The sequence below is a fragment of the Martes martes genome, assembly GCF_963455335.1.
Source record: "Martes martes genome assembly, chromosome: 17".
Classification (NCBI taxonomy): domain Eukaryota; kingdom Metazoa; phylum Chordata; class Mammalia; order Carnivora; family Mustelidae; genus Martes; species Martes martes.
In genome coordinates, this window is record NC_137905.1 from 43,611,715 (window position 1) to 43,682,124 (window position 70,410).

The 70,410-nt window shown below is 39.5% G+C and overlaps 1 protein-coding gene across 1 annotated transcript; it reads left to right on the forward strand.

Annotated features, from left to right (window-relative positions):
- Nucleotides 1-14,111: 14,111 nt before the first annotated feature.
- On the forward strand, nt 14,112-36,257 carry LOC308358357 (uncharacterized protein; the record flags this gene model as incomplete). The annotated part of the gene is made up of 4 exons (XM_080828542.1): nt 14,112-14,231; nt 15,121-15,375; nt 25,188-25,314; nt 33,538-36,257. The coding sequence occupies 4 exons, from the start codon at nt 14,112-14,114 to the stop codon at nt 35,226-35,228; spliced, it is 2,193 nt and encodes a 730-aa protein (XP_080684668.1). The 3' UTR covers nt 35,229-36,257.
- Between the last annotated feature and the right edge of the window lie 34,153 nt (nt 36,258-70,410).

Below are 70,410 nucleotides of genomic sequence, written 5' to 3' on the forward strand. Positions count from 1 at the left end.
CAGTAAGACGGAAATTGGTACCTGAGGTGGGGTGTTAATGTAACAAATATCTAGAAATGTGAAAGTGGCTTTGGAACTGAATTATAGGTAAGGGCTGGGAGAGTTTTTAGATGCATGCAAAAAATAAGGACATAAGTGCCAATTTTGGTGATAATCAGAAAAGAGAAAGAGCTGAAAAGAAAACTTCAATCTTAGAGAATACATTATTGACAGAATGTGGATGGTAAAGGCAAGTACTAATGAGGTTTGGGTTGGAAGTGAGGAACATGTTACTGGAAACTGAGGAAAGGCATTTCTTTTTATAAAGTGACAACTTGGCAAAATTCTGTCTAATGTTTTGTGGGAAGTAGAACTGAGTAATGAAAATGAAGGTGTGGCTTGGCTCCTTGGCTCCCTGGCTGATTAAAATGCTAGAAGAAAGAACAGATACTTGGAAAATTCTTAGCTGAATAATTAAGTGGTGTTAAAATGCTATTAAAGTGAAGGCATTGATTGGGAAAGAATGGAATCCTATAAGACGGCGTGGGGACAAGTGGAAGGCTCTGATGTAGCTGGGATATTGAGCTCCTAAATTCTGAGTCTTCTTTACCAGTGGAAGCAGCCTCATCAGCAGATGTGGCCTTTCCACTCCTAGTGACAGTGGAATCCCCACCCACAGTGGCATCAGTCTTTACATTCCCATCTTACAGAATTAACTATTCATTGCCTGAAGAAACTGTAATGACGTCCCTTTGAGACAGTGGCCATGCAAGGCAATAGAAGCCCCCACATCCATCCCCTTTTGTTTGCAGACTAATCGCCAGACTCAAGTCCCAACAGGCTCCTAGAAGTGCAGTGTGAAGTGTGACCCATGAGGAGGAGTGCTGTAGTCCAAAAGAACTACTTGAGTTTCCTAACTTATACAGACAAATCCAGGAACATGGGTGGGAATGGATATAGTGTATGGTATTATAGTGGAAGGAACATAATTGGAAATTTCAGCAATAAAATCTGGGGAAGAGATAGGGGGATAGACCTCTGAATCAGGGCAAAAAAATTGAAGATATCTGTGTCCCATATAAATAAGTGACCTCAGCAAAGGAGGATTTTAATAAGTAGATGGAATGGACTCTTCTGTAGCTAACAGCTTTTTCCCCCAGCCACCCCTGTCATTGTCCAATGGACTTGTGAACAAAGTGCTCATGGTGGCAGGGATAGAGATTATGCATGTGATCAGCAGCATGGACTTCCAGTCACCAAGGGTGACCTGGCTATGGCCTTTGCTGAGTGTTCAATCTGCCAGTAACAGAGACAGACACTGAGCTCCCCAGTATAGCACCATTCCCTGGAGTGTGCAGCCAGCTACTTGGAAGCAGGTTGATTACATTGGACCATCAAGGAAGAGACAGCGTTTTGACCTTACTAGAATAGAAACTTACTTGGGATGTGGATCTACTTTCCCTACATGCAAAGTTTCTCGTAAAACTACCATCCATGGACTTATAGAATGCCTTATCCACTGTCATGGTATTCCTCACGGCATTAATTCTGGTCAGGGAACTCACTTCAGGGCAAAATAAGTACTGCAGTGGGTCCATGCTGATGGAATTCACTGATCATTTTATGTTTCCCAACAATCTGAAACAGTTGGCTTGATAGAATGACGGAATGACACTTAAAAGATGCAGTTATAGCACCAGCTGGGTGTCAAAATCTTGCAGTCCATATATGTTCTGAATCAGCATCTGATATATGGTTGTTTCTCCAATATTCAGAATTCATGGATATGCGGGTCAAGGAGTAGTGTGAGATAATAGAAAATATATATATTGGTCTTTGCTCCTGGTTCCTGGCACAGAGCTTCTAAAACTTGTAATTTCCTAAGTAATAATGATATGAGCATCTCTTGTTCTAATATTTGGTCTTTCACATGGTTGCTGACACAGGGCTCTTAAAACCTTTGTGATTTCCTAGGTGATGGTGGTGTCTTTTGTTCTAATGAGGCTACTCTGGGTGGGCTACTGGATGACTTCCAGATGAGGACTGGTCCTGGAAGAGACCAAACCATGATTAGAAGCTTGGAATTTTCAGCTCTATCCCTTTTCCCTTGCAAAGTAGATGGCTGGAAATGGGGTTAATGATCCATTATGCCTAAATGATGAAGCCTCCATAAAAATACCCAAACTATAGGGTTCAGAGGGCTTCTAGGTTGCAAACATACCCCACCAAAAGTGTGATGCATCCCAACTCCATGGTGACAGAAGTTCTTGTGCTTGGAGTACTTTAAGCCTTTACCCTATGTGTCCTCTTCATCTCGCTTTTCATCTGTATTCTTTATCATATCCTTTGATAAACTGGTAAATGTGTTTTCCTTGGTTCCATGAGCTACTCTAGCTCATGAATTGAAACAGAGGAGGTCATAGGAACCTTCAATTTGTAGCCAAATTGGACAGAAGTTGTGGGTAATTTGGACACCTACTACTAGCAATCGGCATCTGAAAGGATGAGCAGTATTGTGGGACTGAACATTTAGCCCAATCTCCAAGCAGATAGTGTTAGACTTGAGTTAAATTGTAGTACATCCACTTGTTGTTGTGGAGAATTACTTGGGGGAAAAGACTCACCCATGGTGATCTGAAGTGTCAGAAGTGAGTGTTCTACATGAGTAGTAAAGGAGACAAAAAGAGAAGAAACACACAGTAGGGGAAAACTGTAGGTTTTCCTTTACAGAGGAAAATGGGAATAGCATCACTCACTGCTACCCCTTAGTGACCCACTAGCAAAATTTTTGCTTTCTGTTCCCATGACTGGATGCCCTGCTGGCCTCGTGGTCTTAGTTCCAGAATGGGCACTGCTTCCATCAGGAGGCACAACAATAATTCCAGTGAACTAGAAGTTAAGACTGCGACCCAGCCACTTTGGCTTCCTCATACGTCTGAATCAACAGGCAAAGAATAGAGTTACAGTGTTGGCTGGGGCCATTACTCCTGACTACTAAGGAGAGATTGGACTACTCCACAGTAGAGGTAAGGAAAGAGTATGTCTGGAATACGAAGATCCCTTAGGGCATCTGTTAGTATTACCATAGCCCTGTGATTAAGGTCAGTGGCAAACAACAACCTGTTCCAGTCACGACTACTAATGATCCAGACCCTTGAGGAATGAAAGTTTATGTCACTCTACCAGGTGAAAAAACCATGGTCATGTGACCAGTTACAGAAATGAAGAATGTTATTGTCATGAGTATTCCTTATTTTGTTATGAACGTGTGGGTGCTTAGCCTTGTATTCTTCCCTTTCTTATTACCTTATCATGTAACTTTATATCATAGTATTCAAGCATTGGGCTTATATAATAGCGTTTATGTTTAAGTATTATTTTTCATCATAGTATTTAAGTTACAGGGTATCTTGGAAAAGAGTAAAGATCACCCCCAAATATGCATCCTCTTCTGGGGAAGGGGTTAGTAAGTTTTTGGTTGTAGATAGGATGGTTGTATCATGGTAGGTGAAATTATGACCTTGTTAGTGTTTTTATTTGGAGATCAATTATGGGTTAAAGAGAGCAGTATGAGTGCCAAGTTGATAAGAGGTGATAGTTAAATTTATGTGTCAACTTGACTGGATTAGGGGATGCCCAGATACCTGGTTAAAGATTATTTCTAGACATGCCTCTGGGGATGTTTCTGGATGAGATAAGCATCTGAATCAGTGGACTCAGTAAAGTAGGTTTGGGTCTAGTGTGTGGACATCATCTAATCTATTGAGGGCCTGAATAGAAAAAAAAAAGGTGGAGAAAGGAGGAGTTCTCCCTTTGTTTTCTGCCATATTGCTTAAGCTAGGACATCTTGTCTAATCTGCCTTCAGAATGAAATTTACATCACTGGCTCCTCTGATTCTCTGTCCTTCAGACTCAGACTGAATTACACCACTGGCTTTCCTGGGTCTCCTCCAGCTTGCAGATGGAAGATCATGGGATTTCTCAGCCTCCAAAATCACCTGAGCCAATTCCTCATAATGAATCTCCTTTTGTATCCTATGGGTTCTGTTTTTCTGGAGAACCTTAATACAGGCCTAGAGATTTCTTCTGAAGATTATAAACTATGGATTTAATTACTTTTGCAATTATCAGACTATTCATCTTAGATGAGCTTTGGTAGTTTAAAATTCAGGTAGGGCAATCCCAGTATGTATGTCACCTTCCATTGGGTGTCTGTTGATTGTGTTTTATCACTTGCTTTGTTATTTTTTCTGGTTCTTGATATGTATTTTTTGTAATCCTGGTACTTTGGATTTTATTTTATGAGTCTCTGATTCCCATTTATGTTTTTAAAGATTTTATTTCTTTATTTGAGAGAGAGAGAGCATGGGGAGGAGAGGCAGAGGGAGAGGGAGAAGCAGGCTCCCCACTGAGCCAGGACTGCAATGCGGGACTTGATCCCATGTCCCTGGGATCATGACCTGAGCTGAAGGCAGACACTTAAACAACTGAGCCACCCATGTGCCTCTCTGATTTCCATTTAAATCAAGTTCCTGGGCGGGGGGGCCTAGGTGGCTGTCGGTTAAGCATCTGACTCTTGATTTCAGCTCAGATCGTGATCTCAGGGTGGTGAGATAGAGCCCACATAGGGTTGTGTGCTGAGCATGGAGCCTGCTTAAGATTCTCCCTCTGCCTCTTCCCCTCCCATCACAACAATCCTACCTGCAACCCCCTCCTCCCTGATGGCATGTGTGCTCTCTCTCTCTCTTAAAAAATCAATTAATGAATCAAGTTTCTTATTCAAATTTAGGTGGTAGAGAGGCTCCATGCACACACAACATCTGAAGTTCCCCACCAGCTGGGAGGAAAACAGGTTATTCCCTCTGTGGGACAGAGGGTTCTATTCAAACCACATAGTCTCAGCAGATTCCCTCCAACGTGGTGGAGCTGCCTTATTATTGCTGGGGCAGGATGATGACCATTTTAGCTCTCTGGCACGGCCTCCATAAATGCTAGCATCTATTCATATCATAGAAAGTGCAAAAGGTCTTTATCTTTTATACTGTGATTCTTTTGGTTAAGGATGGAGACTGAGAATTTTTTTTTAATTTTTAAATTTTTTTTTGATTTTTTATTTTTTTCATTAACATATAATGTATTTTTAGCCCCAGGGGTATAGGTCTGTGAATCGCCAGGTTTACACATTTCACAGCACTCACCATAGCACATACCTTCCCCAATATCCATAACCCCACCAGCCTCTCCCTACCCCCCTTCCCCCGGCAACCCTCAGTTTGTTTTGTGAGATTAAGAGTCTCTTATGATTTGTCTCCCTCCGGATCTCATCTTGTTTCATTTATTCTTTACCTACCCCCCAAAACCCCCACATTGCATCTCCACTTCCTCATATCAGGGAGATCATATGATAGTTGTCTTTCTCCGATTGACTTATTTCGCTTATACACTCTAGTTCCATCCACGTCGTTGCAAATGGCAAGATTTCATTTCTTTTGATGGCTGCATAGTATTCCATTATAGATATACACACACACACATACATATACATATCTATGTATATACATATACACACACACATATGTGGCAAGAGTTCATTTCTTTTTTTTTTTTGAGGATAATGGCATCTTTATTATAATAAGGATTCCAATTTATGAACAAGATATAACTTCCATTTATTTAGTTACTTGTGAAATTTTCTCAGTGAAGTTTTAATGTTTCTTTCTTAGGGGGACTGTGCATCTTTTAAGATGTTATGTTTTATTCCCCTGTATTTGGTATTTTGTATACAATTATATGTTTTACACATATATTTTTTTTAATTTTTTATTTATTTTCAGCGTAACAGTATTCATTGTTTTTTCACCACACCCAGTGCTCCATGCAATCTGTGCCCTCCCTAATACCCACCACCTGGTTCCCCCACCCTCCCACCCCGCCCCTTCAAAACCCTCAGGTTGTTTTTCAGAGTCCATAGTCTCTCATGGTTCACCTCCCCTTCCAATTTCCCTCAACTCCCTTCTCCTCTCCATCTACCCTTGTCCTCTATATTATTTGTTATGCTCCACCAATAAGTGAAACCATATGATACTTGACTTTCTCTGTTTGACTTATTTCACTCAGCATAATCTCTTCCAGTCCTGTCCATGTTGCTACAAAAGTTGGGTATTCGTCCTTTCTGATGGAGGCATAATACTCCATAGTGTATATGGACCACATCTTCCTTATCCATTCATCCGTTGAAGGGCATCTTGGTTCTTTCCACAGTTTGGCGACCGTGGCCATTGCTGCTATAAACATTGGGGTACAGATGGCCCTTCTTTTCACTACATCTGTATCTTTGGGGTAAATACCCAGCAGTGCAATTGCAGGGTCATAGGGAAGATCTATTTTTAATTTCCTGAGGAATCTCCACACTGTTCTCCAAAGTGGCTGCACCAGTTTGCATTCCCACCAACAGTGTAAGAGGGTTCCCCTTTCTCCACATCCTCTCCAACACACGTTGTTTCCTGTCTTGCTAATTTTGGCCATTCTAACTGGTGTAAGGTGGTATCTCAATGTGGTTTTGATTTGAATCTCCCTGATGGCTAGTGATGATGAACATTTTTTCATGTGTCTGGTAGCCATTTGTATGTCTTCCTTGGAGAAGTGTCTGTTCATATCTTCTGCCCATTTTTTAATATGATTATCTGTTTTGTGTGTGTTGAGTTTGAGGAGTTCTTTATAGATCCTGGATATCAACCTTTTATCTGTACTGTCATTTGCAAATATCTTCTCCCATTCCGTGGGTTGCCTCTTTGTTTTGATGACTGTTTCTTTTGCTGTGCAGAAGCTTTTTATCTTGATGAAGTCCCAGAAGTTCATCTTTGCCTTTGTTTCCTTCGCCTTTGGAGACATATCTTGAAAGAAGTTGCTGTGGCTGATATCAAAGAGGTTACTCCCTATGTTCTCCTCGAGGATTCTGATGGATTCCTGTCTCACGTTGAGGTCTTTTATCCATTTCGAGTTTATCTTTGTGTACGGTGTAAGAGAATGGTCAAGTTTCATTCTTCTACATATAGCTGTCCAGTTTTCCCAGCACCATTTATTGAAGAGACTGTCTTTTTTCCACTGGATATTTTTTCCTGTTTTGTCAAAGATTATTTGACCATAGAGTTGAGGGTCCATATCTGGGCTCTCTACTCTGTTCCACTGGTCCATGTGTCTGTTTTTATGCCAATACCATGCTGTATATATACATACGTATATATGTATGTATATATACGTACGTATATATACATATACGTATATGTATATGCATATATGTGTGTATACATATGTATGTACATATGCATATGCATATACATATATGTGTGTATGTGTATATATGTGTATATATACATATACATATACATATACACATATATACACACATGCACACATATATACATACATGTATGTGTGTATACATATACATATATACATACATATATACATACATATATATACACATATACACACACACGTATATATATATATAAACCACATCTTCTTTATCCATTCATCTGTTCATGGACATCTAGGTTCTTTCCTAGTTTGGCTATTGTGGACATTGCTGCTATAAACATTCGGGTGCACATGCCACTTCAGATCACTACATTTGTATCTTTAGGGTAAATACCCAGCAGTGCTATTGCTGGGTCGCAGGGTAGCTCTATTTTCAACTTTTTGAGGAACCTCCATACTGTTTTCCAGAGTGGCTATAACAGCTTGCATTCCCACCAACAGTGTAGGAGGGTTCCCCTTTCTCCACATCCTCGCCAGCATCTGTCATTTCCTGATTTGTTAATTTTAGCCATTCTGACTGGTGTGAGGTGGTATCTCATTGTGGTTTTGATTTGTATTTCCCTGATGCCGAGTGATGTGGAGCACTTTTTCATGTGTCTGTTGGCCATCTGGATGTCTTCTTTGCAGAAATGTCTGTTCATGTCCCCTGCCCATTTCTTGATTGGATTATTTGTTCTTTGGGTGTTGAGTTTGATAAGTTCTTTATAGATTTTGGATGCTAGCCCTTTATCTGATATGTCGTTTGCAAATGTCTTCTCCCATCCTGTCAGTTGAGACTGAGAATTTCAATCAGTATTGTGAAATTACAGTCAGTCAAGCAAACTCATTTCAAGAATAAGTGCCAACACCATTTCTTTGAAAGTGGTTTTTACCTAGTATAGAATTCTAGTTTAACATTTTTCTTTCAGTATGTTGAAGATCTCATTTAGTTGCTGTGGCTTTAGTTTGTTGTTTTGGAGATATCGACTGCCTTATCTTTACTACTCTTTAAAAATTTTATTTATTTATTTATTTATTTATTTATTTATTTATTTGAGACAGAGAGAGTGCGCATGTGCCAGCAGCAGTTGGGGGGAGAGGCAGACAGAGTTCCAAGCTAACTGCGGAGACTGACATGGGACTTGATCCCAGAACCCTGAGATCATGACCTGAGCTAGAATCAAGAATCAGACAGTCAGCTGAGCCACCTGGGCACCCCACTACTCAATACTTGTAAAATGTTCTTCTTCTTCTTCTTTTTTTTTAATCTTCAGCAGAGTTTTCTTTGTATTTATTCTTCTTGGGCTTTTGAGAACTTGGAACTATAGCCTGATGGGTTTTAGCTTGGGAAATTTTCCATCTACTTTCTAAAATACTCTTCTGTCCCATTCTTTTTCTTTTCTCCTTCTGTCTCTTCAATTGCATGTGTTTAAAACCTGTTCATTTTATTTTAAATGACATGTAACTCTAAATTATTATCTCCACTTTAAAGTAAGATGATGAAACTGGACCCCGAAACATAAGTTGTCCAGGGAGATGTCACCATCTCAGGCACATGGTGAGTTTTTATAAGAGCTGAGATTCACATCTGAGAAGTTTTACAATAAAGCCCACTTTAAAAGTTGTGAAGGAGGGAGGGAGAGAAAAAATTATGACTGAATATCACCTGCCAATTTCATGCATTCAGTGCTTTACATCTTAGTAATTCATCAGAAATACTGTTCTTCAACAGTTCTGTAGAATATATACCATCATTATTGGTTTATGGCATAATATATTAGTTAACTGGTGACCATAATTTGTTTAACTTTTATTAGGTATGTTTATTTCTAACTTATATGTTATTCTCTGATGCATCCTGAGGTATGTATCATTATGCATTTTATAGCTCTTTCCCAATGATACTTTCCTAGAAGTTGAATTTCTGAATAATTGTTATACATTTAATAATTGCTCACAATATACCAGACTGTATGCTGGTGTATAGGAGATACCAGAATTAAAGATGTAGTTGCTATCCTTTGGATATTCATAATTGAGCGAGAAAGATGTAATCTTCATAGGGATAAATCTGAAGTAGGGTGTGATAAAGGCCTCCAGAAAAATTAGATGGTATACCTCTGAAGATGTGAATGAAAGACTTTCTGGCAAGCTGCAACTTAATTTAAATCCATAGGCTCTCTAGAGGTGAATGGATTTATGCAGAAAGCTACATGCCTTACACCTCTTATTAAAATGACATTAGATGCAAAGGGAGATTATTAGGATAAGATGTTTGAAGAACATTTTGAAGAACATTATGTCTAGAAGGTATTTGGAAGAAAATAAACCCATTTCAGGAAGAAATGGGAAAAGACAGCAATGAATCCTTTATCGATACATACATCACTCAGGAACTTCTAGACATAATTTCCTATGTGGTAATCCAACATACATCTCAGTCTGGGTGGTGGTCACCCTCGTATACACACAGGTGAAAAATAAGCTGTATACTCAGTGTGCTTTATACACTTTTGGGGGTTGGTTTTATTGTTGTGGTTTCTCAGGCATTGACTGTGTACTCCTGTAGCTGGTACAGCTGCTACTTCTGCTGCGCTGCTGCTTGGTCTTCAGGTTCTTCTGGTCATTCAGCAGGTACGTGTCTTCTTTTTTTTTTTTAATTAAGGTTTTTATTTATTTATTTGACAGACAGAGATCACAAGTGAGCAGAGAGGCAGGCGGGGGGGGGGGAGCAGGCTCCCCGCTGAGCAGAGAACCCGATGTGGGGCTCGATCCCAGGACCCTGGGATCATGACCTGAGCCGAAGGCAGAGGCTTTAACCCACTGAGCCACCCAGGCGCCTCAAAGCACATGTCTTCTTGAGCCACAGATCCAGGGGTTTGTACTTTCCCTTGTAGAATTTCCTGAGGTTCTCTTTCTGTGTCTGGTTGATGACAGTGAGAACACAGGGTTGGATATGGAGACAACTTAGATCTTGGAGAGCTTGGAAGCTGTGCTGCCTGTCACCTTGGTGCTGTTTATTAGGGACAGCTCCACCTTCAGCTTCAGCTTCAGCTTCAGCTGTTTAAGCAGCTTCTTCTTGCCACAAAGGTCTTCAACCTTAATCTTGGCCATGTCTGCACAATCCACTGCTGCCACTGAGGGAAAGATGAGGCCCTCTGTGCACTTTATTGTGTGTGTATGATACCTAAATTTAAATAATCAAGTGGAAGAAGAATGAGACCGTATGGCAGTTGCCTCTTTATGTCTCTTTTAAGTATAACCTAATGCATATGTGTTATGGGCACCTGGTCCTTCAACAAGGTCTGGTAACCTATGGTATGGTTTTTTTTTTTTGGTATGTTTTTTTGGGTTTGTTTGTTTGTTTGTTTGTTTAAGTAATCTCTATGGCTTGACCTCAGACTTGGAGATCGAAAGTCTACCAACTATGCCAGCTAGGTACTTCACACTGTTCTTAATCTCATAGCAGGGTGTGATAGCTTAGGGCTTTGACCAGCAAAAGGGAAAAAAAAAGGACAAAAAGTATTTATTTTTGTCTAGAGATACTGGCCATGATTTCATTCTCTGAATACTAAATGAGATTGGTGAGCCGTGAGAGCTCTGGAAGTTGTAATCCTGGCTAGGAAAAGGGCTGCACATGGGTAACGTGTAGTTTAGCCACTGCCAGGTGTGGTCTGTGCAGTTTCCTTAGTTCATATGTGGAAAACAGGCAGTTTTCCAAAGCCTTAAAGGAGCTTCTACATGGATGGTATGGTCCCTCCTAAAGCCTGGAAAAGGAAGTCTGAACATCTGGTCACAAGTGCAGCTCAGCATTCCAGAACAGAAGACTTCTGGAAATCCTGTTAAAGTGCTGACTTTTGCCTTGGTGCAGGAGAACCTCTGCTAGAGTCCATCTGTTTTATATCAGAGTTCTCTGGAGTTTGAGGAAAGTGTAGAGATCTCTAAATTCCTGCTAATCTTCCCAGTGTATATATGAAGGTGGGGGTTTGGTTTGGAAAAAAAGAAAACTGGATGTTTTACTAACTCCATGGCAAATCTGGTCTCATTTTTTCCTCCTTAGGGATATGGCTTCCCTGGATTCTAGGCTTCTCAAGTAGATAAATTCCAAGAGGCACTGTTTGGTTCTTGCAATTCTAAAACTATGGCTCAAGTAAGTTGGTTTTCAATGTTGAATTCTGGTTATGTGAAGAGTTTAATTTTTTACTCTGAAACTTCTTTATGTCCCAGAACTGCTCCCCAGTTCCTCCCATTTTTAGAGGGATGTCATTCAGGTCCCTCCTATGTGCCCTAGTTTTCTTAAACTTCTCTTCATATGTGTACTAAAAAATCAGCATATCCTCTATACACAGTCTTTGGCCTAGAGCAGAGATGGAACAAAATGAAGTCCCTTCAGAGAGATACTTGACCATCTCTTGTCAGATCTCCATTTGATGATAAGGAAAGGATGATCTCAATTGATTGCCCACGGAAAAGTTGACTGGCTTCAGTTTAAGTATGTGGTAAAATCTCAGGCTTTGTGAGTCCTTTAATGGTGGGTGTGGAAATGATTGGAGCCTGCTTACAGATTGGTAAAGGGATCTTTCCTGGGGATCCTGAGAGATGAAAACCTATAGCAGTGTTCATTTTTTTATCTGAAGAGGTACAGATTTCAGGGTCATGTTCATGACTGGAATAACCTATAATAGTATTCTCTAGCTCAGGCATGAGAAATTTGGGGAGAAATGGAAAATGGAGTAGCAAGTAAGAATATATGGTAGGATGCTTCTAAAACAGCTTCCAGGAATCATTCCTGCCTCCAAATATTCACACCCTTTTGTAATTTCTTTCTTTTAATGTGGGTTAGATTTAGTGGCTTGCTTCTAATGAATAGAACATGGCAAGAGTGATGGGATTTCACTTTTGATACTAGGTTATTAAAGTCTGTAACTTCTGTCTTGCTCACACATTCTGGTTCTTTGTGCTTTCTTGCTCTGATGAAGTAAGCCCCTTCCTGTGAGCTAAGGACAATCTCTGGCTGACAGCCAATGAGGAACCGAGGCTCACATTCCAATAGCTATGAAGACTGAATTCTATCAATAACTGTAACAGAGAATTTTGAAGCAGATCCTTCCCCATGTGAGCTTTGGCATGACTGTGGCCTCAGCTGACACCTTGATTGCAGTCTGTGAGAGATCCTGAAGATGAGCCCCAAGCTCAACTGCAAACAGATTTCTGACCCAAACTGATTTGTTGTTATTTGAAGGCATTAAGCTTTGGGACCATTTATTACATACCAATAGGTAACAGAGAAGATCATCCAGATAATTACAGCAATAACACCAGAGGACAAATGTCCTGGGGCCATTTTAGAACTCTGCCTACCTACCACACTATACACATCACACAGAGGTTATCATCCAGTTTCAATTTCTTTAAGTTAGAACAACCTAAAGGAATTTCTGAAGCAATCTGAGGGAGAAGTCATTCTTGATTTCTATGTTTCCACCAACATTCTATTGTTGTCCTATATACACATGATTTGATAGCAATGTTTTTTAGCAACTGTAATTATAACTAGGATTTCCAAAAGATTTTAGCTTGCTTTATTTAGGTTGAGCCAATTGTCTTTTCACACTCATAATTGTTAATAATTATTTTTAAAAAGATTTTATTTATTTATTTATTTATTTGACAGACAGAGATTGCAAGTAGCCAGAGAGGCAAGCAGAGAGAGGGAAGCAGGCTCCCTGCTGAGCAGAAAGCCCGATGCGGGGCTCGATCCCAGGACTCTGGGATCATGACCTGGGCTGAAGGCAGAGGCTTTAACCCACTGAGCCACCCAGGCGCCCCAAGTTTCTACATTTTTAAGTGGGTGAAAAAAAATAAAAATAAGAGTATTTTGCAATATGTAAAAATTATATGAAATTCAAATTTCAGTGTCCATAAATAAAGTTTTATTGGAATACAGCCATACTCACTTGTTTACATATTGTCTATGGCTGCTTTCATGCTAGAATAGCAGAGTTGAGTAGGTGGGACAGAGAACATCTGGCACACAAAACCTAAAATATTTTCTAGCTGGCGAAATAAATTTTTGCTACATTCAACCATAAGGACTCATCTTGGAGACTTAATGTTGACAAAAACATGCCAGACACATATCATTACACTGACTGCATTCAGATGAAGTTTAAGAATACACAAAAGCAATCTATGGTGTTAGAAGTCCAAATAATGGTCACTTCTAAGTGGAATCAATGTTTACAAGTGAACATTCTGGCATCTTGGAAATAAATATTCCCCATCTTAACCTGTGTGTGGCGATTACCTGTGCCTGCAAAAATCATGGAGATGTATGTGTAATATTTGTGGAGTTCCTCTAAATTATTCCTCTAAAAAAAGACTAAGACGGAATTTGCATTTTCTCTCTTTTTTATAAAGATTTTATTGATTTACTTATTTGAAAGAGAGAGAGCAAGAGCACAAGCAGGGCAGAGGCAGAGTCAGAGGGAGTGGGAGAAGCAGACTCCCCGCTGGGCAGGAAGCCCCATAAGGGCTGGATCCCAGGATCCTGAGATCATGACCTGAACCGGTTAGACACTTAACCAACTGAGCCACCCAAGCGCCCCTATCCCTCTTCATTTCAATATAAAACTCATTTTTTCTAATTATTTGCTAGATGAAATTATTTAAGTTTCCCCCCTCTAAATCTTGAAAGGAAATTGATGCTGCAGGCTGCTCTGTCCAAGTTAGGTAGCCAATTATAACTGCTTAAATTTAAATTTATTAAAATTAAGTAAAATTAAAAATTCATTCCTCGAACTAGCCATATTTAAGAGGCTCAACAGCCATATATGGCTAGTGGCTACTGTTCTGGACAGTGCAGACACAGAACACAGAACCGAGTTTTACAGAAAGTTCAATTGGACGGCGGTGCTCCAAAACATTACTTAAATGTTAACCGCATTTTACAGGTGAGGAAACAGAAGCTTAGAGATACCACTATTACACAGTGCTGCATGCACTTCTTTCCCCACATTCACTGCTACAGGTGAACTCTGTGTATCATTCATTTAACAAGTTTGTAATTACATAGGAATCTATTCTAAATTCATAACCATGCAAACAAAGAAAAAGCATTTTCTTTGTTAAAAGTTATAAAAATACTTAGTTGCAGACTGTCTGATTAATCCCAGACAGCAGCCTTAGAGTCAATCACACCGTCCCCGAGACGCGCGCACATAATCGCGAATGGATCCCACGCTTATTCACAAACATCCCTCTCACAGTTGCAAACACCATCTGACACATGGCACACTCCCCACAGTCCCCGCATCCCTGGCAGAGGACACTTGGATATAAACACGCTTCCGTGAAGTAAGCGTCAAACCCCCAATGCCTCTTGAGCAGAAACCTGTAGTCATAACTACTGCGTTTGAGCCAGAGCTCTGGTCTGAGAAACCCAGACCCTACCTACTGGCCTTGCGCAGCTTTTCAGATCCCGACTGCATTTCTCTGAAGGCATCACTACAAGACCCAATTTCTGGGAACCTCCATGGGATTTTCTGGGGTCATTTGAGTAAAAGGAAATAGGTCGGCTCACACCTGAGTAGCGCGAGATCCCCCACTGGAGCACGGGAAACTCAGGGTGCGCCCGATTCAGGGCAGAATGTGGCCACTGCCTCTGCATTTTCTGGGATCGAGCGGGGGGGTCACACTTTTGACTACATTTCCCGGAGGCCACCGCGTCCCTGCGCCATTTCGTCCACTTATTCCGTTACGTCTTGATGCAAGGATCCAGTCTGCAGCGGCCAGGTGAGTGGACCGCCTCACTGGGACCCACACGCTGCATTTGGTTCGTAGCACCCAGAAAAAAGTTGCCGCGTGGTGCTGGGAATACTGGTATGCCGGCAGGGGCTCGGTGCTGACAGGACCCGGGACGACCCTGGCTCTGGACTACATTTCTCCCGAGTCGTAGCGCTCCAGGTTAATTCCTTACGGAAGTCGGCCTTACGGTTGCGGGGTGCCTGTGCCCTTCTCCGCCGGCAATATCCGCGCGGTCACTTCTGTTCCGAGCGGCAGGGGCGGGGCGTTATTAAGTTTCGTTCCTTTGCCCGGGTGATAGTGGAGTGCACCTGGCACCCCTCTCCGCTGGCAAACTCAGCACCGTGACTTTCGTTCCGGGAGGAGGGAATCAGGAATATGTTACCCTTAACGCTCCACCGCGCGGGATGTGTGTGTGTCCCCATCAGTGGCGGCACGATGGGCTCACCTGTCATCTTCTAATGCTTTTGGCGGCTGGGATCCTTCGCACCTGTGTACTTAACCCTCTTCTGTGACAGGGACAGAGTCCTTTGAGAATCTCGCGGTTCCAGCTGCTGTAATTCCTTCGCCTTACTGTGCAGAGAGAACGTGCCTATTTTGAAGCTGCCGCTATAATGAGGATTTACACCTGGAGGTGCCCTAAGAAGGGAGATCACCGTAACAGGACGCCCCATTCTACTTGGAGAGTCCTGTGGGGAAAACCAACCCCTTTCTCTGGCTTGAAGTTGTGGGAGATGATCCTAAATTGTTTTGTTGGCTCTGTTTTCTCCGTTCTTTTAACAACAGGGCCACACAGGAAAGGAAAAATAATCTTGCACGTCTAAAAAGCTTGCCTGAAATAACTTGTCATTTTCTTTCTTCCCTCAAGTTTCTTACTTTTCAGGATATTGCTACCTCCATCAACAAACATCCTAAGGAGGAACCAGCCTTTCAGTGACTGGTCATTAGGCTTAGCTGTCCCCATAAACGATGACGCTGCAGGGATGAGCTCACAAAGCTAACTCCATTCTCCAACCACACTACTCCTCTCCTTTCCACCCAATGACAGATCAGCCCTTTCTGGCCTGATTTTTGATGAGAGAGAACTAGACCCTCTGGAGGAAATATGAAGATTTTTATTTTAATTTAAAATTTTAATTAAAAAATTAAAATTTATTTTAATTTGATTATGGAAATTTTCGAACATAGAAGAAAATAGTATGAACCACAATGTGCTCAACACTCAGCTATAATTTAAAACATTTGCAGATATCCTTATATCTATCCTCTCTCCTTTTTTCTGTAGCATTTCAAGAATTACATAATTTTATCCATGTGTGTGCATATGTAACCAAAAACAATATCGTTTTTAGATCATATCCATGATGTTATCCCAACTTTAAAAACTAACATTATTTCCATTATAGCATATACACAGTACATATCCAGGTTTCTCCAGTTCTTTCAAAGATAGGTTTTTACAATTGGTTTGTTCAAATCATGGTCCAGGTAAGGTCTACACAGTGCATTCAGTTGCCAAGCCTCTTAAATTTCTTTAATCTACAACAGTTTCCCTTCCATTTTTTGCTTTTGTTGTATTTTAATTGATATCACTGTTTTGTTAAAAAAAAAAACTTGGTTGTTCATAGAATATTCTACATTTTGCTTTTGGCTAATTACTAACTTGTGGTGTCATATAATTTGTTTCCCATTGCCCCATATTTCTGAAAACAAGTAGTTAGATCTAGGGGCTTGCTCAAATTCAGATCATATTTTGCGTAAGCCACATATTTGGGCAAAAATAATTCATAGTTGGTGCTGTGTACTTCCTATTCGTTACATCCTGCGGCTTTTAGAGTCTGGTGTCCCACTTCTGGTGATGCTATATTGATCAGTGTTCAAGTGCTGTCCACTTAATCCTATATAATGTTCTCCCTTCCTTTTATGCCTATTAATAGAAGAAGGTATTCCGCCCCCCTCCCGGCGACCAAGGGGCTAAAACTTGGTCCTTAGCAGGGAAGGGTACAATGGTTTGTGGCCCTTGAGGCCACAGAGTACGCAAACACATAAATACAGTATATTTGTAGTATTAAAATTTCATAGTTGGTGATAGGGGAAAAAAAGGTGTCAAAAAGGCTCTTTGGGAACTAATAATGAAAAATAAGGTTAAGAAACACTGATCTAAAGGTTATAACATCCATTTATGATTGATGGTGAAATCTGTTATTCCATTAAGGATTACATATAGTGATATTTATTTGTTTGTTTATTTGCTTGTTTATTTATTTATTTATAAAGGAAATGGAAGTTTATTGGATATACCACAAGGGGATGGTGGGCAAGACAGCAAAGCAGAGGCTGTCTGCCTTTTAGTGATTTTTTAAAATTCTCTCACTTCCTTCTGGATTTCTTAGTTGGGGTTCTATAAATAAGAACTTTTCTTTGTCAGCCATTTGGTTATCTTAAAATTTAGTTCACATAGACAAAAATCTATTTGATTCTTTCCCTTTATGTATTAGCTTTCAGAGAAATTAGTTGGTGTCCTACGACCTCCTAAAGAGTCCCAAAAGTAAGTGAGTCTGTTTATTTTGAGTAGCACCTGACTCCTGCTTTTGTTTTTTTAAAGATTTTATTAATTTACTGAAGAGGGAACACAAGCAGGGGGAGTGGAAGAGGGAGAAGCAGGCTTCCCACTGAGCAGAGAGCCAGATGCAGGGGTCAATCCCTGGACCCTGAGATCATGACCTGAGGGGAAGGCAGAGGCTTAACCGGTTGAGTCACCCAGGTGCCCCTGTTTTGTCCTTTTTAATAATGATTTTAAATTTTTCTCTTGATTTTTAAAATGAAGCTCTTTTTGTCTTAGGAAGAGTCACTCTTTTTTTTTTTTTTTTTTTTTTAGGTTGCAGATATCTTCTCCCAGTTTGTTGTCTGTGTTTGTATTATTTTCTCTAGGCAATTTTTAAATATAGTAAAATGTATTCATTTGACTGTAAGAAATAGAAAAACTTTTCACCCTAAAAGGAACTCAACCATTTTTTTCCCTTACCATGCCTGTGTACTGAATGTATGACCCTTCCCAAAAAACTCATATGTTGAAATCCTAATGCCCAGAATGATAGTGTTTGGAGGTGGAGCCTTTGGGAGGTAATGAGATCATGAGAGTAAATTCCTCATGAATGAGATTAGTGCCTTTATAAAAGAAGCCCAGTGAGGATACAAGAAGAGGGCTCTCATTTGGCCAAGCTGACTCCCTGATCTTGGACTTCAGCCTCCAGAACTGTGAGAAATAAATTTCTGTTGTTTGTAAGCTGCCTGGTCTGTGGTATTTTGTTATAGAAGCCCAAATGAAGTAAGACTGGTATTTTTATTATTTCAGTTTTTAATACTTAGATCTCTTAAATATTTGGAGTTAATCCCAGGATGTGGTATAAAATGTGGGTCCAATTATACTTTTTTCAATAACATTAAATAATCTGTCTTTCCCTAGAGATCAAAGGTTCTACAATTCCATTAATCTGAATATCTATTCGGGTGCCAGTAGCCAGTATTTTAGTGATAGAGATTTTTTAGTATCTTTAAAATCTTCGTTCTCTTCCCTGTTTTGGCATTTTCGGGCTATTCTTGCTTTTTTATTTTCTTGCTTAATGAATTTAAATTTAAGGTGTCTATCGCCATACTTGTTAATATATTTTTTTAAGTTTTTATTTATTTATTTGACAGAGATCACAAGTAGGCAGAGAGGCAGGCAGAGAGGCAGGCAGAGGGAGAGGAAGGGAAGCAGGCTTCCTGCTGAGCAGAGAGACCGATGTGGGGCTCGATCCCAGGACCCTGGGATCATGACCTCAGCCAAAGGCAGAGGCTTTAACCCACTGAGCCACCCAGGCGCCCATACTTGTTAGTATTTTTATTTGGAGCATATCTAATTTACAGTTTAACTTATATATCAAATATCCCATCCATGTTCAGAGAATTAACCTCTTTATAATAAATCATTTTAGCCCCTGTGTTCTCAATAAGGGTGATACTGCTTCCCAGGGGATGAAAACTGGTGTTGGGTGGGGATGGAGTGAGGAAATCTTAGATACAGTAATGGTTTGTGGCTCTCCAAAATGCAGTTTAGCCAACAAAATCTTATTCCTCATTATTTACTCTCTTACTGGTGTTTCTTGGGTATCATATGAACAGCACCGACATTGAGGTCGTAGAATATATATGTATGCAAGATAAATGCTACCAAAAAAGATCAGTGCTCCAAACTGTGGCAAATAGGTGTCTGGAAATGGAGAACTTTCTTTCAAATGATGGCTCAATCTTGAAGTTGTATCACAAGAGGAGGCCTTGCATGGGCCCACTGGCTGCCTTTGATCATGCTTCTGTGTTTGACTTGGGATTTGAGGATTAAATAAAAAGAATGTTTTATTATCTATAAAGTTATTCAATATGTCTCATAAGAGACAAATTTGGACTTAACTAAGGAATGACTTTATTCCAAGGATCACTGCAGTGAGGGGATGAAGACTTGTAATTGGGAGAACGTTCCACCCCTAAGATCTGCAAGCATTTAAAAGATCAGGCAGAAAATAATTTTATAAGGAAGGTAAACAAGGCCAGAAAGAAGTGGATGTGGCAGTGTGGGATGAGTGGGTGGTCAGTTGTGTCGATTGTGTTCTTTGCAGTCAGCTGCACAGCGGTTTGAGTCATCGTTAAGAGGGTTGTTTGCATCCTGTGCTGACTCTCTGAGTCAAGGGCCTGGGAGAAGGAGAGAAATCTGACCAAAGTTTGGTCAGGTGAAGTAATCAGGCATTTTGTCCAGATTAGTCGGTGGCGTCCAACATTCAGCTAGTCATTTATGAGACAAAGAATAACCATTTGGAGGCTCTGCCTGGCCTTGTTGTAGTTTGGAAAACAGGGGAGGGGTCATCCTCCAGTCATATCTAAGTTATGTGGGGAAAGAAGATTCATTTGTTTCCTAATCCACAAAGATTGAGTGGGTATCTCTCATCACGGCTATTTTTCAGGGTCATAGATCTTGGGTAAATTTTAACATTGTGAAATCCATCAATTATGTCAAGCACTGAGAAGTTAAAATGTTGACAATATGGGAAGGAAGATCAAGTAACTAGTTGAAGGATTCTTCTATCTAGTAAAAGTTAAGTTCACTAAAAATTTTAAGAAATTAATTTTTCAATTGTTTTACTTTTTTTCTGGAAAAGAATGGTTTGAATGATATGTTAAAAATTTGGTTACATTGTTTATATTATATACTTACATAAGTACATATATTACAGTATACCTGTCCTATTAAAATTTCATGGTGGAGGGGGACAGTTAGGAAAAAAAGTGTCTAAAATGGCTCTTCAGAGGGGCAATGATGGAAAAAGTTGTTGAGAAATGCTGTTCAAACCATTTGCTCAAATCTATTTTTAGGTCTTTCAGGGATGGTTCAAGTTTTTCTTTCTTTTTTTTTAAATGTTTTTTAAAAAAGATTTTATTTGCTTATTTGACAGACAGAGATGACAAGTAGGCAGAGAGGGAGAGAGGGTAGCAGGCTCAGTGCCAAACAGAGAGCCCAATGCAGGTCTCAATCCCAGGACCCTGAGATCATGACCTGAGCTGAAGACAGAGGCTTAACCAACTGAGCCACCCAGTGCCCCTCTTTCTTTCTCTCTCTCTCTCTCTCTCTCTCTTTTTTAAAGATTTTATTTATTATTTGACAGAGAGAGAGAGATCACAAGTCAGCAGAGAGGCAGGCAGTGAGAGAGGGGGGAAGCAGGCTCCCCGCCGAGGGGAGGACTCTGAGATCATGACCTGAGCCGAAGGTAGAGGCTTTAACCCACTGAGCCACCCAAGAGCTCCTCAAGTTTTTCTTCTTGCACGTTTTATGCATTTCTTGTCAAGCTTGGGCCTAGGTATTTCATCCTTTTTTTGTGGCTTTTGTTTATTATATTTTCTGTGTGATTATTGTTTTTTATATAAAGGTCATTTATTTTCATGCTAATTTTATATCCTGCTAATTTACTGAGTTCTCTTTTTATTTGTTGTCGCTTTTTCTTTCATCGCACTCCTGGGATTTTAGGCATGCTGTCATATCTCATAGAGGGAGTTTTGCTTTTTTTCTATTCTTGTTGTCTTGTTGATTTCTCTTGCCTCTTTATATTGGCTAATATAGCTAATACAGGGATAAATGACAGTGAGAATAGTGGGTATTCCTGCCTTGTTTCTACTCTTAACCTGGAAATAGTGTGCTTCAGTGAAAGGCAAACAAGCATTTATTAGGATAAAAAAAATTTCAATTCAGGGAGCACAGACTCAGGCAGAAACCAAATAATGTCCCACTTGGAGAGCGAAAGCAAGGATTTTTTTCCCTACATTAGTTAAGAGGAAAAAAGAAAAGGCTAAGCTACTCTTGGTTATACACTGATTGACTACTGATGATTTCTTTAGAAAGTCCATAACCATCAGGCTTATGATCGGAATCTGTTTTCCTGCTGACATTTCAAGCAGTTGCCTGAAACAATTGCTGTTTTGCTCAGTCTGCAGGTTTTGGCCCAGTTCAAAACGAGAGGCATAAGACAGTTTCTGTCAAGTGGTCCATCTGGTTTCATTTTAAAAGGCTTCATTCATGTCAATTTTTCCAGCTATCATAAAAATAGTCATCAATTGCTACTTCTTATTGTGTTCTTATCAGGAATGGATCATGAATTTGGGGAAATTGTTTTGGGCATTTATGAAGATAGTATGATTTTCTTCCATACCATGATTAATATCATGGATTATGTTAGGGAACATTGTAATATCAAACCATTTTTTTTATTACAGAGAAAGTCCCACTTAATTATGATAGTTTTTTAAATGTGCTGTTGGGTTTTTGTTTGCTGGTATGTCAAATTTTGTGGTAGTATTTGTGATATAATAATATATTTGGGGTTTTTTTAAAAGATTTTATTTATTTATTTGACACAGAGACAGAGATCACAAGTAGGCAGAGAGGCAGGCGGAGAAGGGAGGGGAGAAGCAGGCTCCCTGCTGAGCAGAGAGCCTGATGCGGGCTCGATCCCAGGACCTTGTTATCATGACCTGAGCTGAGGGCAGAGGCTTAACCCACTGAGCCACTCAGGTGCCCCATATATTTGGTTTTTATCCCTAGTTCTTGGCACAGAGCTCCTAACACCCTTGGAGTTTTCTGATAGGGGTATCTTTCATTTTTCATAACAAGCCCTGAATTTATGCTAATGAAGTGGCTAGGGGTGGGCCCCTAGATCGTCTCAGAATGGAGTTGGGTTCACCAAAAAGACTAAGTGATTAGAGGATTGGAAACTTCCAACCCATCCACTGACCTCCAGGAAAGGGATGGTTGGCACTGGAGGTTACGGGCCATAAAAACTCTTGCACTAGGATATTTGATGAGCTTCTGGATTGGTGAACACACTGAGCTGTTGTGAGGGTGGCATTCCCGGAGAGGGCATGGAGAGCTCCAAGCATTCCCCCTGCCAATACCTTGTCCTATGCATCTTTTCCATTTGACTGTTCCAGAGTTGTATCCTTTATAATAAATTCATAAATGTAAGTAGAATACCTTCCTGAGTTATGTGAGCTATCCTAGCAAAGTATAAAACTTAGGAGGAGATTGTGGGAGCCCCCAGTCTATAGCTGGTCGGTCAGAAGTACTGATGACTAGGGATTTCAGTTTGGCTTCTGGAGTTAGGCACAGCCTTGTGGGATTGAGCCCTTAAGCTGTGGGAGCAAAGCATCTCACTTCATCCTTGTATATATGTGTGCAGGGGTGGGGGGGGGGGAAGATACCTGGGGCAGCTGTGCTCCCCAGGGCTTCCTAGGTATGCCCCTACATTAGGATGTGAGATACCCTAGAAAACTAGCACCCTCTGAAGTCCTGTTCAGCATCATGGGGATTAAGGAAAAGTCTGGCCTGAATTCCTTGTGCCACACATGTATTCCATTGGATTTGAAGGAAGGCTAAGATTTTTCCAAACTCCCTCAAAGAGGTGAAATAAAGTTAGTCCCAAAGTGCTCATTTTGTAGGCGCTGAGGCAAGCCTGACCTCATGGCTTTTTTTTCCCCTCTCCAGCCCTGCCTTCTCTGGACTCTGCTCATCTCCAGAAGAAGAACCCAGAAAACCGAACAGTCCTGACAGTTCTAAGAAAACATGCCCCATGTGAGTTGCTACTTCATTTTTCCTCCTTCAAGTGCAGCCATTTGTTGTGTGATGTGAATACCAGATTTCTCCATCCCAAAATGTTCTGCCTTCCTTAGTTCCCTAAGGGAACTGATCCTAGCAAAGAGATCCATTCTTCTCTAAATACTTTCCCCCTCACCAGTGTTTAGGTGTTTTTTTTTTTTTTTCAGCTCATTCTGCATTTTTTACGTGCAAAATCTTCTGCCAGGAGCCCTAAGAAAGCAGAAATGTCTCCCCTTAAGAGCAATATTAGTATAATGGTTTGGTGAGGTAGTTATATGGGACCCATAACAAACTGATCTCTATAAACCTAGGTTTCCCACTTGGAAGTGACCACATTTCTGCTGGATGTTCCAAGTCTCATTGTGTGATAAAAGCCTCTGCGAGGCTTTTAAGATTGAGTCTGAGAAGGAAGAGGTCTTGCCTCTTGTATAGTTTCCTGGTGATGCTGTCACAAATTATCACAAACTTAGTGACTTGAAACAACCCAAGTGTATTATTTATAGTTTTGGAGGTCAAAGTCTGAACTTGGCTTTACAGGCTAAAATCAAGGTGTTGGTAGATCTGTGTTCTTCTGGAGGTTCTAGAGGAGAATCTATTTCCTTGCATTTTTCCAGGTGCTGTAGGCTGCCCACATTCCTCGGCTTATGGCTCCCTTCTATTTTCAGAGCCAGCCGTCATCATTCTATCTTCTGCTTTCATTATCATATCTCCTTCTCTGGCTCTTCTGCCTGCCTCTATCACTTAAAATACCCTTATGCTTGCATTGGGCCCAACCAGATAATCCAGGATAATCTACCCATCTAATGATCCTTAATCGCATCTACATTTGCCATGAAAGGTTACATACTCAAAGGTTCCAGGGATTCAGATGAGGACATCTTTGGTGGGGGGTGGGGGTGGGAGCTGTAATTCTATATACCACAACCCTCTTGCCCAGGAACCAATGAGAGGATGATCAGCAGTCAGGTTTACCTTGGAGCTGGCCAGAATGTGTCCATGATGCCTATAACACCTAGATTGGCATCCATCAGCTTGCACAAAAGGAAGTAGAAATGAAATCTGCCAGATGCCTACTCTCTTGAAAATTGTAGATTCTTAGGGCTCAAAGACATTAGAGAATTTAATTGAAATATTCCCAAATAAGCAGATCATTTCATCCATAAAATTGAAATGTCAATTATATTCAGTGACACAATATTGTATCTTGAAGAATTTGAATCTTCAAGCAATTCTCTTTTTTTTAAAGATATATATATATATATATATATATATATTTAATTTGTTTGGAGAGAGAATGTATGTGTGAGTGGGAGGAGGGGCAGAAGGAGAGGGAGAGAGAGAGAATCCCAAGCAGACTTCCTGCTCAGTGGGGCACCCCATGCAGGACTCGATCCCAGAACCCTGGGATCATGACCTGAGCCAAAGTCAGATGCTCAACTGACCGAGCCACTCAGGCACCCCCCCACCCCCAAGTTCTATGTTTAACCTAGAGATTTGTTAAAAGTTATTTGGAAAAATTGTATTAAATTTGTTTATCTTTTTCTTTGAGGGGAGAGAAGAACTCATATTTATCAAGAATTTATTATTTTTTGAGAATTTGAAAGCTTAATATGCTGTGTTGCTGCATATACTATTTCATTTAATGAGAGAACTGCATTCGTCTGGCCTTTTGTATTCCTGGACTTTTCTGGTTAATAGAATTATCCTATCATACATAGGAAGTTTTGTCTTCCTCTGTGCAATAGGAGTGATCAAGGATCCTGTTGACACTATAGTTCAGGCACTTGATTTCCTTTGATGTTACAAGGTGTTCAGCCATGGCCCATTTACTGTGTCATCCCCTTCCTTCATGGCCTGCTCTTTCTTTCCTCACTTTACCTCAAAGTCATTGTCATATTTTTACCAATAACACGTGGATTTGTTGTTTCAGTGGTTGGTGACTTTCAGGGATGTGGCCATCAACTTCTCTCAGGAGGAGTGGGAGTGCCTTAACTCCACTCAGAGGGACTTGTACAGGGATGTGATGTTGGAGAACTACAGCAACCTGATCTCACTGGGTAAGATCATCTATGATACTCAGAACTTGACTCCCATATTTTCTGCTTGTGTTATGGTTTTCTGATTTTTATTCCCTAAGGAAAGGTTTGAGTTTTTTGGAGATAGAAGTATAACCAAAGTCAAGTAATTCACAGCTTGGCGTGCACCAGATGGAGCACAACCCAAGGAAATGTTGAAAGCAAAGACCTTTTTATTATTTGTTACAAGTAAGGACACCGGGAGATCGCTCTGAAAGCGCTGTCTCCCTGTGGGGTTCGTAGAGGAAGTTCTTACGCAGTGTGGCAGGGCGCCGGGACAGGGGGCTCACATGTGCCCTTCTGGTTCAGTTGCACATGCCCGGCATTTCAACGTGCTAGTGTGTGTATTGTATGTTCAAAACATGGCGGAAAACTCCATTCATAGGAGGATATCTTCGTATTTTTTTAATTTAAATTCAATTTGCCAACATATATTACATCTTAGTATTACAGTGAGCTAAAGGTAACTTCAGGTCAGCTCAGCGGGGGCTTCTGTGCAGGTCCTCAGCTTCCTTCCAGCTCTGACTGACTCAGGAGAGGGGCTCTCTGGCTGGAAACACTTAGCAAGGGGCTCTCAGGTGAAACACCTACTTAGGTGTCTCTGTGGCCGGGACTGGAACTGTCGGTTCTGCAAAACACATTCCTTCCCTGCTTTTGTCCCTTCTCCTCCTCCCTTCTGCTGATCGCTTTAAGACACATTTGTTCTTTGAATAACTTTCCCCTTGCATCCTAACCAACAGAAGTCGACAGCTCCACTGTGTGCTTTCTTGTTTTTCATCCTTCAGATCTTCATGTTGTCCTCTGTCACTTCCTTCGGTGTCTCTCTTTGATGACCAATGGACTGGATTTGAATCTGGCACTCCTATACCATGACCATATCACATTTCTTTTCTTTTAAGCTGGATGTTCGATCCCTAAACCAGGTGTGTTTTCTTTATTGGAGCAAGGGAAGGACCCCTGGATGGTGATGAGAGCTGTGATAAGAAGAAGGAGCTCAGGTGAATAAGAGCTAGTCACACAGGAGCAGCTCTTGCTGATAATAAGTCAGCTGGTCTGTGAGGTGGCTGCGCTTCGAGATGTTTGTGCGAAGCTCTCTTCAAAGGCCTGTGGAAAGAAGTCTAAGTCTCAGCAGGAAAGTGATATCAGTATGAGTTCCCAAAATAACTTCCTTTCCCACTCACATTTACCACTCTTCCTCTCTCATATTCCCCTTTAATTTTTTCCCCTTTAGGTTTTGTTTGTTTGTTTTAAAGATTTTATTTATTTATTTATTTGACAGAGAGAGAGATCACAAGTGGCAGAGAGTCAGGCAGAGAGAGAGGGGGAAGCAGGCTCCCTGTTGAGCAGAGAGCCCGACTCGGGGCTCAATCCCACGACCCTGAGATCATGACCTGAGCCGAAGGCAGCAGCTTAATCCACTGAGCCACCCAGGCGCCCCTTTCCCCTTTAGTTTTAATGAGGAGGCTACTTTTGGTCTCTTCCAGAGAGAATTCTCTTACTTATTTTTTTAATTGGGTTTGTATCTCCAGCCAGCAAATGTTTATAGGGAGCTTGCTGTGTTCTTAGATTAGGATAACCAGGGACGATCTCCCAGAGGAGGTAATTTTGAATTGAGGCCTGAATGAAATTAACCATACAAAAAAAAAAATAAGTGTGTGTTTAGGCAGATGGTGCAGAAGTGCAGAGGTCCTGAGGAGATGCTGTACTCCACTTATCTGAGGATCAGCAAGAAGGTCAGTGTGGTTAGAACAAGGAGAGTGAAAGTGGAAATTAATGATGAGTTCAGAGAAATAGGCAGAAAACAGATCGCATAAGGCCATAGGCCATTGCAAGGAACAAGATTTTATTCTAAGCATGATAAGAAGCTGTTGGAGGGTTTTGTGCAGATGAGTAAGGGATCTTTGTTTAAAGATCACTCTGGGTGCTTGTGTAGAATGAGGGTAAGAATGAAAGCAGGAAGACCAGTTAGAGGGCTAGTTCAGAATCCCACATTAGAGAAAATAGTGGCTTGGAATGGGGTTTAATATGTGAAGGTGATGGGAATGGATTACATTCTGGTTATATTTGATGGTACAATTAGTAGGATTTGCTGAAGGATTGGAAATAAAAAGCCATCAGAGTTTGGAAGCCTGTAGAAGGAAGTCAAGAGTAATGCACTTGAGGGATGTCTGGGTGGCTCAGCTGGTTAGGCCTTCAGGTCAGGTCATGATCCTGGAGTCCCAGGATCGAGTCCTGCATTGGGCTCCCAGCTCCATGGGGAGTCTGCTTCTCCATCTGACCTTCTCCCCTCTAATGCTCTCTCTCACTCTTTCTTTCTCTCACATAAATAAATAAAATCTTTTTTAAAAAAAGAGTAATGCCCTTGAGATGGCCAGTATATGTCCTTAATAGAGAAGTTAGACAAGCATTTAAAAGCCTACAGGATGGGGCACCTGGGTGGCTCAGTGGGTTGGGCCTCTGCCTTCGACTCAGGTCATGATCCTGGGGTCCTGGGATTGAGCCCTGCATTGGGCTCTCTGCTCAGCGGGGAGCCTGCTTCCCCCTCTCTCTCTGCCTGCCTCTCTGCCTACTTGTGATCTCTCTCTCTGTCAAATAAATAAATAAAATCTTAAAAAAAAAAAGCCTACAGGATGGTAGTCAGGACTGAGGGATAAATATGGGTTAATTTCTGGATTATGGGGTTAGATGAGATTATGGAGAGAAGTGATCTAGACGAAAGTCAAGGTGAAGTCCAGGGACTAAACCATGGGGCATTCCAGCATTTAGCTGGGAAAAGGCAAATGATCTAGCAAAGAAAATTCAGGAGTAACATAAGTAACCTATGATCTAGGTTGCAATCAGGAATGCAGAGGGCTGGAAGCCAATGACAAACACAAGGAGGGATGACAACACAAGTGACAGATGCTGCTATGAGTCAAGGAAGATGAAGGATGAGACCTGGCTACTGGATTTGGCAAGACAAAGGGTACTGGTGACCAAGACAGAGTAGGTTTGGAAATGAGAGGAATAACAACTTGATTGTAGAGGATTAAAAAGAGAATAGGGAAGAAATAAGCCAACAATAAAAACTATTGTGGGACAGTGACTTACCTCACCAGGCAGTGTTGAGGGCCCATTTGAGGAATTCTCAAAAGTACAAATAGAGTTTTAAAATGTGTTAGAAGTTTTTATTTATTTTTTTAAAGACTTTTTTTTAAAAAAAAGATTTTATTTATTTGACACAGAGAGAGATCACAACTAGGCAGAGAGGCAGTCAGAGAGAGGCGGGGGAGGCAGGCTCCCTGCTGAGCAGAGAGCCTGATGCCGGACTTGATCCCAGGACCCTGGGATCATGACCTGGGCTGAAGGCAGAGGCTTAACCCACTGAGCCACCCAGGTGCCCCATATTAGAAGTTTTTAATAATAGTGCTATGATAATTAGGACAAAGAAGTGTGAAGTGTGATTCGAGTTTGTATATGTAGTAGTATTCCAACTGCATAAAAGTGCTAGGGAAAGAGCCTGGAAGGAAATATGGCAAAGATGTTAGGAGGGTGGGAGAGAAAGAGGAAGAAAAGTATTGACAGGAAATACAGACATTTCTTTTGAGAAGTTTTACCAGGAAGGAGTACAGTAAATGAATGAGAGCTGCAAGGTGAACCACAGAATCAAAGGAGAGGTTGTTCTGTTTTGATTTCAAGGGAGAATCTCTAAGATGGAGATGAATATTGGAGAGATGGTACACGAGTAAGTGATCTAGAAATGTGGGTGGTAGCGATCAGAAAGGATCGTTACTCAAAATTGAGGTTTTGGAGGTCTTGCCGTAATTGGAAATAGCAAGGTCTGTTATGTGTACTGTAAGGGAAGGTTGGTGGAGTGAGGTGGAGGAAAACAGTGCTTCAGAGGAAGCGGTGAAGAGAACACACAGAGGGGAGGGAGGCTGAGGTTGCAGAGTATTTGCAGCAAGTATGCTGTGAGTTCCCACAGGCCTACTGGTTAGAGTGTGAGAGAATACTGCGTCCCAGGAAAAGATGGCTAGACCCAGAATGAGACAAGAGTTCTAGTGATGAACAAGGATGCAGGAAACCAGGGCTTTCCAGGAGGATTGGAATACCTAGAGATGTCAAGCATTACAGGGTTGGTCCTGGAGTACTTTCTCTGTGGAAGGTGAATACTTCTTCCTATTATAGCCTAAGGGTAGTAACATTGTTGGACGAAGAGCTGATGAAGTCAAGCCTTCCCCAGAGAAGGCAGCCTTAATGGTGGGGTGTGGAGGTCTTACCAACGTCCAAAGCTCTGGGGCCTCTCTCTCTCTTTTTTTTTTTTTTTTAAAGATTTTATTTATTTATTTGACAGAGAGAGAGATCACAAGCAGACAGAGAGGGAGGCAGAGAGAGAGAGAGTGGGGAGCAGGCTTCCTGCTGAGCAGAGAGCCCGATGCGGGGCTCGATCCCAGGACCCTGAGACCATGACCTGAGCCGAAGGCAGAGGCTTTAACCCACTGAGCCACCCAGGTGCCCCTGGGGCCTCTCTTTAAGCTGTAGTGGGTGAAGTGGCTATTTTAATATTAGAGAGATGTAACATTGCTGGAGTCTGTGACTGGGGACAGCTTTTCAGGAATAGCAAAGGGACGTGAAGTTTCAGGGGAGCCCTGAAAGGATGTAAAGCAGGTGGGGAGGCTGAGGGTAGAGGGAAGAGCATTCTTGGCAGAGGCAGCAGTGTCCTGAAGGCCATAGGAGGCTGGAGCTTGGTGTAATATGAGGTATTCAGAGAAGGCCCTTGTAGTTGGAGCCTAGTGCAGGACAGGTGCCAGGTGTGAGTTTGGAGAGTCTGACAGGGTCTAGGCCAGAAAGAACCTTCTAGGGGTTATAAAAATGACTCGGTGGAGATGCTCGGGTGGCTCAGTTGGTGCATCTAACTCTTGATTTTGGCTTTGGTCATGACCTTGAGGTCCTGGGATGGAGCCACATCACTGTGGAGTTTGCTTGAGGAATCTCTCTGTCTTCCTCTGCCTCTCCTCCCACTTGCACACATTCTTTCTCTCTCTCTCAAATAAATAAACGATCTTTTAAAAAATGACTTGAGGGGCGCCTGCATGGCTCATTGGGTTAAGCCTCTGCCTTCGGCTCAGGTCATGATCTCAGGGTCCTGGGATCGAGTCCCGCATCGGGCTCTCTGTTCGGCAGGGAGCCTGCTTCTCCCTCTCCCTCTGCCTGCCTCTGTGCCTACTTGTGATCTCTCTGTCAAATTAAAACAAACAAACAAACAAACAAACAAGTATGCTCTAAAAAAATGACTTGGTGGGTTATAAGCAGCATTTATTTTTATTTTTTGGTTTTGTTTTGTTTCTTAAAGAAAATAACACAGAAGAGAAATTTTTTAAAAATGTCAGAATGCATCCCATATAGCAAAGATAATTTCATGACCTATTTGTTTTATGTTTGTGTATTTGACCATAATATAACACGTATTTCTTATCTTTGAATTTTATCCCCAAAGCATTTGCAAGCTAATGAAGAATCTTGAGTAGGACAGTGAAACAATGCAATTTATATACTTAATTTACATCACTCTTGACTGCCAGATGGAGATTAGAAGAAAGGGTCTCAGGACATGATGGAGTAGGTTATTATTCTGCTTCAAACAAGAGGTGCCCTAGGCCTCCTCAGAGTGCTGGTAGTGGCACTGGGGATAAGGAAACAGATTCAAGGGCAGTTTAGTAGATCAGTTCAGCAGGAGTTGAGGGGGGCAAGAATGAAAGACGTCTCCCAAAATGACTTCTGCTTTTCAGACTCCATTTTGTTGTCACTTCTTATGCAGTTTTCTTGTTTTTTCTTCCATTTATTTAATATAACAAAAAGAACTGTTTAATCATGTTATTATAACTTGGAGAGCACTTGGTTCTAAACTGGATTTGTTTGATCCCTTACACTGTTCCATTAATCACCATATTCCATTTGGGTTCTTTCCTAGTGGTGTATGGTTTTTGTAAACCATATTGTGCTTCTCTTTCAAAAACATAGTAAAACCCAGATACTCTCATCCCAGTACATTTTGCTGACATGAGTTGACATGACTGAGCTGCGTGAGGTTTTCTGGTTTTGTTTATAATTTCTTTCTGCTTTTTAGCAAAAGCATGTTTTCTTTGGATTTCTGACTCATTTCTTTTCAAAAAGGATTTTAGAGGGGAGAGGGACAGAGGAAGAGGGAGAGAGAATCTTAAGCAGGGTCCATGCCCAGCAGAGCCCGATGTAAGGCTCAGTCTCACAACCCCGAGATCATGACCTGAGCTGAAATCAAGAGTCAGATGTTTAACTAACTGTGTCACCCAGGTGCCCCTCTGATTCACTTCTAAAGACTGTTTAAACTTGATTTTGCTGGTTTATGTTGATTTTCTCTCTTAGTATCATCCTCTGTTACATTCTACAGCCTATGCACAGTGTCGTTAGAGACTGTGCCTCACGCTGCAGTCATACTGGATAGTGTTCTACATTTAAAAGTTATACCTACTCGTCTTTGTTCAGAATGTCTTAAAATTTCCTTTACTGTGTAAACTTGTCAGTATTTTTAGAATATTGTGGAGATGCTTTTCTGGGAGATATGAGAATATTTGACCTTGAGTGGAATGTACTGGGAAGGAAGACCTAAAAAAAATGTATGAAGAGAAAAAGAAAATACCGTGTATGCTTTCTGTGTTCTGGTGAATAGCTATAAACAGGTATATTTTTTTCTACACTTATAAAGTGTGAGGAGTAGGAAGATCAACATAAATGAAATACAATTCTAGAATTGGCAAAATTGACGCAAGAATAAGGAATAAGGTAGATGTGTAGAGATTAAGATAAAGCACAGACCAGGTAGAGTTTCCCGGGATAGTCTTCCTGGGCAGCTGCCATTTAAGTTAGGACATTTCTGACAAAAAGGAATTGGCCATGCAGAGAGCATTTCTGGAAGATGGAACAGCATGTGAGAATCTGAAATGGGAAAGAATTTGATATGTTCCAGGAACTTAAATAAAGCCAGTAAGAGCATTGTTTCTGAAGATCGTAATGGTTCAAAATGAGGTCAGAAAGGTAATCAAGGAATGGATCATGCAGGGGCTTTTAGGCCGTGGACAGGAATTTGGATTTTATTTGAAGTACAAGGGGTAAACCACTGAAAGGTTTTAAGCTGTATTTTCAAATTTTTTTCCTAGACCAGAAGCATCTGGGGAGATTGATAAATGAAGGAAAATTTGCATTTTTCAAGTTGTTGATAAATATTGAGTGTCAATAATGTGCAAATAATGGTTCTAGGCACGAAAAATAAAGCAGAGAATGAAGCAAAGTCATTGCTTTGATTAAGCATGGGGGAGACAGACAAGGCACCAACTTTAAAAATAATGTATCTGTTAGTGATAAATGTAATATAGGTGCAATTCTGTATTAGGTGTTTTGATAATGTGACATTTGAGCAGAAAACTGAAGTGAGAGAGCAGATATCTGGGGAAAGAGCATTCCAAAAGGTAAACACAGAGGCATATGCTTGGCATTTTTGAACAACAAGGAAGCCATTGTGCTGAGAACAGAATGAATAATTAGGAGTGGTAAGAGACAACATCAGAGAAGGGCAAACTCTTGTAGAGTAAGGTCTTGTGGGCCATAATAAGTAAGGACTTTGGGTATTATTCTGAGATGTAAACGCTTAGAAGATTTTTGCAGGGGAGTAATATGATATGAATTATATTTTCAAAGAATTCTTCTGGCTTTTGTGTGAAGGTAGGGGCCAAGTTCAAAGAACAGAGACCAGTTAAGAGGCTATCACAGTGAGAGACAGGTGGCTTGGGCTAGGGCGATAGTAGTGGATGTGGTCAGATACTTGATAAACTTTAATAGGAGAGGTAATAGGACTTGTTGATAGATTGGATATCTACCCAGACATTTGATCGAATGTTTCCAGGGGATGGTTTTTGCAGTTATTTTATAAGCTTCCTTGGTTGGATTCTAATCTACTCCAAAGTTTAAGCACCACACACTCATGTTTCTCTAATTACTTTCTTCCCTAGAAACTCCCCTTATTCTATGTTTCCTCCTTGTACCTTTTATTTTAATTGCACAAAATCTTTCAGCACTGTTTCAGCCATTGTGTTCTTATAAGAACTTTTACTTTATCTGCCATTTTTACTTTAGAAATTTCATTTCTCCTTGTAAACAGAAGCAGCAGGAATTTGCTTTCTTGTTATCTTCTAGACTTGGAATCCAGTTGTGAGACCAAAAAGTCATTTCCAGAAAAGGGAGCTTATGAAATGGAATCACTGCAGTGGGAGAATATGAGGAAACCTATCAGCCATAACCTTGATTACAATGGTCTTAGAGGTACAGTGGAGGGCAAAGGAATGTTTGAAGGTCAACAGAAAAGTCAGGAAGGACTTTACATGCACATGAAAATTACCTATGGTGAAAAAGCCACTCAGAGCCATTCTCTGTCACCTACTCTTCAGATAAATCCTACCAAGGAAAAATTGTACAAATGTAAAGAATGTGAACAAGCTTTCAACTACTTGCCGTGCCTTACTCAACACGAGAAAAGTCATGATAAAGAAAAACACTCCGAAGTTAAGAAACGTAGGAAGACCTTCAGCAAAAAGCCAACCTATATTCAACATCAGAGGATTCAGAATAGTGAAAAGCCTTATGAGTGTATGGAATGTGGGAAGGCTTTTGGTCGTAGTTCTGATCTGATTCAACATCAGAAAATTCATACTAATGAAAAACCTTACCAGTGTAAGGCATGTGGGAAGGCTTTTATTCGTGGTTCACAGCTCACTGAACATCAGAGAGTTCATACAGGAGAGAAACCATATGAATGTAAGAAATGTGGAAAAGCCTTTAGTTATTGTTCACAGTATACTCTCCATCAGAGAATTCATAGTGGTGAAAAACCCTATGAATGTAAGGAATGTGGGAAGACCTTTATTCTTGGCTCCCAGCTTACTTACCATCAGAGAATTCATAGTGGTAAGAAACCCTATGAGTGTAAGGAATGTGGAAAGGCCTTTATTCTTGGTTCACACCTTACTTATCATCAAAGAGTTCATACTGGTGAAAAGCCTTACAGATGTAAAGAATGTGGGAAGGCCTTTTTATGTGCCTCCCAACTTAATGAACATCAGAGAATCCATACTGGTGAGAAACCCTATGAATGTAAGGAATGTGGGAAGGCCTTTTTTCGTGGCTCACAACTAACTTACCATCTGAGAGTTCATACAGGTGAGAGACCCTATAAATGCAAAGAATGTGGGAAAGCCTTTATTTCTAATTCTAATCTTACTCAACATCAGAGAATTCATACAGGTGAAAAACCCTACAAATGTAAAGAATGTGAGAAGGCCTTTATTTGTGGCAAACAACTTAGTGAACATCAGAGAATTCATACAGGTGAGAAACCCTTTGAATGTAAGGAGTGTGGAAAGGCTTTTATTCGTGGTGCATATCTTACTCAACATGAGAAAATTCATGGTGAGAAGCATTATGAATGTAAGGAATGTGGGAAGACCTTTTTTCGTGCCACACAACTTACCTATCACCAGAGAATTCATACAGGTGAGAAACCCTACAAATGTAAGGAATGTGACAAGGCTTTTATTTATGGCTCACAACTTAGTGAACACCAGAGAATTCATAGAGGTGAGAAACCCTATGAATGTAAGCAATGTGGGAAGGCCTTTATTCGTGGCTCACATCTTACTGAACATTTAAGAACTCATTCCGGTGAGAAACCCTATGGATGTAAGGAATGTGGGAAGGCCTTTAGTCGTGGCTCAGAACTTACTCTACATCAAAGGATCCATACTGGTGAGAAACCTTATGTGTGTGTTCAGTGTGGTAAAGACTTTAGACGTCATTCACAACTTACTCAACATATGCGGCTTCATAATTGAAAAAGCCTTGAATATGATTTAATATAAGAAAGACTTCCCAAAAAAGAAGGAAAGAATGAATGAATGAAAGAAAGAAAAGAAAGGCTTCCATGTCTTCAACAACTCAGAGACCCATGCTATGTTCATAATGAATTTAGGACATCTTCTGCTTGTGATCAAAATCTATTAATTTTTAGAAAGCTTATATTAATGAATGCAGAAGTAACTTCTGGAGCCCATTAAACATTTTTAAGAATCTCTACACCTTGGAATGTAATGCTGAAGTATACCCTTTATTGAACACCATTTCTATTTCACCATTTTCTGTGCAATTGGAGAAGTTACTTAACTTCTCTGTGCCTCAGTTTATTTGTGTAAAATAATGTAATGATATCACATTGATTAAATTATAAATGATTAATTTTATGCAACTCCCGTTGGAAGGTATCTGATACTTGGTATCTGTTATTATTGCCATTATTATATGCTATTAGAGAAGTCAAATGGTAAGAATATTTTTGAGTACAGAAAGATGTAAGCATTTTATTACTATCTATCTCATTTTTTTGTTTTTGCTTTAGATTTTATTTATTTGAGAGAGAGAGAGAGAGCACATGTGCACAAGTGAGTTTGGGGGGTGGCTGAGTGCAGAGCCTGATGAGGGGCTCAATCCCAGGACCCTGGGATCATGACCTGAGCCAAAGACAGATGCTTAACCAACTGAGCCACCCAGGCACCCCCCTTTTTGTTTTGTTTTTACCATCTATCCCTTTTTGAACACCAGATAATTTATTCTATGTCAGAAGCTTTAGAATATAATAAGGGCAGAAAGCTCTCCATTTTAGAGCTCATAAATTTTGCTGCACCAGATAATAAATACTGCAAACAAATTATAGAAGAAATTCCTTCAGGGTTATAGAGCTTTTTTATAAAATCAAGGAGAGTTGATTTTTCTGAAGCAAATTCCAAAAGCAGAAGTTGTTATTCTACATTTTCTAATTACTACTTTAAGGGGAGAATAATATATCAAGAAAATGATAGCCAAGTAGCTCCATTAAAAGAAAAAAAATACTAAAAGAAGAAAAACTATGTAAATTACTACTGTCTTAAATGAGAAATCAAAATTTACCAACTATAGTTTTTTCTCATTATCTGTATCTAATCCATTCCTGATATTATATTAAGTAGTACATTTTCAGATGCCCAAATTTCAGAGTCTACATTGCATTATTTTAAATGGGAAAAATGATAATATGTTTTCAGCCCATTCAAATGTCCTGATTAGGGGGCACCTGGGTGGCTCAGTGGGTTAAGCCTCTGCCTTCAGCTCAGGTCATGATCCCAGGGTCCTGGGATCAAGTCCTGCATCAGGCTCTCTGCTCAGCAGGGAGCCTGCTTCCCTCTCTCTTTCTCTGCCTGCCTCTCCGCCTACTTGTGATCTCTCTCTGTCAAATAAATAAATAAAAATCTCCGAAAAAAAAACAACAACCCACAAATGTCCTGATTAGGTTTAAATTCAACTTTAGCCATCTACTTGATTTCTCTTAAAGATTTCAGAATAATAGAAAACATCTTAAATCCAGTAAACAAGTAAATAATTAGCAGATGTGATTGTGCATGCAATGATTTTATTTTTTAAATGATTTTATTGATTTATTTGAGAGAGAAAGAAAGCATGAGCAAGGGGAGGGGGAGAGGGAGAGAGAGAAGCAGAGTCCTTGCTGAGCAGGGAGCCCAACATGGGGCTCAATCCCAGGACTTGAGATCATGATCTGAGCTGAAGGGCAGATGCCTCACCTGCTGAGCAACCTATGTGCCCCTGCATGCAATGTTTTTATTTTATTTTTTAAAATATTTTTATTTACTTATTTGACAGACAGAGATCACAAGTAGGCAGAGAGGCAGGCAGAGAGAGAGGAGGAAGCAGGCTCCCTGCTTAGCAGAGAGCCCGATATGGGGCTCGATCCCAGGACTCTGAGATCATGACCTGATCTGAAGGCAGAGGGTTTAACCCACTGAGCCACCCAGGCACCCCACATGCAACGATTTTAAACATAAAGTATGGATTATGTTTTCCTTCTACACTTCAAGAAACAGATACTATGATATAAATAATGCAATGCATTAGTACATAATGGACACAAATAATAATTAAGAAAATAAAATAATAATAATAATAGTAAAATAAAAACCACTGATAGTGTAATTGAAACAGAAGTTCCCCAAACAATACTTAACCTTTTCTACATGTGATGTGCTCTGCTGTTTCCTATTATATTGTCTGTAATAAACACTACAGCCCACTCTGTTGTCTTCACAACTTAATACTGTTCATTATCCCCACTCTGAAAGACTCTGCTTTTACAGTTTGTACTGCAAAATTATAATCCAGGGCCCCCTGGGTGGCTCAGTCAGTTGAGTGTCTGACTCTTACTTTCGGCTCAGGTCATGATCTTAGAGTTACGAGATTGAGCCCTGCATGCACACGCTTTCTCTCTCTTAAAAAAAATTATAATCCAAATGCTAATTTGCCATTTTTAAAAGTATAAAAAAAATTGAGAACCATCAGAACTCCCCTAATCATTAGAGTAACTACCGTGATGGTCATGCAGTCATGCATTCCCTGCTGAGATTGGACAAACTATGGCATCATTACCACATTGAATTTAAAGAAAATGTAAGTAATGAAATGTAACTAAAACGTTATTTGCTACAGTGATTGTAAGTCATTGGTATACATCTGGCATGTAACAAATTTGCATATTAGCAGAATATACTCTGAACCAAAATCTCCCAAAATATGTTCAAAACATAATAAACTCCAAATACCACTGGAGAAGAGGGGCTTGTCTCATTGCATTCTGCAGTGCATAACCAAATTCCCTTACCAGCCAGTGAATTCCACTTGAACAAGCCAAATTAACAGGTTGTGAGAAGACCTGCAATAAAGAAAATATTACCATCGTTTAACCCATTGTTTCCCAGTCCTGATCATGAATGCTTTCTCCAAAATACTTACTATGTTTGGGTTATGAGCACACTTTGAGAAAGCCATTGCTGACCAAAAGGAATAATTATAAGAGGAAATTTAAGGCATTATGGCAGTTAATTAAATTTGGTGGGTGGTGTAGTACTTTTCTATTCGACAATTAGTACACTATACAGAGAGTCCCACTAGCTCAAGTTTTCACAACCCTTTCCCTATTCTCTCAATCTAGATTGATGTAGTTAGATTTTTATTCTTTATGCTGTTGTTATGAGATTGTTTAATGTGAAACTTGAATGGATATTAATTATCTCAGTACTTTTTATTTATTTCATAAATTGTTTTGAAACTTAGGATTTCTCTGTTGAGGTAGTGGTGAAGGGATAGGAATGTACACTAATCAAAGAATTAATAAAGACAAACAGAAGTGACTGGTACAGTGCCTTAGTTGCTATTTTAAGTTATATTGATACCAACCCACCCATTCAAAATTAAGCTTTATTTCCCCTACATGCATATAATTCTTAAAGGTCATTACATTCGTCTTACAAAGTTCCATAACAAAGTTTACTCCATACCAAAGGAACAGTGCAAATTAAAAAGAATCACATTCAGTATCTCCCACCCATCTTCTGTCAAAACTTTGGTTTTTATCTTGTGACGTTTCCTTCTATACTCAAATATGGTCCGCATTTGAGTCGAAAAAATAGTTATGTTTTAATGGGATAGCTATCCACTGTAACTTCTCTTATTTTGTTTTGACTTTTTATTGTAGAACATTTCAAACAACAAAAATAAGATAGTAAAATGAATGCCATGTACCTGTCACACATTTTTATTTTTTAATTTTAAATCCAGTATAGATAAAATACAGTATTACATGTTTTTAATAATCACTCCTATTTTACCTTTCCTGTTAATCTTCCAAATGTTTTTGACTGGGATATTTTAAAGCCAAGTCAGTATATTTTAGCATTTCCCCTCTCCATATTTCAGTGTGTATCTTGAACAGATAAGGACTTAATATCTAGTAATTTTTCAGATATTAATATTATAGTTGGTCTATTTGAGACAGGATTTAAAAGACATCTGCTCATTGCATTTTTTTGGTATGTCTCTTATACGCTTGTTTTTCTGACTTAAAATGCCTACAGAACAAAACATGAACATAGTGACAGCAATGCCGTGATATATCCTTCCTATTACCCCCAAATTGAGTGTTCAGGTTATTTCTCTGTTGCTGCAAACCACTGCAATAAATGTCCTTATATGCTTATTCTTGCACATTTGTGTTTTTATTTCTACAGAATATATTCCTACAGATTAGACAAGTCAAATGATGTGTATATTTTAGATTTTTAAGATTATGCCAAATTTTGAAATAGTCAGTTTACATTCTCATCATTAATGTATGAGAGTGCTCATTCCCCATACCATCACCAGGAGCAAAAAATAAGGACTTCCTTTGGAGCCATGATGGAATAACAAGTTTAAACAGAGACTGTTATCCCCAACAAAAGAGATACAAATTAAGTGAGCACTATGATTGCACCAACTTTCTACCTGGAGACACATTCTAAATAATGAGAAAAGTTATCCCAGACAGAGCATGCTGGTCTGACTGTGTTGAGAAGATGGAGATCAAAGAGATTGATGTGTCTGGAAGTTGCAGAACGGTTCCAGAGAGAAGGAAGCTGTGCAGAGAATTTCAGGAATGTGTGAAATTTCCTCTTCAGTCTTTCCAAATATTAAGTACTACATGCATAGTATTATCAGAGTGCTGCAAGTTGTAAATGCCCAGAGCTGACACAGGGCAGAGATATTCTAATTCTGACCCAGATGATCACCCACAGCATTCGGTAGATAGCCCAGAAGAGTCACACAATAGGAGTAGAGGTCAGCTATCTCTAAAGCACTTTAAACCTGTCCTAAACTGCTTTTTTAAAGTTTCAAAAGAATCAAGCAAGTAACCTAGCTACCTACAGAGCAGAGCTCAACACTCTAAAAGAAATGTAACAATAGCCATCATTTAAAAATGTGAATTTCACAACGTCCAGTATCTATATAAAGAAGGCAAAAAAGAAAAAAAAGGTAACACAAAACCAGAAAAAAAAATCAATTGGTTGGCCAACTGAAATGGCAGGAGAAATGGTATCAGTATAAAATTACAAAAGCTTTTATGCTCAACATGCTTAAGAATTTTTTTAAAACCACAACATAATGAGGACAGATATGGAGGATACAAAATGGAATTTCTAGAAAAGAAAAATATCTGAGAAGAAAATTTTATTGGAGATTAAACACAGAGAAAAGAAAAATTCAATGAAACTTGAAAACATACCTGGAAAAATGAAGTGCAGGGAGAAAAAGACTGAAAGAAAAGAACCTCAGTGACCTGTGGGCAAACATAAAGCAGGATATAACATATGTAAATGAGATGTCAGCAAGATGGTAGAGTTGGCTGTCCTGGACCCTTTCCCCCCATCAACAATTCAGCAATTCATGGAAAAATTCCCTTTTTGAGAAATCCAGGAACTGAGTGAAAGGCTTCTGCACCAGGGAGAATGCAAAGCCAGACTCATCAAAACCCATAGAGAGATATGGGATCCCTCCCACCAGAGTCCTGGTATATGGTGTAAAACCGTATGATCAGTGAGAGACCGTCTGGCTACGAGCTTCACCCAGGGGAGAGAAGGGGATGGTTTACTCATCCTATACCTCAAATTTCCTGAAGAAGCTCGAACACTGATTTTGGTGTCAGTTGTGGAGTTTTGACAGGTTCAGTAAAATTTAGTCACTGGGTGAAAATGAAGATGGTGAGTTGGGCTGGTAGACTTTAACTCTATTCAGCACAGAGCAAACAGATGAAAAATCTTAGTCCTCAGATTCCCCATGGGGAAGAAAAGAGTTCATCTATGTGTCCAACATTCCAATGTTGCCATGGCTGCCCAACAAATTGGCATTTGACTTAGTGTCAGGGCTCTGACAGGTCTGGCATAGTCTATCCACCTGTGGGAGAATAGAGACAATGGCTTCAACTGATAAATGCCACAAGCCTCCATTTGTAAGTCAGCACAGAGGGAATGTGCAAAAATAATAGGTGCCCACTTCTTCCTGGGGAAAGAAAGAGTACAAATGGGTTCCCAGATAAAGATGGAGACTGGCAGAGAATTTAAAAATATGATTCAACTATATATTGAATACAAGAGATACATTTTATTTTTATTTTTTTTAAGATTTTATTTATTCAACAGAGGAAGAGAGAGATCACAAGTAGGCAGAGAAGCAGGCAGAGAGAGAGGAGGAAGCAGGCTCCCCATTGTGCAGAGAGCCTGATGCAGGGCTCGATCCAAGGACCCTGAGGTCACAACCTGAGCCGAAGGCAGAGACTTAACCCACTGAGCCACCCAGGCGCCCAAGAGATACATTTTAGATTCAAATATCAAATACTAAAAGAAAAGGACAGAAAAAGATATACCATGCAAACAGCAACCATAACAGAATTGGAGTGGGTATACTATCAAATCAATTAGACATTAAGACAAAATTACCAGAGACAAAGAAGTACATTTTATCATCAAAAAAGGTTAATCCAGTTTTAAGGGTCAGTGACCTTGGCTGGGTTAGGGACCTAAGGGCACTGTCCTACTCCTGGAAAAAAGGCAGACAAACAACGTGGGTGCAGATGGTACGATCTGAGGCATGTCTAAGGCGCCTGAGGGGTGGGGAGGTAATTGCTCTTGGAGTGCACCTATGAGAGGTGGCATTCACAGAGATGCCTCTCCAGGGACTAAAGAGCTGGCAGGTGATGTTTCCCTCCCTTGCACCTCAGCAAAAACACAGAGAGCTACCTGACCAGGGCAGCTTAGCCCTGTCACTGGCTGCCTAGCCTGCTTGCTCCAAGTCCCATGCCCCTGCACTCTGGTGCAACTGCCCTTCTTGATCAAAGATGCATCTGACCCAGTGCAGCAAGACCCTGCCTCCGAAGACCAACACAACCCCTGCCTTACACCACGTTCCTAAAGTTTGGAGTTTTAAAAGTCAGCAGGCTTGGCTGGGATAGACCCAGGGAGGGGCACTACTCTGCTCCTAGAGAGAAGGCAGGCAAATAACACTGAGACAGACTGTGTGACCTGGTAAATGCCTGGGATGCGCAGCAGGGAGATTATTCGCTCTTCTGGGAGTGCTTCTCTGAGAGCAGCAAGCATGGAGACCTCTCTCCAGGGACAAAGAAGCTGGCTAGCACCATTTCTCTCCCCCACTGCTCAGCATAAGCACAGAATGACCTGTAGTAAACAGCATAGTCGCAACACTGGCTGACTAACCTGCTTATACCAAGTCCCTGCACTTGGCCAGTACTGCCCTTCTTGGGAAAGTGTGCCTCAGTCCCAGTGCAACAGGTCCCTTCCCCAGAGCACCAGCAGAAAACCCCACCCACACTATGTCTCCTGACCACAGAGTTCTGCAAGGCTTCGGTTCTAGTGGAAGTAGCATCAGGTCTCATTTAACAGGTAGACCAGAGCACACCTCGTTAAAATTCGCCATACTCTAGACAAGGTCCAAACACTGCCCACTGCAGGCAAGGAGAACCTCTGCAGATGCCTGGCCTGAAGGAAAGAGCAGCCAAAACACAGCAAGAGAGTGCATGCAGCACACACCAGAGACACTCCCTGAAGCACCCCCACTTAACACCCCACTTACATCAATGGAGAGATCATCCAATCAGAAATTCAACAAGGAAATAGCAGCTTTGAATGACACACTGGAACGGGGCGCCTGGGTGGCTCAGTGGGTTAAAGCCTCTGCCTTTGGCTCAGGTCATGATCCCAGGGTCCTGGGATCGAGCCCCGCATCGGGCTCTCTGCTCAGCGGGGAGCCTGCTTCCTCCTCTCTCTCTCTGCCTGCCTCTCTGCCTACTTGTGATCTCTGTCTGTCAAATAAGTAAATAAAATCTTTAAAAAAAAAAAAAAATCGAGCAGTTGACCCAGGCCAGTGGATCACAGGAATTTACAATGGATATCATGGGGCAGAATTTGACCTAGAGGTGTTGGGAGGAGAGCAGAGAAACAAGCCTGAAATTCTCTTCTGAATTGCTGTCCATTTAGTCAACTGTCCAAATTGGAGATACCCATTCACTTCTGCTTTAAAAAAAAAAAAAAAAATAAAAATAAAAAAAAATAAAAAAATGAATGACACACTGGACCAGATGGACTTATCAGATATATTCAGAACATTTCATCCTAAAGTAACAGAACACACATTATTTTTGAGTGCACATGGGACATTCTCCAGAATAGATCACATACTAGGTCACAAATTAGGCCTCAACAAATAAAAAAAGATTGAGATCATATCGTGCATATTGTCTGACCATAATGCTATGAAATCTGAAATCAAGCACAAGAAAAAATTAGGAAAGACCACAAATACTTGGAAGTTAAAGAACATACTACCAAACAATGAATGGGTCAACCAGGAAATCAAAGAAATAAAAAATACATGGAAATAAATGAAAATGAAAACACAATGGCCCCAAACCTTTGGGATGCAACGAAAGTGGTCTTAAGAAGGAAGCCTATGAATTGCACTACTGGGTATTTACCCCAAAGATACAGATGTAGTGAAAAGAAGGGCCATCTGTACCCCAATGTTTATAGCAGCAATGGCCACAGTCGCCAAACTGTCTAAAGAACCAAGATGCCCTTCAGCGGACGAATGGGTAAGGAAGATGTGGTCCATATACACTATGGAGTATTATGCCTCCATCAGAAAGGATGAATACCCAACTTTTGTAGCAACATGGATGGGACTGGAAGAGATTATGTTGAGTGAAATAAGTCAAGCAGAGAGAGTCAATTATCATATGGTTTCACTTATTTGTGGAGCATAACACATAACATGGAGGACAAGGGGAGACAGAGAGGAGAAGGGAGTTGAGGTAAATTGTAAGGGGAGATGAACCATGAGAGACTGTGGACTCTGAAAAACAACCTGAGGGTTTTGAAGGGGCGGGGGGGTGGGAGCTTGGGGGAGCCAGGTGGTGGGTATTAGGGAGGGCACGTAATGCATGGAGCACTGGGTGTGGTGCATAAACAATGAATTCTGTTATGCTGAAAAAAAAAAAAAAAGAAGGAAGCCTATGTAGTAATACAGGCCTACCTCAAGAAGTAAGAAAAGAAATCTCAAATAAATTACCCCACCTTATACCAAAAAGAGCTAGAAAAAGAAGAACCAACAAAGCCTAAAGTCAGCAGAAGGGAAATAATAAAGATTAGAGCAGAAATAAATGATACTGAAACAAAAAAGAACAGATTGATAAAACCAGAAGATGACTCTGAAAAAATTAATAAAATTGATAACCCCCTAACTAGACTTATCAAAAACAGAAAGGGCCTAATAAATAAAATCATAAATGAGAGAGGAGAAATAACAACAACAACAAAAAAAAACCCACAGAAATACAGTTACAAGAGACTATTACGAAAAACTGAAACTGTAAGTCAACAAATAGGACAACTTGGAAGAAATGGATAAATTCCTAGAAACACATAAACTACCAAAACTGAAACAGGAAGAAATAGAAAACTTGAACAGACTGATAACCAGCAAATAAATTGAGTCAGTAATCAAAAAAAACCTCCCAACAAACAAAAGTCCAGGACCAGATGGCTTTACAGATTAATTCTACCAAACATTTATTATTTAAAAAATAAAAATTAAATTTTATTTAAATTAAATTTTACATTAATTTTAATTATATATATATACATATACATATATACACATGTATATATACACATATACATATATATGTGTGTGTGTGTGTGTGTGTGTATATTTATGTATGTGTATATATATTTTCCAAAGCTGTTTTACCATTTAAATTCCCACTGGCAGTGTATGAGATCCAGCTCCTCCTCACTCTTGCCAACATGTGGTATAGTCAGCTTTTTTTTTTTTTTTAGATTTTATTTACTTATTTGACAGACAGAGATCAGAAGTAGGCAGAGAGGCAGACAGGGAGAGAGGAGAAAGCAGGCTCCCCGCTGAGCAGAGAACCCAATGCGGGGCTCGATCCCAGGACCCTGGGACCAAGACCTGAGCTGCAGGCAGAGGCTTTAACCCACTGAGCCACCCAGGTGCCCCTATAGTCAGCTTTTTAAATGCTAACTATACTCATAGGTGTATACTATTAGCTTATTTTGCTGTAATTTGCATTTCTGTAATGACATGATGTTGAATATGTTTTCATGTGCTTATTTGACATCTGCATATGTTCTTTAGTTATATATCTGTTCAAATCTTTTGCTCATTTAAAAATTGGGATATTTGTTTTATTATTAAGTTAAAAATTTTTTATGTTCAAATCCTTTATCAGATATGATTGGAAACTATCTCCCCCAATTGGTGACTAATCTTTTCATTTTAATGGTTTTTATTGAAGAGTTTTCAATTTTCATTAATTATTATCAACTTGTTCTTTAAGGATCACACTTTCAGTAGAACATCAAAAAAAAAAAAAAGTTCTGCCTAACCCAATGTTCTGGAAGTTTTGTGGTTTTAGGCTTTACATTTTACTTATTTTTTATATGGTGTGGCATATAAATCAAAGTAATTTTTTTGCATATGCATACCTAATTCATCCCAGCACTATTTGTTGAAAAGACTATCTTTAACCCGTGAAACTGCCTTTTTGCTTTGTCACAAGTCAGTCGTCCGCATATGTATGTGTCTATTTCTGGACTGTATTCTGTCCCATTGACCTATTTGTCCATCTTGATGGCAATAATACAGTCTTGATTACTTTAACTTCATGATATGTCTTCAACTTAGATAGTCCATGTCCTTCAATTTTGTTCTTTTTCAAGGTTGTTTTGCTTTTCTAGATCCTTTGCATATCTATGAATCAGTTTCCATAAAACAAAACAAAATGCTTCTTGATATACTGGTTCGTACTTTATCAAATCTACATGTCAGTTTGGAAAGAACTGACATCATAACAATATTGACTATTCCAATCTCTAAACATGGTGTATCTCTGTTTATTTAGGTCTTCTTTAAGTTCTCTCGGCAGTGCTTTTTGGCTTTTCTGGTATACTTCTTTTTCCAAGTTTATCACTCAGTGTTTCACACTCTTTGTGGTGTCGTAACTGGCACTTGGTTTCTATTGAAATTGAAGTTTCAGATTGTTCATTGCTAGCTAAAAGAAAATTTGATTTATGTATATTAATCTGTATCCAATAACCTCGCTAAACTCACTTATTAGTGCTAGTAGCTTATTTGTAGATGCCATAGACATTCATTTGATAATAAAGATAGTTTTAGGTCTTCCTTTCCAATCTGGATACCCCCTCCATCCTTTCCCCCTCTTTATTGCCCTGGCTAGAGCCTCCAGTTCAATACTTAGTGGAAGTCAAGACATCTTTTTCTTTCTCCTGATCTTAGGTCTTTCAGCATTAAGTATGATGCTAGCTGTAGAATTTTCAGATACTCTTTATTGGTTGAGGAAATCCCTTCTCTTTTTCTTAGGGGATGTCTTCTCATTAATGGATGTTAGATGCCCAATACTTATTTTCTAGATGCCAGATATAAACTTTGCCATTAGGTGCTGCATATTTTTCTATTCCTAAAAATATTCTTTTTTTTTTTAAAGATTTTATTTATTTATTTGTCAGAGAGAGAGAGGGGGAGAGAGAGCGAGCGAGCACAGGCAGAAGCAGAGGGAGAAGCAGGCTCCCCGCCCAGCAAGGAGCCCGATGTGGGACTCGATCTCAGGACGCTGGGAATCATGACCTGAGCCAAAGGCAGCTGCTTAACCAACTGAGCCACCCAGGCGTCCCTCCTAAAAATATTCTTGATCTTTGTTTGGAATACTGTTATTCGGAAAGTTTTATTCTTTTGGAGTTTTCTTGTAAGCTTTGTTAAGTGGGATCAGAATAGTGGTTAGTCTGTGGCAAATTTTCCCCTGTTAAGGTAAAATCCTCTGAGTACTCTACTTCACTTTGGCTGTTGGGAGCAGGAATTACATCAGGACCTCTGTGAGTTCCGAGAATTGTTCCCTCCAATTCTTTCAGGTGGTGATATCCCCCTGGCTTCAGGTAGTTTCCTCACATAAATGTATTGATTAGTATTTAGCTGAACTTAAGGGAAATCTTCTGCTGATCTCAGGACATCTTTGATGTCCTGTCCTGTAAACTCAGACCACATTGGCCTCATCATCCCATCATCAACAAGAGGAAACAACTGGGCTCTGCCTGGTTACCCCTCCCATTCATAAGCTGGGCAATCATAGGGCTAACCTCATGATCCTTGGGTATCACTGTCCTTCACTGGAATGGGACACTTCAAGATGTTCAGTGCTTTGAAAACCATGGTTTCACCTATAACTTTTTAGTTATTTGGCCAATTACTCCATCTTGGCCAGTAGCAATCAACTGTTCACTCTTTTAAAGTTGACTGTTGATTAACAGAATTAATGAACTTAATGCAAATAGAGAACACTATTCCTTTATAGTTATATTTAAAATACTTTCTCTTATGAAATAGTCTTAGCTGTTTTCTAAAAATGTTATTTTTGTCTTTTGTTGTAAAGTCATCAATCCATCTGGAACACATTTTCATTGTATTATTTCATAGTTGCCCAATTGCATTCTTATATGGATACTCAGTTGTTCTAGAACAATTATTGAAGAGGTGTTCATTCCCCAGAGCTCTGCATTTCTGCCTCAATATCTCAAGTGGCCCTATAAGCATGGATCTATTTCTCAGATCCTGTTTGGTTTCACTGGTCTATTTATCCATATATATGATACTGTATTGTATTATTATCTATACACTTATGTTTTAGTATATATTGAATGTCCTCCCACGTTGTTCTTATTCAAGTATCTTGCTTGTTCATGACACTTTGTATTTCCATATAAACTTTTAAATCAGCTGGTTGTTTAAAAAAATTTCTGTTGTGTTTTTTTTATTGAGTTTGCTTGATCTCTAGTTTGATAACTAGCAACTCTACAATATTGATTCTTCCACACATTGAGGTATACAGCTAATTTTATCCAAGTCTCTAATTTTCCCTCAATATGCTTTTATAGTTTTCTGTATAGAGGTTTTAAACATCTTTTTTAAATAAGATTTTATTTATTTATTTGACACACAGAGAGGGAGAGACAGAGACAGAGAGCAAGCACAAGCAGGAGGAACAGTAGGCTCCCAACTGAGGAAGGACCCCAATGTGGGGCTCGATCTCAGGACCCTGGGATCATGACCTGAGCCGAAGGCAGTTCCTTAACCCACTGAGCCACCCAGGCACTCCAAACATCTTTTGTTCTATTTATTACTATCAGTTTTTAATGCTATTGTAAATGTCCATTTAAAATGTTTTCTTTCTTTCCTTAATAGGAGAACCAAGAGAAGAATCCTACAATTTTGAAACACAAACCTCTTCCACGTGCCTACTTTTACCTCATTAAACAGCTTCTGCCTTGCTGCTGGATCCTAGGAGAGACTGCATGGCTAACCATAGGACAATATATGACCACACATGTTGAATCATTCATCATTAACTGGTTGGTGGTATTTGTTCTTTCAAGACATGACCTTATGACTGAAACTGCCCTTTTGACATTGGGGGCCCTTCAGGCTACTGACAAAGAGGAAAGGAAATATGTCAAGGAATGATATCCACAGATTCGCTACCCACTAACAAAAATTTATGATTATAATAGCAACTCCAAAGAGAGGGGATGAATAAAAGCTCAGATCCTTCAGGAATGGAGGTTTTTAATCAACCCAAAGAGAACTCCCAGATGAAAGTACAGTAAAATATAGTGGTAGATTTAGGTAGTGGGCATACAGAATTTTCTGTAATATTCTTTCAGCTTTTCTGTATGTTTGAAATTTTTTTTTAAAATATTTTATTTATTTATTTGACAGACAGATCACAAGTAGGCAGAGAGGCAGGCAGAGAGAGAAGGGAGGAAGCAGGCTCCCCGCTGAGCAGAGAGCCCGATGTGGGGCTCGATCCCAGGACGCTGGGATCATGACCTGAGCTTAAGGCAGCGGCTTTAACCCACTGAGCCACCCAGGCGCCCCTGTTTGAAATTTTCATAACAAAATGTTGAACAGAGAGGGAATACAATTTGAGATGCTTTTAAGGAAGAAAACATGAAATAAACATCTGAAGGAAGTATTAAATACTGATTCTCAAGACTTGTGAAAAGAACTACAGTAGCTCTACATTCTTTCTTCCCTGATTGTGTGTATGAGTGTGTGTGTTTGTGTGTGTATTTCCTCCGTTTACCTCTTTCTTGATCCTGATTTATATAAGGTCTTTTGATGGTGATTAAAGATAGAATATATATTGCAGTTTAAACTAGAGTGGAACTATGACTAGAGAAGAGGAATCACCACTACAATGACTATGCATATTCCCTTTCGAGAGAGGGTACTTATTTTAAAAGTTTTTTTAAAAAAATATGAACAATTTAAAACATGCACTAAAAGAGAAGAGTATAGACAACTATTCATACTTTGCTGCCCTTTTCCTCCTCCCCCTTCTCCCCCTCCTCCCCCTTCTCCCCCTCCTCCCCCTCCTCCCCCTTCCCCTCCCCCTCCTCCTCCTCCTTCTCCTCCTCCTCCTTCATTTATTACACCCCCTAATTGTTTCTGGAGTATCTAAATGCAAATCATATTTCACTCACAAACCCTTTAATATGTCTGGCAAATAAAGATCTCCATTTGAAATAACTGCACTCTCTTTACCACTTTACTCCAACCACAAAATTACTTAATATCTAATACCCAATCCATGTTCAATTTTTCATGACTTCCTTAAAATATCTATTCAGTTATCTGTTCAAGGCTGGACCCAAGAACGTTCCACACTTAGAATCTGGTTGTTATGTTTGAACTATGGAAATTCTTCATTTCTCTCCCTTCTTACCATCACACTAATTTATTGAAGAAATTTAGTTACTTGTCCTGTAGAATTTTCCACCTTCTGATTTGGCCAATTGTGATCTTCACTATACCACTTAAAGGGTTTTTAAATTCATCTTATTTCCTATCAACCGGCAATTAGATCAAGAGGCTAAAGTAATTCAGGTTCAATGTTGGGAAATATATCTTAAGTAGTATTTTCTACTTCCTATGGCATCATATTAGGAGGCATATTAATACCATATTGTTCTAATTTATTTTATTTTATTTTATTTTATTTTTGTTCTAATTTATTTTTGCTAAGATTGGCCAACTAGTTCAGGTGTCATCAACCTGATTGTTACCTTTTGAAATTCCCAGTCACCCATTTTTTATGGATTGTTGCTAAATCCATTATTTTATTAAAGGATGCCAAATTTAACTTTCTAAGTCTGTCATTCTTTCTGAATATATTAGCTAATTCTTTTATAATAAAATTTCCTCTATTTGATTATAGCCTGTACAGAAAAATCATGATAAATGCTTGGCTCTGTGTCTTATTGAAATTTCAGAATGAGCTACTACTCTGGCAAATCCCATAAAGGGCTCTATCACATTTTTTCATTTTGAATTTAGGAAGTTTTACCTACAGTCATGGTTTCAACCCAGTGCAATAGTTTTTGATGCTTAAATTATCCTATTTTTGGTCAGTTCTTTTTGGTTGATGGTCCTATGGTCTTTGATAGCTTTATTGCTTTTAGGCATAATAAGATGTTTTATGATAACCATACATACATTTCCTACCCTTGACCTATCTTATGTCATTTCTTCAAGGAGCCCTTGCTTTTTTTTTTTTTTTTTAATAGAAAACAGAATTTGAAAACTACAGTCTGGATACTTGGGGAGCTCACTGCTTCCGTGTCATGAAAGCTTTTGAATCCTTGGGTGGACAGAGGTAAGAAATACATACTTCCAATTCAAATGAAAGACTAAGGTATTTTACTTCTTTATGTTTTTCTTTTGAAAAAAAATTCCTCATGAAATTGAGTTATGTAATAATTTTGGACTCACCTAAAATACCAATATTACTATTAATAAGACTAGGAAAGGCTATAACATGATGTAGAATCAAATTCATTATTTTTGATATATAGCTTTGCTGTTTCCCTTTGACTTAATTTTTTAAAAAAGATTTATTTTAGAGAGGGAGAGCGCATGAGTGGGGGGGGTGATAAGGGCAGAGAGAGAATCTCAAGCAAACTCCCCACTGAGTGTGGAGCCTGACACAGGGCATGATCTCATAACCCTGAGATCATGACCTGAGCTGACATCAAGAGTGGGACACTTAACCCAACTGAGCCAACTGCCCCTGACTTAATTTTTAAAATAAAATATCTACATGGGTCTAAAGTCAAAATAGAAATCAAGGTATAACGAAAGATAACTATCTTTCATCCTTGCTCTCTCCTAACTGTTGTTTCATCTTGAGATTTCTTATTGAAAGTAAAGGCGTATATTGTATTCCTCTCTTCTTTCACAAATATTGGCATAATGTACATATAATTTTGAACTTACCTATTTTTCACTTAACATATCCTGAAGATCACTCCCTAGAACAGAGGTACACAATATCCCACTGTATATTCATATAATTAATTCAGCCAGTCTATTGCTGGTCATCTGGGTTGTTTCGTTTGCTGCATTTACAAATAGTGTTTTTAAAAAATTTATAAAGATTTTTTAAAAGCCTTATTTATTTGATAAAGAGAAATCACAAGTAGGCAGAAGTAGGCAGAGAGGAAGCAGAGAGAGAGGGGGAAGCAGGCTCCCTGCTGAGCAGATAACCTGATGTGGGGCTCGATCCCAGGACCCTGGGATCATGACCTGAGCTGAAGGCAGAGGCTTAACCCACTGAGCCATCCGGGCACCCCACAAATAGTTTTTTTAAAAAATTCCTTTGTGTATACCACATTTTGTAATTTTACCAGTATATATTTGGGATAGAAGCAACGTTGCTGGTCTTATGATAAATGCATGAGACTACACATGGACATTATTTGATTCCCTCCTATATGAATTGTACTATTTTCCATTTTCATTAGCAATTTGAGAGTCCTTGTTTTTCCAGTCTTGCCAATGGAGTATATTAATACACTTTTTAATTTTTGCCCATCTGATTGGGATGAAGTGGTATCTCAGTGTGTGTAACTTTCATTCTTATCTCAATTTTTAGACTCTTTAGGAATATTAGTCTATGATATAGTTGCAAATATCTCCATATTGTCATTCTCCTTTAACATTTAGTCCTATAAAATTACTTTTTCCTTCTTTATTTTTCCTGGATTTTTTAAAAAAGAAAGTTTTATTTATTTGACACATAGAGAGAGATACAGCAGGAGAGGGAACACAAGCAGGGGAATTGGGAGAGGGAGACGCAGGCTTGCTGCTGATCAGGGAGCCTGATGCGGGGCTTGATCCCAGAAACCTGGGATCATGACCTGAGATGAAGGCAGACACTTAATGACTGAGCCACCTAGGTGCCCCTCTCCTGGATTTTTGAGTCATAATTGTTGATAACTCCATTCTGGAGCTATAAAGGAATTTACCCATATAGTGCTAATAAAGTTTCTTTTTAAAAAAATATTTTTTACATTTAGATATCTTGATTTGTTGGGAGTTCATCTCATGTTACACTGCCAGGGATGAATCTATCTAATTTTCTTTCCCATAAATTTTATCCAACTGTGCTAATAGTAATTATTAAAAATTCTTTCCCAAAATGATTCTAGCAGAATGGTTCCTGCAAAGAAAGGTGGTTAGAGAAAAACTAAGGAATATTCTGTCATCTCTAAGGTAGACTAGAGAAGACACTACCAAAATTCACAAACATACTAATGGAAAGGGGTTCAAGAAACATGTACCTGAGGCATTCAGGGAGATCGATGAACTCACAATGCAGACAGGAGTACCTGATATGCACACAGATACTAAACTCAACACAGAAGTTAAGGTGAAAGGAAAAAGGAAAGCCCCATATTTACTGTATATGGATGTCCAAAAAGTTATTTTTCTCAATGTATTCATCACCTTAAAAAAATAGTCAGCATGAATGAAAATGGCTGGTTTATTACAAAATAACTTAACAAAAAAATTTCATTTTTACCATGTGAATTGAGAAATTCCACAGAAGACAATGATTTTGGTGGGAATTACTGTTCCCTAATACTGTTTAGTTACTGTTAAAGAATTGATTATAAATGTGCTAAATACATGTATATAAGCTCAACATTCTTTAATTTATGTGATACTAAAAGGTACCAAGAAGATACTCTTAGAATAAATTAAGTACTGAACTGATAAGGTACATCTTCATCATTGCTATCGTTCAGTTTCGTGTAAACTACAGAATTATCACCCATCCATATCAGAGTTTAAATGTTCTTGGTAAATATCATATGACTACTGTGTTAGTTTTTTTCTATGTATGTTCATGAGTGAAATTATTTTGGGATTTGTTTTTCAAGGGCTACTCCACATCTGATTTTATTATCAGAATATTGTTCATCTTTTAGCATCTGCTCAGAATTTTTCCAAAGGATTTTCTGTTCTTTCAGCGGGTAGCCTGTACAATTATCTGTATAATGTTCCTACATGATTTTTGAAGATTATTAAAGATTATTTTTTCCAATTACTAAGTTTTTTTGGCCCCCTTCAGTTACTCTTAAAATTTAATCATTTAAAGTGTTTTCCTAGAAAACAAACCATACTCTATTTAAAAGTTGGGTCTCATAAGGTTTATATCTATTTATATGACCATGAAAAATATCCTCTAAAACATGTATCAGAATTCTTTTTTTTTTTTTTTAAGATTTTATTTATTTATTTGACAGACAGAGATCATAAGTAGGCAGAAAGACAGGCAGAGAGAGATAGGGAAGCAGGCTCACTGCTGAGCAGAGAGCCTGATGCCGGGGCTCAATCCCAGGACCCTGAGATCATGACCTGAGCTGAAGGCAGAAGCTTTAACCCACTGAGACACCCAGGCGCCCCTAGAATTCTCCTTTCTTATCATAATGTGAAGGCGTTGCCAAAGCCTAGTAATAATAGTTTTCTTCAAAGAAACATTTTAACTTAAAATTAAAAAAAAAAACAAACCCTACTTTTTATTGTTCTTTATTCTATGACTTTTGATTTATTTTCACCAAAACTTTCCATTAATTCAAATGCCCATTGGGGCACTAGCTTGTTTACTTCAGTAATCATTATTTAATTTGACAAATATTTGGACTCCACAACATGACAGGCACTGTCATAAGTGCCGGAGATACAGTGGTGACAAGGAGTAAACTGCCTTTGTTTTAGTATATACACAGAGTAATTACCATTGTGAACTGCCATGGTCATGTTCATAGGATTTGATATATAAGTGTTTCATTATCATTCACAACTAAATAGCCTGTAATTTCACTTTTGATTTGCTTATTACTTTGATAATTATTTATATATGTAATAATCAATTTCCAAGAGGTCAGAATTCATTTGGCCATTTTCTAATTTCTAAATCTTAATTGTGGTGATAAAATGGATAGGACATTTGGCTTTAGAAATTTATTAGAGACAGACCACTTCCAAATGCCTTTATTTATTTTTTAAAAGATTTTATTTATTTATTTGTTTGTCAGAGAGATAGAGAGTGCACAAGTAGGCAAAGAGGCAGGCAGAGGCAGAGAGAGAAGCAGGCTCACAGCTGAGCAAGGAGCCCGATGCAGGACTCGATCCCAGGACCCTGGGATCACGACCTGAGCCAAAGGCAGCAGCTTAACTGACTGAGCCACCCAGGTGTCCCCCAAATGCCTTTTAAAACAAAACAAAAAACATTGCTGAGCACTCAAAAACCCCACTTTTATTAAAACAATAAGGCTTTCTTTATAGTATGGATATTTTGGTGCAGCAAATGAATACTGATTCAAAGCTTTCTTCCCTTCATTCTGTTTTACTGGTTTTTCTTCAGAATTATCCTACTGTTCCATAAGACATGTATCTTATTGGCATATTTGTTTATATTCATTATACTGTCAAGGTCTTTCTCATAGAAATGATCTAATACTAAAATTAATGATGGTCATGATGTCATTTAAGTAGTCAAGCTCATTTAACCCTTATAATCAAATAAATAAGCAAACAGACACAGATTTGAGTTACTTTCTAAAAAATACAGGTAAGATGTGTTGGAACTAAGGCATACCAAATAAGTTGTATGATAGTCAAGGCTTTCCAAGATTAATTACATAACAGAAATTCAGCTTTGGTATAATTTTGTGGAAGTGTAACAAGATTTAAATAGTGATGGAAGGTTGCTCTACGTGAGTTAGATTTAAATTCTACGCAGAATAATATCAATGATGTGGAGAATGTTTTAAAAATGATTCGGAAGAGATTCACAGTGTCATCTTATTCATAGGGTCTTACTCTGATATTCCAAATGGAAAACCATTCAGTAAATGCTTTCTGTATTAATACAGATTGCATTATGAATTCTCCGCTGTTGAGTGTGTTGTGTACTCTGACAGTTTTCCAGTATTACTTATACCTGTGGGGTTTCTCAAAAGAAGCAATTGTTGGACATCAATTAATGAGCCATGAATAAAGACTTTCTTATATTTTTATATCATAAGATTTTATAAGAGTGAAATAAAGTGAGAGCTTGGAGAAAATGATGTCTCAAAATTTTTATATTCATAGGATTTCTCAAAAGTGTAAATATCCTGTTGTTGAGCAAAGTCTGAGTCCTGACTAAAGGTGTTCCCATAGTCTTTCCATTGATAGAGATTATCACCATTGTGAATTTTCTGTTCAGTAAAATATGGATGGTGACCAAAGATCTGTTTACTTTCCTTACATTCATAGGATTCTGCATCAGAATGAATTTTCTTATGTCGTGTAAGTTGTGAACCCCAGATAAAAGATTTCCCACATTCTTTACATACATAAGGTTCCTCACCAGTATGTATTCTCTGATGTCGAGTAAGTTGTGAACCCCAGAGAAAGGCTTTTCCACATTCTTCACATTCATATGGTCTCTTTCCAGTATGGATTTTCTGATGTCGATTAAGTTCTGAGCCACGAAAAAAGGTCTTTCCACATTCCTTACATTCATAGTTTCTCTCACCAGTATGAATTTTTTGATGTCGATTAAACTCTGAGCCATGAAGGAAGGTCTTTCTACATTCCTTACATTCATAGAGTTTCCTCTCATTATGAATTTTCTCATGTTGAGCAAGATATGAGGCCCAAATAAATGTCTTCCCACATTGCTTACATTCATAAGGTTTCCTACCAGTATGAATCCGTTGATGTCGAGCAAGGTGTGAACTCCAGATATAGGCTTTTCCACACTTCTCACATTCATAGGGTTTCCTGCCTACATGAACATTCTGATGTTGAGCAAGATTTGAACCACGAATAAAGGCTTTTCCACATTCCTTACATTCATGAGATTTCTCACTAGTATGAGTTCTCTGATGTTGAGTCAGGTGTGAGCCACGAGTAAAAGCTTTTCCACACTCCTTACATTCATAAGGCTTTTCACCAGTGTGAATTCTCTGATGTTTAGTGAGATGTGATCGCTGACTAAATGCCTTCCTACATTCATTACATTCATAGGGTTTTTCACCAGTATGAATTCTCTGATGTCGTGTAAGATCTGAGCCACAACTAAAGGCCTTCCCACATTCCTTACATTCATAAGACTTCTCACCAGTATGAATACGCTTATGGACACTAAGTTGAGAATGAAATCTGAAGGCCTTCCCACATTCCTTACACTTAAAAGGTTTTTCACCAGTATGAATCCTCCTATGACCAGTAAGACTTGAACGCAAACTAAACGCCTTCCCACATTCTTTACATTCATATGTTTTCTTAGCAGCACGAACTGTCTGATATTGAGTAAGTTCTGAGTCAGAAAGAAAGGTTTTCTCATATTCCATATCTTCACAAAATTTCTCCCTAGTTTGAATTACTTGATGTTGAGTACGGTCTGAGCCAGAAGAAAAGGCTTTCCCACATTCTTTAAATTCATTCAGTTTCCTTCCTGTATTCTGTTTGTGATGTACATTAAAAGCTGTGTGATGGTTAAAAGTGGATGTTTTTTCATTGGTGAGTATAGCCTGCTTTAAACATTCTTCCTGATTTTCCTGTTGTGTTTCAGACTGATCTTTGCTTTCCCAATCACCCCTAAAACATAAATATTCAAGGCTGTATTTTTTACAAATTTCCAATTGAGTCAATTCTCTCTCAAAAGTGACATTTTTTTGTGATAACTTCTTGCTCTGACATCTGGACTGCATGTCTGAAAGATAAGAAAATAAATTCATACTGTTTTACGGTTCAAAAATAAACAAAATGTCCAATGTAGATATAAAAAGTCAATCCTAGGGGAGCCTGGGTGGCTCAGTGGGTTAAGCCTCTGCCTTTGGCTCAGGTCATGATCTCAGGATCCAGGGACTGAGCCCTGCATCAGGCTCTCTGCTCAACAGGGAGCCTGCTTCCTCCTCTCTCTCTCTGCCTGCCTCTGTGCCTACTTATTAGCTCTGTCTGTCAAATAAATGAATAAAATTTAAAAAAAAGAAGAAGAAAAAAAAAGTAAATCCTAAAATACATAAGTGAATGACTTAAGAAATTCTCAAATTCTGGGCAATATGAAAAAGGGGCAAAAAATAAACAGAAATTTAAGAGAACTAATAAAAGTTGAGGTGGGTTATTCGATATATAAAAGCTTTGTTTTACTGAAATTCATCTGAGTAGTTCAATTAAAAACATGATTATTAAAGTACCACTCAGTCATGGAATGCCAATGTAAAGATAAGACTGTTTAACTCAGTATGGTAAATCAACCCTTAGCATATGTTAGGCATTAAAAAAATAATTCTGTAAAAAATACATTACAAGACCAAGAAATAAATAAATAAATAAATAAATAAATAAATGGGGGGAATTTAGGATAGAATAAAGGATCTTACAAGACTTGAACGCAAACTAAACGCCTTCCCAGGTACTGGGAAGCACAACTGGGATCATTTAATCATATGATTAATGTCACTTCCATCTTTACTGAAATGAGTACATATACTGCTTCCATATTACTTTCTGTACAGATAGGAGGAAACAAAAGTATATCTAAACTAACTCAAAAACAAATATGCAGAAATGTAATCATGCCTACTTAATCAGTTTTCAATTCGCCTTTGTACAAGCAAAGACTTCACCCTGCTTATTTCCTCCACAGTGCATAGCCAAGTTCAACTTTCTGTCACATGACTCCACCAAGTTGCTTTTGTCTTCTTAAGAATAGTTGTATTGTTCATCCATTCTGCTTAATGCTTTCAAGCCCTTCCCTAGGTCTCTTGTTCCTTTCCCTTCTATGCAAGGTCACTGAAAATATTATAAAATATCTACAAATTTTCAAGTACTATGGAAGATATTATGATGAATGTTTTATATAATTCTGAGCTTAAAAACAGTAATGTTGGGAAACAGAGTATCAGTCTAGTATGTGGGAAATAATCTAGTCTAGAGTTAACAGAGAGTAGGAACTCAGTAACACAGGTATGCTGCTTTTAGGTTAAAAGACATAATTATGGGTGATAGTTCAAAAAGGAAAATGGTTTGAGAAGTTGCCAAGGGCAGAGTCTGGCATGAGCTAGGAATAAGTAGGACCACTCTGTGACTCATTTTTTTTTTTTAAAGATTTATTTATTTATTTATTTGACACAGAGAGAGAGAGAGAGAGATTGATTTTAAGTAGGCAGAGAGCCGGGGGGGCGGGAGGGGGGATCAGGCTCTCCACTGAGCAGAGAGCCCAATGCGGGGCTCAATCCCAGGGCCCTGGGATCACGACCTGAGCCAAAGGCAGAGGGTGAACCCACTGAGCCACCCAGGCACCCCTGTGACTCATTTTTGTTATGTGCCAGATCTGATGAAATTGTCATGTGGTTATTTTATAAATTCTCTACCAAATCTGTATTGGATATCAAACTTACTGGTAAAATATTTTAGATGAACAAAACAAGAAAATACTACAACTACTATTATTTGAACATACTGAAAGGCTCAGCCAATTTTTACGATTTATATTGTGCTGATACCAGCATTTGGCTTAGAGACTGACAGAACTTATCTTAGGGCTGAGAAGATAGAGATTAGTATCCAGGGTCTGTCAACAGAGCAATCCTAAACATTCATCATGTTTAGATACAATGGAAGGGCTATAATCAAGGAATATGGGTAAAACAGAGGTAGACCTATATAGGAACTATAGCTCCGTTTCAAACCATCTCAGTGACTCAGGAGGGTGATGGATTGAGAAAGCAACTAAAGTGTTAATGCCTTTAGGTACCTGATAGAAGCAAATAATCCTCTATGAAGGAAGGTACCTTAGGCAATAGTTTTACCACAGTGTTTTACAAACACTGTCTGGCACAAAATTAAATAAATAACCAGATAATATGAATGCAAACATTATACACACACACACACACATATATATATATACACACACACATATATATACACACACACACACATATATATGTATATATATATTTTTTCAATCTCTATAATTTAGTGATCTCCAAAATGTTCTATAAATGGATTCAGTTAGCATGTGACCTTTGGCATTTTTCATTCAGCACAATATCCTGGAGATTCATTCAAGTTGTTTCAGGTATCGGTAGTTCAGAAAAAGAACGATTTTATTTTATTTTATTTTATTTTTTTTTTTTTAAGATTTTATTTATTTATTTGACAGACAGAGATCACAAGTAGGCAGAGAGGCAGGCAGAGAGAGAGAGAGGAAGAAGCAGGCTCCCTGCTGAGCAGAGAGCCCGATGCGAGGCTCGATCCCAGGACTCTGGGATCATGACCTGAGCCGAAGGCAGAGGCTTTAACCCACTGAGCCACCCAGGCGCCCAAAAGAACGATTTTAAAACACAAATATAACCTCTGGAATTTAAAAACATGATTTATTTTCTTTCCTTGATATTGCAAATAAAAAAAAAAAAACCCTCCTAAATAAACAATTAACAAATACTGTGGGGGAAAAAAAAGCTCCAAGTGTATGTTATTTCAATCTGAGTCCTGCCCATAATAGAAAATTCATCAATTAGCCTCAACCTGCCAAAATGTGCTGTTTCCTCTTGACAGCCAGGACTTGTCTTTTATGACATTGCACTCTCTTTGTTGTCCTCCATTAGCCTTAAACTCTCTTCTGCTGCTTACTATTCACTGTAGCCAGAAGCCATTTTCACCTATTAACCTGATTTTCAACTAAGCAGACTATCAGGCCCTCTCTTAATGTAGAGCCTATTTTGCCAAAATTTATGGGCATGTTCCAGTCACAGAAGAGAATACAAGTTTCTTAATAGATTATATACTCTGTTAATCCTTCGGATCCCAAAATGAAATTGGAAAATCAATAAATGTTGGTTAAAAGGATGAATTAGTGAGTGCAGGAAATGCAGAAGCAAGGAGAATTTAGGCAAAATAAGAGAAATGTAAGATATAGTAGGTAAAATAAAAACAGGGTCAAAATTTTTTCTTAGGGAGAAATTTATAAATATCTAAGTGAAGAAATTTACAAATATCTAAACGAAAAAAAGAGAGAAAGAAACTGTGTCAAAGCATTGATAAATTGACTACTGGAGAAAAAAGAATGACACTTACATTTTTATAATATGAGGGAAAGAAACTGAAGAGCACTGAATTGGACTGGTATTTGGAGGTGAAGAGAAGGGTCATTTGGAAATGCATGGAGAAGAGGTTACTTTTGACTCTAGGTCTCAGACCTTTATCCGCAGGTTTTTATCCCTTGAGGAGACTTGAGGCCAATATTTCAGAGATGCTGCTGCCTCACTAAACATCTGGGCTCTTATCTACAGTGATGGTTTCCCTGTGATAGCTCAGCCCTCACTCACCTGGGCAAGGTCCTCCTGTCTCATCCTGAGAAACCATCCAGGGCTCTTTCCCCTTCTCCAGTAAAGAGAACACATCCGGCTGATAAATGCAAAGTCCTGATTGGAGACAAGAAATAGGAAATAACCATATGGTAAAGATTTCAAAATTTGCGTCTAGTTCCTCAGTTATGAAGGAAGAGAGACAATTATAGGAAGAGCAAGGAAAAGGCATGGAGTATTTCTAAAGGATGGAGAAGATGGAGGTTCCCACTGATGACTATTACCAAATTTACAAAGCATAAACCATTCTCCCAGAAGGAAATCAGAAATTCCCTTAGATCCTTGAAAGACAATTCAAAAATTCACAATGTAGAAATCAGACATTTCTGGGGTCAGGTTCTGAATCTTACCCAGTGAGATCATGTTAGTGTAGTTCTCCAACATCACATCTCTGTACAAATGTCTCTGTTCCAAGTCCAGGCACTCCCACTCCTCCTGAGAGAAGTCTATAGCCACATCCCTGAACATCATCAACTGCTGAAACAAACAACACAAACATCACGGTGAAATTTTAAAATCTTTTAGATACCAGGGGGAAGAAATGAAAAGGGCATTGTAGGAAGTAGTATACTCACTGAGCAAAAACTGAAGTTGGCTGCCTGTCGTATGGGGGAAATGACATGGAAATTAGTGTGACTGCAGCTGAGTGCCTATATGCTCTTACAGTCTTCTGTTGTTCAGTCACAACATCCTTATGACCTTCCAGTGACAAGCCCCAGACAACAGGATGGCAATCCGGAATTAAGAGTTCTTTGTTGATACCACTGGGATGCCATGCCAGGCTTACATGACTAACTCTAGATTTACTATGTGATAAATGCTTCCCCTCTTAGGCTACTTTTAGTTGAATGTTCTGTTAGCTGAAGTTGAAAGGATTCTTAGAAGACACACTTCCTAACTGAATACCATTTTCTGTGGGACTGTATAAAATCATTGGGTTCTAGGATAAGTAGCTGACAATCAACACATGTCTCGTTAATAATATTAATCTCTCTAGGGGTGCCTGGGTGGCTCAGTGGGTTAAGCCTCTGCATTTGGCTTTGGTCGTGATCTCAGGGTCCTGGATCGAGCCCTGCATCGGGCTCTCTGCTCGGCGGGGGGCCTGCTTCCCGCCCCCCCTCTGCCTGCCTCTCTGCCTACTTGTGATCTCTCTTTCTCTGTCAAATAAATAAATAAAAATAATAATAATATTAATCTCTCATTGATTTCCTGGCAAGATCCCAGATCTCTCTGAACTTAAACTTTCATCAATCCTCTATTTAAAAGCATGATAAAGTGCCAATGAATAAAATGAATACCAACCAACACCAATTCTCACCTCTACTAATTGAAACACCCCATCCTACAGAATAAATAAAAGCTTTCATGTAGTGTATCCCTTTGAGCCACTCAGTTCCACCTTGTTAAGCCACAGGTTTGAAAAGATAGTCTCTACTATTTCTTCTAAGGGAAAACATTTCTCCTCATTCAGTGCTCTGCCAAAGTATTGGGACACGGGAGGTGCTGAATGCCATGCTGGAGAGAAGAGGGACACCTAGGGTAGGCAGTGGACTGTTTCACGAACATCACTTACTACAATGAATAGTGACTCAAGTAAGCAGCTTAAGGATAAAAAACAAAAGTATTCATCCAAATTATAAATGATTATAATTTTGGTGAGAGGCAATTCCAACTCACATGGGCCATGATGACTTAAAATTCCAAGAATCAATCAGTCTTCTAGACTCCTCTCCTGGTGAAGTAGAGTCCTCAGAAAACAGAGCTAGAAGGAAGGAATCATGAGAAGTCAGGTTTTCCTCAGAGCTTTCAAATGGACTAAGAATGCCATTTTCTCCCTGAAAAAAACTCAAAGTGAGTCTACAGAAATCCTGGCCCAAACCAAAACCCAAGTGACTCTCATTCTCCCTCCCTCTTTTTCAGTCCTAAGTAACTACTAATTCACTTTCTGTCTCTATAGCCTATTCTGGGCTTTCATATGAATGGAATCATACAATATGTGAACTTACTATGACTAGTGTCTCTCATTTAGCATAAATGAAGGTATTGGCTTTTGTCAGATGCTTTTTCTGTATCTATTAAAATAACCATGGGATATTTGTTTTTTATTCTATTGATATGATATATCCTATTAATTGATTTTGGATGTTCAGACAACCTTACATTCCTGTGATATATTCCACTTGGTCATGCCGTGTAATACTTGTGATCTCTGTCAAATAAGTAAATAAAATCTTAAAAAAAAAACAATTTGAGTGCAATAAACCTCAACAAAATATTAGTAAGCCAAATCCAGCAACATATGAAATGTATTACACAGCATGACCAAGTGATGATGAGCACTGGGTATTGTATATAAGTGATGAATCACTTACTTCTATTCCAGAAACCAATATTGCATTGTATGTTAACTACCTAAAATTTAAATGCAAAATAAATAAATAAAATATGGTTCCTTTGAACAGTAGGCAGAGAGGCAGGTAGAGATGACCAGTGCTTGTGTTCATTCTGGATGTCAAGGCCAACAAGCACCAGATCAAACAGGCTGTGAAGAAGCTCTATGACATTGATGTGGCCAAGGTCAACACCTTGATCAGGCCTGATGGAGAGAAGAAGGCATATGTTCGACTGGCCCCTGACTATGATGCCTTGGATGTTGCCAACAAAATTGGGATCATCTAAACTGAGTCCAGCTGGCTAAATCTAAATACAGTTTTTTTCATCATTAAAAAAAATATACAGAAACTAGTGAGCAGAACGAAATAAAAAAAAGAAAGAGATGGCAATTATTGGAAGAAAACCATGAAGGTCAGAGATAATCCAACTTACAAATAAGTAGACCCCTACAGATGAAATCCAAATCAAGGAAGAGAATATTAAAAACTACATTTTTAACATTAAAAAATAATTTCCTGAGATAAAGCATGAATTTACATAATGAAAGACATACTATATTGCAGGGAAAAATGATTCAATACTGAGTGCCAAAATACATCCTAATAAAATTTTAGTCTAAAGCCCATGGGAAATCAAGATAAAAATACCAAGTTACCTATGAGAAAAAGGAAATTTAGTTGTTAACACTTCTCTACTGCTAAATTCAGAGCCCCAAATAGTGAGGTAGTTTCTCAAGTATACTTGTGGGAAAATAAATGACAGAATCGAAGATTTTATATGCAGCCAAGCTGTCCTTCAAGTATAATGGATATAAGAAGTTCTATGCTGCAAGAGCTTAGGGAGTATTATTCACAAGAGTGCTTTCTAAACTACTAGACAACATATTTCCACCTTAAAAGAGAGAATAGAGAAAATTTCAGAAAATTTTTGATTGTATCATCACTTGGCTGTATATCTTATAAACTTCAATAAAAAGTTAATTTTACAAATATGGGGAAAATATAAAGAGCAAATGCAAACTAACAAAAAAATAAGCAATGGCGCCAGGGTGGTAGAGTTGGTTAAGTGTCTGACTCGAGCTCAGCTCAGGTCTTCACCTTAGGGTTGTGAGTTCAAGACCCCCACTGGGCTCTACACTGGGTGTGGAGCCTACTTAAAAATTTTAAAAAAGAGGGTGTCTGGGTGGCTCAGTGGGTCAAAGCCTCTGCCTTCAGCTCAGGTCATGATCTCAGGGTCCTGGGATTGAGCCCTGCATCAGGCTCTCTGCTCAGCAGGGAGCCTGCTTTCTCCTATCTCTCTGCCTGCCAAATAAATAACTAAAATCTTAAAAAAAATTTTTTTTAAATAAATTAAAAAAAGAAAAGCAATTCATTTATTTAAAAAAAAAAAAAAGCAGGGGCTATGATCTTGAGCGTGCTAAAATACCAAAGCCTATGATTCACAATAAAAATAATGATGACTATCTAGGGACTCCTGGGTGGCTTAGTTGGTTAAGCATCCAACTCTTTTTTTTTTTTTAATTTATTTATTTGAGATCACAGAGAGAAAGGAGGAAGCAGGCTCCCTGATGAGCAGAGAGCCCGATGCAGGGCTCGATCCCAGGACCCCGGGATCATAACCTGAGCCAAAGGCAGAGGCTCAACTCACTGAGCCACCCAGGTGCCCCTAAGCATCCAACTCTTGATCTGGGCTCAGGTCATGATCTCAGGGTTGTGAGATCGAGTCCTGCATCAGGCTCTATGCTGGGCAATGGCGCCTGCTTAAGGTTCGCTTTCTGCCTCTTACCTCTCCCTCCCCTTCTCTCTAAAAATAATTATAATGATGATGATGATGATGAATATATATCAACTAACAGCAGCAACTTTAATAAAGCAGAAGCTACAGGTTGTGTAAGATAAAACTTCATTCACAGAGTATTTTAATGCATTTTTGTCAAGCAAAGACAAATTAAGTGGAAAACAAATACTATTGACTGGCCATGTATTAGATCACAAAGAAAAATTCATCAAATTCCAACATTAAAAATATCATAATGCAGGGTGCCTGGGTGGCGTTAAAGCCTCTGCCTTTGGCCCAGGTCATGATCCCATCCCGGGATCAAGCCCTACATCAGGCTCTCTGCTCAGTGGGGAGCCTGTTTCCCCCTCTCTCTCTCTGCCTGCCTCTCTGCTTACTTGTGATCTCTGTCAAATAAAAAAATATATCATAATGCAGTAAAACTGGAAATTACAAGCAAAGAGGGGGCCTATGTGCCTTACCTGAATCCCTCAACTTTATCAATAGGGATTGAGTTCCCTTCATGTCTTAGTACTCAAGACCCATTCCGTAGCACTAAGGCTAAGACACTATACCACTATATTAGTTTTCTATCACTAAGCAACAAATTAGCATAAACACAATGGCTTAAAACAATACAAATTTATTACCTACGCTTAGGCAGTTAGGTAAAAGTCTGAGATGTTTCTCACTGGGCTAAGATCAAGGTGTCAGCAGGACTGTGTTCCTTTCTGTATGCTTTAAGGGAGAATTATTTATTTCCTTATGTTTTCCAGAGTCTAGAGGCCACCAACATTGGCTCCCTTCCTTCAGCCAACAATTTTGTTATCTCTGATCATTCTTCTTTGATTCTAGCTCTCTCTGACTCTAAACCCTTGGGAAAGGTTTACTGACTTTAAGAATCCATTGGGCCTAATTGGATAATCTAGGATAATTTCTCCATTTCAAGGTCCTTAACTTAATCTTGTTTGCAAAGTCCCTTCTGACCCTCATGTAAAGCAAAATATTCACAGGTTCCAGGGATTAGGACCCATCTTTGCAGAGAGATGACTTTGCCTACCCCAATGACCTTTAAAGCTTCTGTCCTTGGCTCCTCTCTTCCTGATGGATACTCAAAAATCTACCTCTTTCTTTTCTATCACTTCCTCTCCAACAGTCTTGAACCCAACCTAGAATAAGCATCAATATCCCCTGTATCCATGTTTATGTCCATCATAAGCCTTAGATTCCATAATAACCTCTCTTTTCAGACACTGTACTCCCACCCAATCAGTTGGATGTACCCCCTTTTCAGCCCTCCCCAAATCTTCTTGACACTTTTTAGTATACCCTCTGGAATTCATAATTAATTAATAACAAACCCCTTTTCTACCTCCAACCACTTCTTTGAATATTCCCTTCACCTTTGGGTCTAAGGGAAACCTGGCTCCCCCCAAAGGACTCTGCAGCCTTTTCAACATCTTCCTCTCCTACCCCCCGCAGCTTCTTGCCATTGGGTCTGGGGGGTATGGTCCTTGTTCTTCTTACTTTCAGACTTTTCTCTTTCTCCTCCAAAAAAGCTCTAGCTTGGAATTTCATGCCCTGAGATTATTTATAATTTACCACACCTCACTGTTGCTGACATCTACCAAATACAGGATATTGCTCCTTGTTTTTTGAAAACCTGAGCTCATGGCTCATCTCTGCAACCCAACTACCCTCTTTTATTCTTGCAGTTGCACTTCATCCACACAGATAAGCCTTTCTTACTCATTCTTACCTGTATTTCTACTTTTCCCTCTCTTTTGACTCATTATCACCAATATACTCCAACGTCGTCATTCCCCACCGCAACCTCACTAGTTGGTGTTCTATTTCTCTGCTCATATTTACAGAGAAATTCTTGGGATGTGTTCTCTACACTGTCCCCTATTCCTCTCCCCACATTCTATATTACCCGACTCAACCCAACTAAGGGCCACCACAGAAACTGCTCTCCACACATTTACGAATAAGTGTAATTGTTACTAAACGCAGTATTCTTTGTTTCTGGCTCCGCAGCTGCTGCTACCACATTTACACACACGGTCAGGCATACAGTGGTGCAGTCACAATCATATACATGCACAGTCACACCTGAATAGTCATTACAACCACCTACAGCTCCCCTCACCATCGGGCGCATGCAAACACACACACGTACACGCCCCCAACCCTACAGCTCCTAAGCGATTACCCCCACATCCCGCTCCCGTAACAATTTCACACAAGCATACACAGATCCCATCCTGTTCGCGCGGGAGCGGACATACACATACACAGCTCCCTACAACCTTCTTTCCCACACCCTCTTGCTGGCAAAGCCTGAGACTCAGAAAACATTAGTCCCTCACTGCTCACTGCTCACTGTCCTCCCCAGTGGCCTTGGCCCCTCAGGGGTCATTTCGCTTCTGAGTCAGACTCTCTTACCTGACGCTGCGGTCCCTACAAGAATGTTCCGCGGGCACTGGGGCGCAATGCTTCCTACGGTCCTGAAAGCGTTGGTGCGCGGACAGGAAGCTGCCTTGGCTATGGTGGACATTGGAAAATGTAGTCAGTGCCTGGACAGCCTTTCAGAGCCCAGAGCCGACAATCTCAATTCACAGGCCTTGGCCTCGGCAACGACCGTCGCCCTCATAACAGCTCACATCCGGGGCAGAGGGCTTCCACGAGTTCCAAGCCGCGTTTAGAACGCAAAACTCCACCGAGGCCTCCACGCCGCTCCTCCACAAATGTGTGTCCAAGTCTAGGAACCTGGACAATAAACCAATGCGGCCTTTACCGGAAGTAGCCTTGGGCGCGATGGCCCCTGGGAAATGTAGTTCAGAGTCCTAGAACTACCTCAAAGGAAGGGTTAATTCTTCCCGGCTTGAGTTCACGGTCTGGGCATCTGACGGATACGGCGTGACAGAAAGATCCTGTTGGTCGGTGTTAAGCGACCTGCAAGTCTTTACCATCTCTGTCTGAGCCTTGGCTCGGCCTGGCGGATATCTCCTATCCCACAAGCATCGACCTGGGGGTGGGAAGAAGGGGCCCGATCCCAGGAGGGTCCCTTCTCTGTGAAGCCTTGGGAGCTCCTTTAACCGAGGTGTAGTATCCCTTACATTTTCGAACAAATATTTTCCTTATTCTTATCTTCCAATTACCATTAAAGAGTTTAGTTTAAATTAATATTCAAGCTTACATTAGTGTTTTGCAAATGTTGTTCATTTCTTGGCCTTTTTTCCCCCTGAAGTTAATACCTGCCAGCTTTTAAAATTTGCTTCTTTTTCTCCGAGCTCATCCTTTAGATGGACAGTATGTCTAAACTTTCTGGCAGAGGAGTAATTTTTTCCAGTTCTTTCAAATTCAGCCTTTAAAATTAATTTTTGAAGATATTTTTTATTGTAAAATAGGTGCAAAACATATTTTTATGGTAAAATTTTTATTGTAAAATACCTGAAGAAAAGTGCATATAATGTGTACGGTCAGTTCAGTGTATCTCGATACTAATGAAGAGTACATTGTTGGTATCTCAAGAAGAAATGGCCTGTGCATGCGACATTTCTGATCCCAGTCCCTAGCTGACCACTATCCTGCTTGACTATTAGAGTAAAAGTATTGTAGAGGCCGCTTTTAGGCAATCAACTTGAACAATGGAAACCTGAGTAAGATAGAAGGGCCCACAGTAACTCCCTGGCTGAATACAAACAGGCCCTTTAGGAGACCCACCTGAAAAGAATCATAAGCACTAGCTGACCAATGGGTGGATACAGGTAGCAAAAAAGAAAATTTCATACTTTCCATTACCTTCTCATCTTCTCCCCTTAACTACAGCCCCCCAGCCCTGCCTCACAGCAGTCTGCTTTGCTGTCAATAAACTTCTATCTCCCTTGTTCTGCCTTGGGTGAATTCTTTCACTGCCTGTGCATCTGGCTTCCACCAGATTACCCCACATTTGGTGGTTGCCATTGGATTGGGGGACCCCACAAATATCTTGGTTGTTAGTTATCTACTTAGATAACTAAATTTCTTTGAAATTTAAAAAAGTGCAAATCAAATTGTATGAATTTATCTTGCTAGTTGTTAAAACTCTTCATTGAATTAACTTAAAACTCCACACTAAAGGCTTTGCCAAAGGAAAAGTGTGCCCATTCAGGGATGAAAATTATTTTCCTAAGTTACTACTGTGTTGTGGGACCCCAAGATCAATACTCCCTCCAAGGTTGAATGATTCACTAGGAGAACTCAAAGTGAAACAATACAAAGCAAAATTAGCAAAGAGGAAAGATGCATTGAGTAAAGTCCAGGAAAAACCAGATGCATAGTTCCCAGTATCCTTTCCAAGTAGAGTCACACAAGATATTAATTTCCCCTGCAACAAGTTGTGACAAAACATGTGAAATGTTGCCAACCAGGGAAGAAGCTCATTAGAGACTCAGTACCTAGAGTTTTTATTGTGGGCTGGTCATATAGGCAGCATCTACCAAGTGTGCATACCAGAATTTCAGAAGGAAAGCAGGTGTTTAATATAAACTGTGTGATTTTCACAAACAGGCATAGTGAGCCACTCTTATCAGGATAGCAGGACCTCCCTCTGGAAAACTAAATTCTAGATGCAAGCCAAGCACTAACTGTGCAAGCAAACCTTCTAAGGATAAGAATTCTCAGTTCTGCTAGATTAAGGCTTTTCTGCACCCTACTGTCCTAAACAAAATGTCTGACTTTCAACAACAAAAATTTTAAGACATATGAAAGGACAGGGGAAAAAAAAAAAAATCAAGATGCTCCCAAGAGATTAAAAAAAAAAGAACTAGGGGCACCTGGGTGGCTCAGTGGGTTGAGCCTCTGCCTTTGGCTCGGGTCATGATCTCGGGGTCCTGGGATCGAGCCCCACATCGGGCTTTCTGCTCGGCGAGGAGCCTGCTTCCTCACCTCTCTCTCTCTGCCTACTTGTGATCTCTCTCTGTCAGGTAGATGGATGGAATCTTTAAAAAAAAAAAAAAACTAAACTCAGGGGTCCTTAGCTTGTTGCTGCATAATTTCAATCTCTACCTCTGTCTACACATGGCCTTCTCTTGTATGTCTTTTCATCTTCTCTTATAAAGACACTTGAAAT